At 40.0% G+C, this 72,089-nt stretch overlaps 2 protein-coding genes and 1 long non-coding RNA gene across 5 annotated transcripts in view; 1 reads left to right on the top strand and 2 right to left on the bottom strand.

The window, feature by feature from the left end:
- Nucleotides 1–10,738, bottom strand: part of LOC106963010 (uncharacterized) — a 180,825-nt gene extending 170,087 nt beyond the window's left edge. The window contains exons 1-2 of the long non-coding RNA XR_001428098.1: nt 10,608–10,738; nt 9,783–9,886 (exon numbers count right to left, since the gene is read on the bottom strand). This is a non-coding gene — a long non-coding RNA (uncharacterized LOC106963010). The remainder of the gene's footprint in view (nt 1–9,782; nt 9,887–10,607) is intronic.
- tmem121ab (transmembrane protein 121Ab) overlaps nt 1–20,957 on the top strand; it is a 63,130-nt gene extending 42,173 nt beyond the window's left edge. The window contains exon 2 of the mRNA XM_015057712.1: nt 18,225–20,957. Within this exon, the coding sequence (XP_014913198.1) occupies nt 19,068–20,012 (945 nt within the window). The 5' untranslated portion in view covers nt 18,225–19,067 and the 3' untranslated portion in view covers nt 20,013–20,957. The remainder of the gene's footprint in view (nt 1–18,224) is intronic.
- A 13,537-nt stretch (nt 20,958–34,494) lies between these two features.
- slc24a4b (solute carrier family 24 member 4b) lies at nt 34,495–65,751 on the bottom strand. Of its 3 annotated transcripts, XM_015057689.1 has the most exons (18): nt 65,593–65,750; nt 64,992–65,296; nt 58,313–58,420; nt 47,497–47,573; nt 46,215–46,289; nt 46,048–46,132; nt 45,835–45,938; nt 44,170–44,244; nt 44,058–44,083; nt 43,487–43,540; nt 40,755–40,846; nt 39,269–39,438; nt 38,968–39,109; nt 38,163–38,329; nt 37,270–37,384; nt 36,645–36,757; nt 36,474–36,539; nt 34,495–36,198 (listed from the first exon to the last, which is right to left on the bottom strand). In XM_015057689.1, the coding sequence occupies exons 2-18, from the start codon at nt 65,152–65,154 to the stop codon at nt 36,049–36,051; spliced, it is 1,782 nt and encodes a 593-aa protein (XP_014913175.1). In that variant the 5' UTR covers nt 65,155–65,296; nt 65,593–65,750; the 3' UTR covers nt 34,495–36,048. The 3 variants fall into 3 exon arrangements, with proteins under 3 accessions (XP_014913175.1, XP_014913185.1, XP_014913168.1); XM_015057699.1 differs by having other exon boundaries at nt 38,968–39,103; nt 64,992–65,751; XM_015057682.1 differs by having other exon boundaries at nt 64,992–65,750.
- Nucleotides 65,752–72,089: the final 6,338 nt, after the last annotated feature.

Below are 72,089 nucleotides of genomic sequence, written 5' to 3'. Positions count from 1 at the left end.
TGCATTTTTTTCACTATTTGGCAAATAATTCATGTTTTAAATAAAGAACAGAAAGTCATGGAACCTAATCTGCTAACGCTACAGTCCATTCAGTTACCTCAGCATGCCAAATGCTCACAGTGGTGACCCTTCCTCAATAACAAAAATTAAACCAAATTGATCTCTTGGGATTACTTATGCATTGAGCTTTCAGTCCAAAATAGTCAGCAATCACTAAATGCAGAAAAAAAAGACTGTGATATCAATGCATAAGTAATAGTTTTAAAAAAAATGCCAAAATAGGTGGCAAGATAAAAAAAAAAGTGATACCAATCATACCACATTTCACATCATGAAACCATCAGTATCCAGATGAAAGGAATAACTGTTCACTGTTGAAAATGCACCATGGCTGAGAAGCAGAAAGGCCTGTGGTGAAAAAAAGTCTGCACATTAGATTGGAGTATTGTGACAGTGATTGAAAGAAACAGAGGAACACTCTGTCCTCATTCACAGTATAATGCCCTGAATCAGAATGCTCACGTTTTCATGCAGGTGATCTTTTCAGTTTCTCTCAATTGTCAGACTTAATGTCAGGTGCACATTTATTTCTGCTTTCATGTCTCTTTGGTGGTCAGTAACAAATTAGATTTTAAATGCCTAAAAAAAATGAAATCATTTTATGCAGCGACAGTTCATGAATGCTCATTTCATTAGCTGCTGCCATGTTCTATTAAATTGTGTTTAAAGAAAGCAAATAAAGCTCCAAGTCCTCCAGGAGCTTTTGTAAATGTACATTTTCATATGTCATTTTTTTTTCCAACAATGGGACTTTACACGTTGAGTTTTAGTGATAGCTTGGCTTCACATGTGTTCTCTAATTATGAAATTACTCAGGTAACTGATGACCTCTTGAAACTTGAGCATCGGTGCAGGATTTGCTTTTGGCAACGCTGTAATCCAATCAGTGTGATCGTTTTCTGTTTTTCTCCACATCTGTTTAGTTTCATCTTTCTGGTTTTGGTTTATGTTATAAAACAATTAGGATCTGTTTAGCTAATCAGTCTATCATTTTTTTTTATTAATTTTCCACTTTTTAATCAACAACTAAATCACAGAATGTTGTTTCTCTGAACAACCTCTGGAATGACCCATTTTACTCAGATTATCAGAGGAGAGCTTAGCATAATTCGCATCCATTCCCTTCTACCTTAAATAAGTGCTATTGTTTTTCTGCCACAGGTTTTTTGTCACACAAGTTTTTTGTTTTGTTTTTACAAAAGGAATGACCTCATTGACTTAATTTCACACTGCTATTATATCAAATACACCCCTGTTAGTTAATGATTTAATTATACTGAATCAGCAGCATGCAGGGGTGTCCGTTAACCCACTCTACTGGTTTTGTCATCCTCCACTTCACCAAACTTGTGCATTTTTTTTTCCATGTAGAAATATGATTTCTATAAAAACGGTGAATAATCCGCTTAGTAATGCTGGACTTTTGTCATGTTGAATAATGTTTTGTTGTTCAAATTTTAAATCTAACTTAAAAAATGATGTCCATACAATGTGAATTGAATATTCATTTTATATATTCAAAAAATTTACACACAGAAGTAGCTGTATATTAGGCCGAATGTTAGTATTATTCATAATGCAAATAGTAATAACTAGTAATGATAAATTAACTCGTCTTTCAAGCTGAAGATTTTTGGAGTGAAAAGTTTACAAACTAAAATTTGGATAAATTATGTCTGCGTGTCTGTTTAAAAACACGAGTTGACATGAGCACAGATTTAAAAGGAACAAATGGAGAACTGAAGACACGGTGCCAAGATTAAAGCAGTGCTCGTCAACAGCAGACAGAGTCCTGGACACATTTTGCCCCTGAGGGAAACAATGTTGTCCTCCTGAAAAGCACGTTTTAACCTCAACAGCAAGTTAGCTCTACTGTTTGGTAGCACTAATGTTTCAGACTTTAGTTTATACAGACACTGCAGGAGTGTCCATCAGATAAGTTACAGTGTCAGGCACACACAAATGCATTTATGGCATTGGATTTCAGAAATATCTCTACCTCAACTATTGCATTTTTTATTTTTCAACTGCTTCAGCAGACTTTGAACTTTACTACGTTTAAATGTTAATGATTCTTGCAGTTCCTATGCCCTTTCGTCATTGGAAAAACAGGCCAATTAGATTTTTTTTATATCTACTGTCTACACTTTGTTCAGCTGTAACCTTTGAAAAAAATGTGAAATGTGAGGAGGTGGTCACAGGAAGTTCACGCTGTACAGACAAATTGTTATGTGAAAGACTGGGACCCTTGTCTGTGGGGCACACAGTAATTACACCAGAAGTGTGTTGAGGACAACATCAGCTTCTCTGTGGACAGTGAGGAGTTTTCCCAGTAACGAGCCTTGAAGGAGCCGTTAGGCCCCAGGAGAGCCTTCAGAGAGGGAGACAGAGTTCTTGAGAAGTGTGCAGAGTTGAGGCTGTTGCAGGTCTGCACAGAAAAGCTAGAAAGCACGGACTAGCTGTGTGTGATTCCACAGTCCCTTTGACCTTAGTCTGAGAAAACAGTCTTGGGTAGCGGAAAAAGGTCTTATCTTGTACCTTACCTAAAAAAAAAAATGTGTGCCCTCTGACTGCAGGCCTGCTCATGATCTTATACTGTGAAAGTCACAGAGTTCTTCTGTGGACTTCTAGGTAGCCATGTCAGGACACTAGTGTGGTTTTCTTGTTGGCCTTCTTTTGCAAGTCTAGCATCACAGAAACAAAGCAGAGTACTGCATGAATAACTTTCTTTGATTTATAAAGATTTTTTTTAATAAGGATTTATGCTTTCCTGTTTTCTAAGAACTCAATAAGTTTGTAATATTATAAAGGTTTTTGGTAATTCACACTAGAGAACCAATTTTCTCTTTCGTCTTCACTGCTGAAACTCTTTTAACAATAATCAGATTATGCAGTTGTGGGGTTCGTCAGTAGTGGACAGGATGGTGACGACAGACAATTTGGCGAGCACTTTGGGGCATGGTCTGTGGGCAGTCACCTCATCCTGAAAGTGAAAAAGACAAATGAGATGCCGCAAGCAAGGAGGAGATGACAGGTGTACCACGAAAACAATAACCATACTGGGAAAATAAGGGATGCAGTCGAGCAGGTGCTTATAACCTGCGTGATAAGTTGGACTTGGAATTTCGATTACAAAAAGGTAGAGCACCAACTTGTCTTCCTTATCTTCATTATTTGAACAATGACATTCAAAATGTTGAATGTCATCTATAAGGTTGTGCTAAAGTGTGATGATATCTTTCCAGACAATTTGGTGCAGCTATATCACAACAAGTGACTCAAAGCGACTGAACAAACTGGTCAAAGTTGTCTTATTTTAACTCGAGGTAACAAATATATTCAAAACTGAAATCCTGTCCAGTTCAACATAATATCAAACCAATGTCATGTGCTCATTGGTGAAGTTGTGGAGTCAGACTCACTCATTTATGGATCCTCACCATCAACTGGGAGGTTTTGATTCTGCTCTCTGCCCAGAGAGACACAGCCTGGTGTTGGCACGTTCCTCCGATGCAAAAGAAAAATTAATTACTGAATGAGTTTTTTCTCTCTGGCTTGGCTTTACAGTCAGTGTTGAGTAAGAGACCTTTATGCTGGACAGGAATGCATGGCCATAACACCTAGGTGGCTGTGGGATAGTTTTCAATTTTCCTTTATAATAATAATAAAAAAGTGCCATTTCAATGTTTTTTAAGGAATTAAGTTTGCATTTAATCATCTCTAAATGAAAATCTAAGATACTTAAACTATTCAAACCTAAACTGAATATTCAAAAGTCTACAACTTTAAGACAACTTTTGAAATTTTGCCATTTCATCCCTTTCCTCAGCTGTGTTTTATACTGGCTTTGCTGGTAAATAAATAAATAAAAGCTGCCTTGCTTGGTGGTATTTCTTAACTTTATGTGTTTCTTTTGATCATTTCTTCATTTGCTTACATTTTGCCATGTTATAGTATATTTTAGTTTTTTTCCCTGTCAGTTCAATTCCTCTCATCATTTGTGCTTTTGACTCATTTCTTGTGATTAGTGTTCCTTTCCGTTTACTGTTGAAGTTGGTTTCAATTCTTTTACATTTCTCCGTTTCACTTTCCTTTAGCCTGCATTCTCCCTCAGCGGTGTACTATTCCCTCCTGATTAGCTCTTCTGGTTCTTTTGTCACTTCCACCTCTCCTCCTGGATTTAGGCTCTCCGGTTTGCATTGTTCCCCACCGACTGCCGTTTTTCCCCGTGATATGACCTAGTCTCCCTGTCGTTCCATTTTCCCGTTATCCTTTTTCCGTAAGTGTTTTCGACGAATTTCATTAAGTCGCATATATGTTCATGTCTGTGGTTTGATCCTTTCTTAAACCTTCAAAACATAACAAGTGGATGTTTCATGTACTACTTGCTGACATTTCAAACCTGCATTCAACACATTATGCGCTTCCCTTCTCCTTTAAAGAGTAGAAATGGTAGTTTGATTTTTCAGTTACTTTTCCCATGACTAGATATTCCTGCCAACGAGGCCTGCTTAATTTGTGGCTACAAATTAGCTATTGTTTTCATTTCATTTTCATGAACATTTATTACCACTATTAGCAGACAGAGCGATGGAACCAGGCAACATATTAAGTACACAATTAAGATATGGTAAATATGTTTGGAACAAACCATACAGCAGGTGGAAGTAAAATGATGAATTGACATAAAAATACATAAAAGACATACATTTTTATTGTAGAGAAAACTGAAAACTGTGATTTCTAGGCAAGTTTAACCTGGACTGGGTTATTCTACAACGAATACAGCCATTTAGTTTAGGCTGGATCGTCCTAATTAACGTTCATGTCAGCTTAAATATTTCTTAAATTTTGACAAGAACATTAAACAACTCAGTAGGCTTCCACTCACTCCAAGAGCCAGAGTAAAAAACTCAAATTAAATCGCATTTAAATGGTTTATATTTGAGGGTAACAGCTGAATTGAGTCTCGCAGTTGAACTGCACAGCATCATTATCTAAACACAAACTGCTCACTGCTAAGCTCGTTCATCACAACTTGCCAAAAGCTTCAAAACTCTGTTCCCAGTGACACTATACATAATTGCTAATAAGCCCAAGAAAATAACAGAATATGAGCCAACATCCATTTGACAGCAGCAGCCACAGTAAAAACAAAAGAGAAGTAAATATTTTTGATTTATAATATTCCAGTGTGTGGAGATAAACTGGAGAAATGCCTCATCATAAGGAAGCATGAGTGAATTTAAACTTCAGACTGCACCTCAGGAGAGGGAGATGCAAAGAAATGTTTTTGTTTTTTTTTCTATTCAAGTGTGTCAAACAAAAGTTTTTCAATCCTGATTAAAAATCTCTCCTCCTTTCAGGACTAGACAAAGCTTGTGTCACTTTTACCAAATACCTAACCCCGAGACACTTTCAAGGCAACATTTCATTAAGCACTCTCTCCGTTCTGGTTAAATAGAAAGCATTACAGGAGCTGAATGCAACAAAGAACTTCTTTCACTGCCAAACACCTCATCCTCCTTAAAAAGAGGAACATTTCTCCCAGCATCTATGAAATCCCCTAATGTGCATTCCAGAAAATAAGTTTAAGACTGAAAGAAAGATCAAACGACTTGTTGGAAGAGACTTTTTTTTTTTTTTTTGCTTTTTTTCCCCCTCCATACTTTTACCCACCCTTCTCTAAAACCCTTAGCTTATAGTGAAATTAGGTTCCTCAGCACAGCTACAGTATCTGATTTAACCCCTAGCTCATTAGCAGTTCTTCAAATCCTCTGTGAATCACGTCTCTTTTGCGTTTTATTCAGTCAGGAGGAAAAGCGGCACTTGCCGCCTTGTCTCACTCCCTCTCATCTCCTTGCTCATTTTCTTCCACCCTTGTTTTTCCTCTTCTGACAAAGCCGCATGAAGGTGACTACTTCTTGCCCTTTTATCTGCAAGTGTACATCTGTTTCATGCAAAGTAGCTGCAACAGCAGGACAAAGGGCTGTTTAATTGAGATTGAAAGCAAAGTTAGCTTTTAGTGGTGGATTCCTACCGCTTAAATTTCAGTGTTTTGCTGGAATGAGGCAATTGAAAACCTAAATACTGAATTGGACCTGTGAGGTTTTGATGTCTTCAGAAAGCCATTTTACCCCCAAGTGGGATGAGCGCATGGAGAAAAGGCATGCGAGCATGACTGGAATGAGGTATGGATACCACCTCCCTTAGGGTTGCCAGATTAGAAACGGTGACGGTGAACACAGAAGGAGGGATTTCAAAGCATGGCTAAACAGTAAGCTTGGGAGTGGAGAAAAAGAGGGGTGGGAGAGCACAGGGTGGGTTACTGGCACAAAGATTAAACGGATCTCCCTGTTCAAACCCGTGCGGATGAAAATAACCGTCTTGGTGGTGTGATCACGCCCAAATTGTCATTAGAGAAATGAATGCGAGAGCCACCATCACATGGACAAATCAATACTGAACTCTTGCGTCAGAGCATGGGGAGAATTAAAAGCTGCAGGGTGTGTAATAGCGTGTTAGCATGGTACGGCTCCAGAGACAGAGATGACTGTCTGCGTGTGTGTGTGTCTAAAGAAGAGGAGAGGGGGGCAATGGTAATGACTGCAGCACTTGACGCTCTTCTGTGGTGCTCACTTTCAAAAATTAAAGGGGCGTCCAACAATCAGCCGAAGGGACGACCCAATTATCACAGTGAGGAGATGTTGACGTGCGCGTGAAGGCTTCTTGCAACGTAAAGAACTAAAAAATAGAAGAAAACATTGTTCATTTATCGATAACCTTTGGTCTTTAAAAAAAAAAAAACAATGCAGCTGGGATTTATAACCGGTCTAGCTTCAATGAATCCCATTTCTGGAAACATTAAAGAAAATGAGGGGTAATATCTTCGGGAGCAAGGTTGTGTTTCTACTATTAAAACTGACAAGTGCATTAGATGCCAACGTACGTTTGGGTATTAACGTATATTTTACAGGTCAGCCGCTACGTCCTTGAACGCAGACGTAGTGAGCTATAATTCTTTAATTTAGTCACATTTCCCCTTTTCTAATCTAGGTGTGCACAAACTGGATAATGTTGGCTCTCAATGGATTTATTCTGTTTTGTTCTCATCGCCTATGAACAAGTATAAAGCAGCCCCTTCATGCCCAAGGGAGCAGTGAGAACAGTGCCACCTTTTATCTTAAAAGCTAGTGTGATCAATATTTTAAATAAACAATGAAGACTCATTCACTTTCCTCTGTGCTACTTCTTTTTATTGTTTCAAAAGGAAAAAAGAGGCTTTTTGATGAAGTGACAGCATGTAAACCATGTTAGAGTGAATCTAAAAACAGAGGTCCTCTATATTAAGTAACGTACTGGTAGTGAGGGGAGTTGGTAGTACTTTAGAAGTTCAGGAACCCCAAACAATACGAGAAGAATGAAAAGTGGGCTTGGGTCATTTCACCCCGTTGTGATTTTTTACGTTAGTAGCTTTGTCAGGAACAATAATTAGCTTCTTCCCTATCCGATCTATCATATCAACAGTGCTTCAGTTTATATCCCCATTCTGCATTTAGGATAAAGCTTCTATAATGTTTACGTCATGTAAACTTTGTTATTTTGAATTGATTCGTGGGTTGCAATTCTGACTTTTGCATAGATTTATTTTTCTTTCAAGTAGAGAGTGCTTTATAAGAAGCTGCTGCACTCTTAACAAGTGAACCAGTATGAAACATACCTCTTGTTAGTTACAATTCTTCTGGAAGGTAATTTAGTTTGTGGAGTAAAAAAAAATATTTTGGTTGCTTCCAGGCAGATATGCCCAAAATTTGGAGCAAACACAAATAATGAGACAGTTGCATTAGGGGAATAAAAGGTCGACTATAAATGGCACATAGGCAAAGACAAAAATAGACAAGAAATGAAAAACGACACACAACCAACAGCACACCAAGTGGGCTCACATAACAGAAACAGATATTTGCAGATAAAAATCATAATATTGCTTGTCAGAAAGAAACTTAAATGCAAAAATAACTGTATTGCAAACAACACTTTCTTAACATAATGAGTCAATCTTTTGTGTGATAATTTCATTTTTGATTTGGTGCAACACTGGTTAGATTTGGTCCTTTCAAGTAACTAAAATGTAGATACTTTATTTGGAATTTTTTTGTCAATAAAATACAAATACAAATGAATAAGAACATATAGAAATGCACTGTTAAACTTTCATTGACTGCTGATGAAGATAAAAAATACATTTTGGGGCTGCACAATTGTAAGCACTGTTTGGTTCTCCCACAAAAACCAGGACATGCTCATCAGGTTAACTGGTCACAAATATTTGAAGTGCTTTAACAGAAATCTGCTGGAACTCCTCTCTCAAGTATTAAGGGGTGTTGAAACATACAGGGGTTGTTTTGAAATTGTTACTTTAAATAAACTGTTACTGCTGCATATCACAATTCTGTTGTCCCCGATGATTTGCTTGTCTACCTGGCTAACACAAGACTTTACGGTCACAGGAATCAAAGTGCAAATGAATTGTGAAACCACTTGGATGAATAGTGTTAGATAGGTGATACCTCATGGTTAGCCCAGTCTATTTTTGTGTATTTCATTTGCGGATTTTTCACCATTTTCTTACACCGTTTTAAAAATAAGGATGTTTCTTTCCTCAAAAGATTTTCCTCTGTCTTTTAAATGAGGGTGATAATTGCCTCAAGGTCCATGGGTCCGGTGTGTACATGCTTAACTGGTCATCCTCACCCCCTGTTCTTTTAACCCAATACAGGGTGGGATGCCATGAGGCTGCTCCTCACTTTGATGATGACTTGCCGTGGCATGGCGTCTTTGATCCTCTCCCCAGCTTTGTGAATAAAGAATACACTTTGATTGATGCAGCGCACATTATGGCCGTTAGAGAGTTGGCAGGGGGAAAAAAAAGACACGTCTGTCATGCTGAAAAGCCCCTTGTCTCTGCTCATAGTGGCCAAGTTGCAGGAAAGCACTTTTGTGCTGCTTTCAGCATCATCCTGTACAATGACTATTATAGGAGACTCAACTGCGTTGCAGCTTTCTATCCATCCCTTGTCAGCTGCACTCGGTTTGATTTTATAAGAATATGATCAACACACACTGCTCTTTAAATGCCTATTACACACAAACAATGTGGGGAGATGATCTACAACACTCAGCCATAATAGGTGAAAAAAATTAGCTCTGGGTTTCAAATACTTGTCCTCTGAAGGCATATGTGCAGTCAGCATAAGCGCTGAGAAGCTTAACAGCCTCTTTAGTAAAACTGTATAAAAGGCCTTCAAATAAGTGTATACGTGATCGCAGCAGTATCATCACAGAGTATAAATTTTAAAACAATTAAATCTTTAATCTGAGTGATTCTATCACGAGAGGAATGAAACCCATGTAAAGAAATAATTGTTTAAAAAAAATTGTCTTGACATCCCTAACAATTCCTATGACATGTTAACTTTTATTTCCTAATTTGCTCAGATTTTCTGGAAATTTTTAATTAATGAGCCATAATTTCATGTGCAGTTTCAGCATAAATGTGACATGACAAAGAAGACAGATTCTCTGAGCCACTCTTCAAAACGGGGCATACAAGAGGACATATAATTGAAATAAAACATGCTATGATGTTCTTCACTAGTCAAATAGCTACTCCTCTCTATATGTCTACACCAGCCGAGCATCCCTCCATCACTCCATCTTACCAGTTTATCCTTGCTGGGACACGGTGTTCTGGTGCCTGTTTCCAGCATCAACATTGGGGGAAGCAGGTAACTCCACGTACAGCCTGCCCGTCCATCACAGGGCACTGAGACATACAATCATGCACACTCACATACACTCCAAATGGCAATTTGGAGATCAATTAACCTAAAAGTCAAGTTTTCTGGCTGTGCATGGGAGCCAAAGTGCCCAGAGAGAACCCCCGTGTGCAGAGGGAGAACAGCAGAGCAATATTGATAAATTTAAGACAGCTATGTGTAATGGGTATCACGGTTCCAGACCTGTCAGCAGCAGATAAAGCTGAAAAACAGCATGTAAATGAGCACACGGGAGACACATTTTGTGTTACTCCAATTTCTCTCAGCTTATTTATTGAACAAACCATCTCATCTAGCTGTCTGTACAGCCCAATTGGTAGTTCAGTAATTTACTGCATACATGATCTCTGTAAACATATTCCAACATACAAAGAAACATCAATATTAGCTTTTCTTAAACTAGAAATAATCTATTCACCATATTTTTTTGTCACAATTTCATCGGGTAACATATTGCTTTGGCTCACTGCACTTTAAATGCATGTTTAATCACACACTGACATATCTTATGGGCCCATAGCAACAATATGCTAGCCAACTAGCATCACGACATGTTGGCTACTTCCTTTAGCCACTGCAGGCTCAACACAACAAAAGTCTTCCTGCATCTTTAACAAGTTGACACATTTCCCTAAACATTTACCGAACATTCCCAAATGATAAAAATGTGTGTGTTTTTTTTTTTATAAACTTTAGTGTTATTCTCACCTGAAAAGCAGCATGTAAATGAGACGCAGTCCGTGTAGCTTATGAGAAACGCCAGAGCAATTCAGAGCCTCCATGCGCCACTTGCTGGTGAAACACTGTTACTACATCTATCATCATGAACCCTTGTTAAGAGAAATTAAAATAGCTTCTCATCATAACCACATAAACATTTAAAGACACACATGCTCCATTTCTTTTCTTTTTTGTGTGGGCATCACATATGACTGTGAGATTCAAGGCTGTTTGAGGACCTAAATGTATTTTTCTCAGTGAGGATGATGTCTGCTGTCACACACTTTCATTTCTTGCCATATGTGGACTAACACGTCTAAATCTTGTTTGACATGTGTCTAAATGTGAAGAAATGACGCCCCTACTGAGAAACATTGTGTGTTCTTAACACCATTTGTTTTTCTATTCCTTCTTAGTACTTGACTAACACCAAACCATCTTGGGATGAAAGTAAATGCTGTATGCACAGTCTATGGATGCACCCAAGAGTTGATGATGTAGTAATTAGCTAAATTAACTAGAAAATAGGCAAGCATTTAACATGCTGAGGTGAGCCTTCATCAGTGTTGACAGAGCCTCTACCAAAAAGTTAAATCACACTATGTGCCCCAACATTTGCATACATTTTCTTCTTTTTTTGGAGTTTTAGTATCTGAGATGTATATTGCAGCTATCACCAATACTATGGCAGCCTGACTTTGCTTGAGATTAAATTGCATATGCTATTGAAATGCAAAGCTCTACCTCTGTATTAGTGTGACAGGAAAATGTGGAAAGCTTGTTTTCAGAACTGCTTGATGGAGTTCAGCACATCACTATGAAATAAATGTATTTAAAGTTTGTTTTTTTTCTTTTCAGATCTTTACCCTCAGTGCTAAAAATTGTTAAGAATGATGAATAACCTGAAAGCGTTTGACGCCCTGAAGGCTTTAAGCCTAACAACAAAGAAAACCTGATTTGAAGCAAAGTTTGTGATCTATTAAATATAGTATTCCAGTGGTTTAAAGATGTTTAGAAAATGTACTCAGCACCTGGGGGATGTTGTAGGAGCAACTAACATTTATATATAGGAAATTAAGCATTTTGATTGCAACCAGGTGGTTTATTAGTCCCAGCAGATTTTATAATCTATCAGGGAATTTTATAATATTCAGTGATTAGTTTGTCAGTGCTTTGTATATCAACATATGGTGGCAGAACATTATCAGTTTGTGAAAAGTTGAAAGAGAGCATTTCTTGCAAATTGCATTCCTCTCTAAAAGTTCCACAATCTTGCACACACACTCACAAAATCAAGTGTACATGGGTTAAGTTTATATGTTCAGAGCATTTGCCTAGCTGAGCTGTAGCCTGTGCACTGGGGAAGCTTAAAGCAATCTGCCGCCTCTGCCAAAATCAGCCAAGCACTGACTGTACAGTAACACAAAGGACGGTGAAGAACACCTGCCGGGATGACGAAGATGGCCGGCGGCCAAGACAACATATGGTCCCCATTCTGGGCCTAATGAAGACAACCTGACATAAATATTGTACAAAACGGCCCACTCTGGGGACCTGCGCCATCCCGTTGCCGTGTTGCTGCCATTGAAATAAACATTAGATAATCCTTTCGATTTTGAAAGAATGCGGTACAAAAAAAAAAAAAACAGAATTGTGGCTATAATGCTGCTCGTTTATTATATAACAATACGGCAACTCGAAAGCGTAAACATCTCCTTCTCCTTTGAAGCCTACAGGTAAAAAAAAAAAATAAATAAAGCACATAGTCCACCGCTGCGGAATGAAATGATTTTTTTCTGCTGTAAACAAGCACAATTTCACAAGCCTCACAAGGTGTACAAAGTGTCAGAACATATTCACATTAAAGCAAAGCCTCAGTAAGATGAAAGGCTTACCGATCTGCTGACTCTTTGTCTCACAAAACACAAACATCAATCTAGCAGCACACAGTTAATTAAGTAAACAAGATGAATAAAGGAAAATTGTTCATTCATGATCTTCAAAAGAACAACTTGGGGAAAAAAAAAGCACAATTCAGATAACATTTTAGGCCTTAATTTGATTTGCAGTCTACAAATCCTCCAAAACTACTACACTTCCAGATGTTGTGAATGTCTTGTTCTTTTACTCAAACTGATATTTGATATTACTTTCTGGGGCCTTGCAGATGTCTCCATGCATCATAAAAAACATGCATAACAAACATAAATCCAGCTATTCTGTGACTTGTTAGATAACATGAGTGAATAACTAGAATGAAGACCAAAAAACCCACCAGACAGGATGAGTTTAAGGAGGATTAGGTTCTTTAAAAAATTTCAGACTTTCAACATCCCCTGTTGAAACTCATTTGAAGACGGAAAGAGTATATCGCAACTGAAAACCCATCAAGACTTGACATATTGTGACAGTCTAGGGAAGAAGGTCATTAATTAGAGAAATACAGCTTAGAATCTCAAGATAAGCCTGGAACTTTTTTTTTCCACAGATGCACACCACACTGTTCAGATTTTCAGTCGCTTCCACTTCACAATCAAACAAAACGTCGTGTTGCTCGGTCACATGAAAAGCTAGCAAAACTCATTAAAACTTGTGGTTTTACCCAAACGAAATGCTAAAAGAGGAAGGGAATAGCACTGAAAATCACAGACCAAAAACAGCATTTGCTGTAATGGTGTTTGCTGCTAAACGTGTGTTCTTGCTGTGATCCATGTGGAGCCTTGTGGACATTTACAGACACAGATTGTTAGATAACCCTCTGACAAAGAAACTCTGGCCAGAGAGATAATAACCTGGACCACAGACAGTATAATAGCTTCCCCCTGTGAGGGAATGTTGTCCTACCAGTTCACAGTCCTCCACTCTCACTATTTATAGTTCACCATAATTAATACGCTGTAATTGAAGTCTGTGAGGAGTGCTTTACACAGAGTGCTAGCCTCAAAGGCCCTTTGCTCCTACAAGGAAAAGGAATTCAAGCAAAGATATGAAATGAGGGTTGTCACATCTGTCCAATCTCATATCTGTGGACATTTCTCCCTAAATTTCCTTCTAATTCTGTTAACATCCATGACTGATCTTCTGCCTTGAGCTATGTATTATACATGCAGCACAGAGAGCACTAAAAGATGCTGTTAATGCCTGCTGTCATTTCATAAAGACAAAGACTGAAAATATTAATAATCATCTAATCTCTGATCTAATCTCTTGCTTCCAGTTTCATCGCTCAAACCGAATTACGCCATTGGCACACTGGGATCCATGTTTTGCATGCTCCAGTCATAATTCCCCAGACTTTTCAAGCCACTCAATTTACCAGTTTCGTATTAGAGCTCGGGCTCTAATCTGTTCATTTGGGAAAGAATCCCAAAGTCTTTTCTGATAACGAATGGCGTTTTGGTGCAGATATGACGTTTCTCATAAGTGGGTGTTGTCCTCTTTATTGCATGCTAATGATCCACAGCATTCTGCTAATCAGTCAATTAATCACCATCTTGTGAATTTAATCTCATACTTAAGCGCCGCTCCATGTAATGGGCTTTAAACAATCAAATCCGCACTTGGATTACAACTTAGGCTAATTCTGGCGCTGTACTCATATGCTGGGCCTGCTCTGCCTGACCATAAATCAAGATGCTTTTCAGATACCCAGTTATTTTCCTGCTCTGCACTCAAGGGCACCAATCAAAATTGTCACAAGGCACTACAAAAGATGCATTTTCTCTGGATCTATTAGTGTACACAGTGGGCTTTTTAAATGATGGGGTTGCCTGATGAAAGATAACCTCTCAAAAATCACATTCAAAGAGGCCAATTTTCCTTCAGTGATTTCACGCTGCAGGTCTGAAAACAAACTCATGTTTATTCATCACATACTTAAAACACTCGCACGGCGAGCTCGGTTCGCCGTGATGGGAAAGAAGTAGAAGTCTCCAAATACCAGACATAGACATAGCGGCGGAGCAATTTACAGCACACGCTTCCGCTTATTGCATTTGACCTAAACTAAAGCCACAATGAAGTTAATCAATGCTGCTAAAAGGTTAGCAATTGTTCTAAAATGTTCAGAAACTCAGGAGGGTTTTGTACTTGAGGGGCTAACAATTCAGGCTTGTGGGGGTTTTTTGGGGGTTTTTTTTTATTTCATTGTTACACTTTTCAGGGGGGAAAAAGAAACTTTCTAATGTAGTGTTCTTTATGAATAAGCTGGATAACATCTTGTAGAATGATGTTACACAGGGAATTAAGTGCAGATTAAGGAGATCTAAATATAAGACTTAAAAACACAATTTCAAGGGTAAAAGAAGACAAAGGTATGTACATATGTGTGTGTATGGGACGGAAGTGCATCAGAAAATCCCAAAACAGAAAGAGTATGAAGCAGAAAAAGTAAACCAGGGAACATATATACTAGCAAGAGTGATTATTGGATAGAAAATAGGTGTGTGATTACTGATATGGTGCAGCTGTGAGGGATCAGGAGGCAGAGGAAACTAATAAGGAGGAGATAATTATAACATTCTGCAGATTTGTTCAAAAACAACATGTTTTTCTGGCATGTAGCAAATCTGCTATGTTTATCTGTCTGAATAATGCATATGTGTGTGTGTGTGTGTGTGTGTGTGTGTGTGTGTGTGTGTGTGTGTGTGGTGTGTATAAAATGCATCACTTGTTCTTGTGTCTTGTAGGATGGGGTTTCATTTTCAGGCCAATGGAAGAAAAGTTGTATTTGTTTACATATTGTTGGCTATGTGCTAATGTAGTCGACTGAAACTTTTGTGTTGTCTTTATTTTTCCATTCTTTCTATGCAACAGTCTCAGTGGATGCCTCACTGTGCTGCCATGACCTGTTTTTTTATGTGTTTGTCAGCAAGCTGCAGAGGGGAGACAAAGGACTCCTTTCCATATTCACAGATGCCACAACAATAAACATGCAGAGATGTTGAGTTATCTTTATTCTGATGAATAAGGCAATTAATCACAATAAATAATTTAAAAAAAACATATATATCCATTGGTGAGTAAAGAGTTTGTAGAGTTTTAATTGAACCCTGGAGGAAGACCATCAGTGCAGTCAGATGGCGCCACGACAGCAGGAGCTGATGTTATACTGACAGTTGTAGCTACTGATTTAGGCTGAAAGTGTCAGATGGGAAGCTGGGATTGTCTGCTGTCAGTGGGTTTTATTTAAGTAGTTGTGGCTGAAGCCGAGAGGTGGGGGTTGGTAAACTTCTCAACTGCAGCCGCAGCATTTCTGCAGACTTAGTTCCACACATTAATATTCTGCACGAGGACATGTTTAAAACAACACTGTGTTCATTCAGTACACACATGTGCCAAACTGAAAGGGCTTTACTCAAAAAGTCTTGCATATATATATACACACATATGTATATCCTCACTACTGAGCGCCCCTGAGTATAAGCCAACAGGTGTCCATGTTGTAACAAGATATTTACACAAAAAGGGTTTTCTAACTTTTAGTTATGAGTTACATATCGGTAACATTCACAAAAAATATTTATATGTTTCTTTTTTCTTTTTTTTTTACTGCCATGGAAGCATAACAAATTAAATATTCAATAGCCCACCAATGGGCTAAGAGTGAAGTCAAGAGTTATATTACCCATGTAAAATAAAATTTCCCAACTGAAAAGACAGTGAGTACTCTGAAATGGGTTTAATTATGTTGGACTTGTGTTCCTGTTTAATGTTTAAATCATGTTTAATGCCTTATGATTTGTAGGGTGTTGCTACCCAGATACTTGGAATCCCATCGTCTCAGTGTGGGATGGTTATCATCACTTCCTGAACTTTTGTTATATTTGCATCCCAGGAGCAAATATGACAAAACAGACGTGCTATGGTGAACGCAGCATTTGTGTTTATTTCAGGTTTTGCTATAATCAAAATGAGGTCACTATTATTGCAGTGATTAGCTGCTGAAACTTAAGCCTCACAATGTTCTCGGCTGTGGTACAGGCTTATTAAGTTTTTAGAGCTTCATTATTCTTACAGTACAACGAGAAACACTAGAATAGGCTGAAGGAAACCAATTGGATTGCCAGGCACTAAGTTAAAGAGAATATTGCATATTAAATTATGTTTCTATCTGGGTCACTACATTAACTAAATTACCCTAATTGCTCTTTTTCTGGAGTGGAAGAATATTTTTGGATTTCTACATTAAGGAAGTTTTCAAAGTGACTTTATTTAACCAGAGTTTGTAGGATTACTGCCCGGGCTTTTCAGAGTGTTACATTTATATCTTGATTTAAATGGTATCTAGGCTGACATAAACGTTAATGTGATTCATAAGTGTTTAGCCGGAGGGATCCGGCGACAGCAGGAGTCGGCAGAACAGAGCAGAACGACAAGTTCTGGTTTCTGCTAAAGTAAAGCACATTTGAACAGAAGGAGATGTTTCTGCTCTTTTAATACAGTTAACATTCCTGTTACTCAGCCCCAATCTGTGTTCATGCTAATGTTTGCACATGCCGTTTTATTTATGGATGAGGCCAATGCCCAAGGTGGGTTCCTGCTGGGCATTCAGCACCTGGCATGTGTTGGCTGTTTTTTTTTCTTTCTTTTTTTTCTTTTTTTGTTAGAGACAAAAAAATTTGAGATGCCCTTTGAGTCATCTCAAATCTTTTCTACAATTTCTACATGGATTTAAATCTACATGGCATTCCTTATTTCTATGATTAACAATGCAACTTGATATTTCGTATTAAAACTGATTTTTTTTATTGTGCGACAGGAAGCCCACATTTGATTTAATGCTCTTTCAATAATAGTTTTAAACCCATATTTTTGTTATTTAGCATTGAATGTCTTTTTTTTTTTTACCAGCAGAATGAAGGCATCAAAGTTCACAAATCTCCATTTACCACAGGAAAATACTTTCTAGATTTAATAAGATTGTGTTAAAAACAACTACTCATTAGCATGAGATCTTAATAGCCATAAAAAGTTTTACTTTTCACCCTTTTTCAGTGTGAGAACACGGTACTGCAATAAAACACAAATTAATTTTTGCCATGAGTACCAATAAACGTGGCAGTGACTGAACATACTGCAATTATGGTCTCCTATATTCAGATTGGAAGCTGCCCAAGACTAACTAAAAATATTATCAGGAAATGAACACATGGCCAACATTGAAACCCATTTTTCTGCCAAGTAATATTGAAAAAGGGAAATACGTGTTCTGAGTAGTTAGCTGCTGTATGAGACTTGAAAATTGGGTTCCTGTAAGTTCTTCTAATAAGTCCTCTATTAATTTAAGAGCCGGAATTAAACGGCAACGCATTAGAGTGAATATATTGGCATTGCCATGGGAGCCTATTAAGCCATGCATCCAGATGTCACATGACACATCACAGACAATAGAGTGGTAATGACATCCTGAAGCAGTGTTACGTGAGCAATATGTTCTGTCCCATCAATAGTGAAACAGGCCACGTTTGAGCCGAGCTGACACATTACTTTGCTTCTCATATATGGGCCGTTGGCAATGAAACTGTGTTATATGGCCCAGTAGTGCTGACAGGTTTCTTTCTCCCTCCTCCCCCCCTTTCCCTTCCTCATTTCTCCCTCCTGTAGGCTGTGGAGAGGCAGGCACGTGGCACGAGGAAGGAGGCAGGATGGATCTTCAGCCCAGAGCAAGAGCCTCCCCCCGGGGAAGCCAGCATCAGACGCAAGGCCTCACGGGCCGTTGACCTGCTGTCTCCTTGATTTATGGCGGCTGGGGGCTTCTGGCCACTGCAGCCTCCTCTCCCTTCTCTCCTCCATTTCCCTCCTTACACACTGCAGAAGCACGAGGAGATACACACACTGCACCGCCGTCTGCAGGGGGATCCGAAGAGGGATTTCTCATACATGCAGAGCTGCCGTGCCCACATATCCACTTTTTCCTACACGGTTTCATCCAAAAAGAAACGCCTCCATAAACGTTCCAACACTGCGGCACCGTGTCCCGACATCCCATCACAAGTCAATTAGAGCGAGACAGCTCTGAGAGCGTCCCTCATTTGACTGTGTGCGGATTACAATCAGTCATGGTGAGTTGGGTGTGGAGCCCCTCGGTGTAGCTGCTGCTGGGAGGCCGGGCCGGATCAATGGAAGTGCGCTGACTGACAAGAGGAGGCTCCTGTTTTCACTTGGCCTGAGAGGATTCAGCAGCCAGCATATCTCCACAGAAAGCCCCACTTCCAAACCGCAATAATCGTCCTTTATGTTCCACCGTGGCACTCACTTAAAGTGGTATTTTATCCTCAGCCCTGCTTTATTTTGACTGTTTGCTTCAGTCAAAGCACCTTAAATACCTTTTATCCTCCAGCCTGTGAGGTTTGGAGTCTCCACAGTGCACATCAGCTTCTACTTTATTTCCTTTTTTTACTTTTGAAAGCTGTAGCTTGAGGGTGAGAGCCAGTTGGTGCCCTCACCATGGTTTTGCCGCCCCCAGATAAACGCCACGTGTGCCTGACCACCATTGTCATCATGACGAGCATGGCCTTCATGGACGCCTACCTGGTGGAGCAAAACCAGGGTCCCAGGAAGATTGGCGTGTGCATCATAGTGCTGGTCGGGGACGTTTGTTTCCTCATTGTGCTACGCTACGTGGCGGTGTGGGTCGGCGCCGAGGTGCGCACGGCCCGACGAGGATACGCCATGATCCTATGGTTTCTCTACATCTTTGTCCTGGAGATTAAACTCTACTTTGTCTTCCAGAATTGCAAGGCTGACAGGAAGAGTCTGGAGACAGTGGCACGGAAAGCTTTGACGTTGCTATTATCTGTGTGCGTGCCAGGTTTGTACTTGGTTCTCGTGGCTCTGGATAGCATGGAATATGTGAGAACTTTCCGCAAGAAGGAGGACATGAGAAGCCGGTTGTTCTGGGTTGCTCTGGACCTGCTGGACCTGCTCGACATTCAAGCCAACCTGTGGGAGCCCCAGCGGACAGGTCTGCCCATCTGGGCGGAAGGCCTGATGTTCTTCTACTGCTACATCCTGCTGCTCATCCTGCCCTGCGTGTCCCTCAGCGAGATCAGCATGCAGGGCGAGCACATGTCGCCTCAGAAGATGATGCTGTACCCGGTCCTCAGCCTGGTCACCATAAATGTCGTCACCATCCTCATACGTGGCGTCAACATGGTGCTGTTCCAGGACAGCCGCGTCTCCACCATCTTCGTCGGCAAGAACGTGGTGGCCATCGCCACCAAGGCCTCCACCTTCTTGGAGTACCGCAAACAGGTGAAGGAGTTTCCCCACCCGCAGAACGCCATGGCTCTGGAGCTGCAGCAGAACTCCGTCGCCCACACGCAAACGCTGCCTAACGCCACGAGTCTGCCGCACGAACCTTCACCGGCGCAGGATGTTATAGACACATGACCGCCAGTGCCAGATTTCGTCCCCTTTGAAACAGACTGAGAGCTTCAGCAGAGAAGGAGAGCAGGGGGATGGAGAAATCAGCTGCATGACAGGATGAAGTTCTGCTCCTTGTCAAGCTCTTCTCAACCGCAGTGAATCAAGAAAAGAGATTTTTAGCAACACCTGCCTGTCAGAAAATTCTGTGAACCTACACTTGACTCTTAAGTGAAGCGCGCAGACTAAATCAGAACATTTTTAAATTGTGCTGTTGTGTTTTTAACTGTCTAACATATTTTAAAAGTTCTAACTTTACTAAGAAGACATCTCCAAACTGTGCAGCCCTGTGGCATTTTGTTCTGTAAAACGGACAGTTGGTTCCCTTTCAGTGAGTAGCTTGTATTTTTTTATTTTTTTCTTTTATGTCACTTTTTTGACAGTGCATCTGTGGCATTTCCTTTATATTCCAGCAAAGGACAAAGCACTCAGTGTGAAGCAGAGATGGAGAGGGAGAGCAGAGAGTGACAAAAAAAATCTGTCATGATGCGCTCTCTGCAGCGTGCACGCGCAAGGTCGGCGGCTTTCTGTGTTTTCTTCAGCAGGAAAAAAAAAAACAAAAAAAAAAAACAGAGCTATGTAAAGGCTGCCATTTAGGTGCTTTACAATCACACGTCTGATGAGAACAGCAGCACTCGGCGGTGTAACACCAAACGTATTTAGCAGAGCAAGCGTTAAAGTGCTGGCACATCTGACGGAAACACGCTGGAACTTTAAGTGGAAAGCTGTTGCTGGGTGTCATTATCTGCAGACGAAATGAAATATGTTGATGTCAAAAAGAGAACAAAATGGCAGCGGTAAAGATTACTCTCTTTTTTTGTTTGTTTTCTGTACTGTACATTCCTCAACAAAAAAAAAAAAAGTATTTCAAGTTTTGAAGGCTGACAGAGCAGAACTCAGAGAAAGAAGAGACAAAATAAAATTTAACAATGTAGAAAAAGAAACTGAAGAAGTTTTTCAGTTTATTATTATTATTATTATTATTATTATTATTATTATTATTATTATTATTATAGTATGTACATTCTTTACATGTTGGAGACCAATAATGTTTTAATAAAAATATAAATAAAATGATATTAATAATAACAGAACTGTTTCTTCCTCTCTATCTGATTGTCTATTATAATTAATTGTTTTTTTCTAAGTAACAACTTCACCAACAGCAATGCAACCTATAATTGATCGCTCATCTGCTTTGCACACCCCCCCCCTCCACATCGTGGTGCATAAATATTTAGATGTAGCAGCATTCTCCTGGTTTGTCCTACAGGGTTATTTCTCTCTGCCTGAGGCTTAATATTTTCAGAACGGAGGCAACAAATTCATGTTTAAAATTAGATAAAAATGCATGAACCTTTCCTCGCTTTGTCCCCCTTTTTTTGTCCCAGTTCTCATTATCACCTTCCCAGTTGCTTTGTTATTCTGTTAACAGTAATCTTCTCTGGTCTGTCTCCGTACCAAATCTAACTTTTTTTTTTTCCTTTGTTCCCCAGGGAATGAGTTGCCTCCAGATTTTCACAGTTTTGTAATAACATCCTAGAAGGAGGCAGAGAGGTCAAGTCACACGAGGGAAACCACTTTGCAGCCATCAGAAACGAGAGAAACAAAAGTTAATTGTTGATCTCAGCTCAAAGAGAAGCTGTCAGGTGCTGAAGGAGTCGCCTCTATTAACAACACGGGTCAGAGGAAAAACATGCAATTGAGGGGGGGGGAGAACAGGCAGTCCCTTGAAAAAAAAAAACGTGTTCTAAATGCTAATTTTCTTCTAGTTTTCATTAGAGTGCTTTGCAAACTTTTCCACATTTTGTCTCAACACAAACCTGTGATACAGTAGTCTTGATTGGGATGTTATATGATACACCAACACAAAAGCAGTATATATCTGTGATGTGAGAGAGAAAGGATGCAAAAAAATGATTGGTTTCTTTTTTTTGTTTAAAAAAAAAATATATATATATCTATCTATCTATATATATATATATATATATATATATATATATATATATATATATATATATATATATATATATATATATCTCAGCCACCTGAACTAATGTTTTTTTTTTTGTCTTTTTTTTTTTTTACAATTAAAGATGCAATTTTGAAGTATATCTCCTGAATATTTACATGTCTAAAGCCTGAAAGTTTATTTATTAATTACTAATTACTCTCTGAAAAAACCTCAAGCCCAGTCAGATTGCTTTTTGCACACAAAGTCATAAAGGTTAATTTTGGTCTCATTTGACCTGAGAACATTTGGACACGTTTGCTTTGTCCCTGGGAAACATGAACCTGAACTTTCCATGGATTTTTTTTTAAACAGTTTTTTTCTCGTCTCTCTTCCACAAAGGCCAGATTTGTGGAGTGCATGACTTGTATCTGTTCAGTCCAGCTCTCCCAGAGTTAAACATGCCGTCCGAGCTGCTTCTCAGATGCTCTCCCTTCACTCTAATACTGAGATTAAATTACCCAAATGTCAACTCTATTTACTCATTACAAGGACTTCATAAGGCAACTGGTTGCATTGCACTGTTATGCATTACTTTGTATTGTAAAACGTGGAAAAAGTTAAGGAGTTATGAACACTTTTCCACGTCAGTAGATGCTCTCATAGAGCATTCAGGTGGGGCATTGCAGCTTTCTGTGATCAGATGGTGAGCATCCAAACTTAGAGAGTAATCCAAACATTCTGAGGCATACAGTGAGGGTGTGCATACATAATCATACTGATCCAGGCGCTATGAGCTTCTGTTGCCTGGAGTTAGTTTTTTATTTTTCATGAGTCTCACTGCAACTCTTCCCAAAACGCCATGCGCCTGTCAAGTTTCTTCCGACTCGGTGTGAAGTATACCTGGAAGCTGTCGTCGCGTAGCTGCAACTCCTGAGCGAACCTAAACTCTTCCTAACTCTGAGGATATTATAAACCCGCACCCTTTTCAGCTGCTGCTTGTCTCATTTTTCTCATCATCGTCGGGTAGAAGAAACCCGAATCCTTTCATCTGACAGCCTGACAGATGCATCCTGTTTTCTACTCTGCAGCTGGAAAACCTGGCCACTTCCTGAATTTATTTATTTTTTTCAAATCTGAGTGTGTTGTGTGCCTGCATCTTTTCCATGGGTCTGATACACTTAATCCAGCATAAAGGCTTCATCAGTGAATCCTTCTGCTGCTGATTCCAGGCAATGAATAACAAATATGTGCATTTAAAATAGTGCTGATTTAAGTGCTTGATGTTATAAGGTAGAGGTAATTACAAAAGTTCACAAGATAATCAATTTTGCAAAAATAAAATAAATAAATAAAGCAATCAGAACCAGACCAGCACACAAAATCAAAGATCATTCAGTTTCCTGGCAGCAACAAGTATCACACAGGTGCATCCTCAGCCCGAATTTACTCAGCCAATTGTTGGATAAAATATTTTCTACATTTTTTTTTTTTTTTTTTAATGAGAGCGATTTAATATCAAGCTGTAATTGTGCCAAAGGTTTACTAATGGGAACAGTTACTTTTTTGCAACTTGCTAAGACATATTAATCCAAACATTTCTGAGTATGTATAGAAGGTGAAACATATTCCCCCACTTGGATGCTTTAACTTTTTTTTATTGCTTTTGTAAACCAATCATAACAAAATTGGGCTTTTTGACAAAAAGAATTGCAGACAAAACCCCTTAGAAAACTGATTTCTATCAAATAATTTAGAAAGCTAAACATAAAATAAGTGATTTCATAAATATTCAGCAGACATCCAGCCATTACTAAACTCACACTAAGTTGAATGGAGATCACCTGAGATAAGATAAGTAGCTCTAGAAGCTCTATTCACTGGTTGATCAGGATTCCTGGCCTCTACATGTAGTTTTTTTTTAACACAAAACTTTACAATAATTCAGATTTGTTCATCAAGGCTTTTTTTTTTGTTGTTTTTAAATTTCAACATCTATGTGGAACAGTTCCAATGAAACTCCAAATCAGGGGTCCCCAAGCTACGGCCCACGGGCTGGATCCAGCCCGCCTCCTCATTTGGTCTGGCCCCTTGAACAATACTGGATCCAGCCCGCCTCCTCATTTGGTCCGGCCCCCTGAACAACACCAGAGAGCATTCAGTGTTTATTTCCATATATATGTGGATTTTTCTTCAACCACCAGGGGGGCTCTTGAGCAGATATGAAACTTAGTTTCCCTCAATGGAATATATACTAGTCAGTACCAGTCACCGTTTCGCTCACGGTTTTTTTCCATTTGCATTCTGGGTAAAAATCCATCTACAAACGTGAATGTGTCGTCGGCAGTAATCCAGCCCCCCGCCCCCGGTCCGCAGTTTCACTCTCCCTCCACTACTACAACACACGCCCGTGTAAAACTCATTAATCTACTTAACCGCTAAGTCAGGATGCCATATAACTGTTAATAACAAAGTGTATGATGATCTACGTCATGATCCTATGTTGCTGATTAAATAAAATCATATGGTAATGACAACGTATACATGTCTGAGCTAAGCGTATGACTATCTGACAATGTATGCTGATCTGACAGAACACCGGCCCCCGACCAGAAAAGGGAACAGTCATGTGGCCCTCGCAGGAAAAAGTTTGGGGACCCCTGTTCCAAATGAATAAGACATTTATGTGTGAGTGCATGTAAATCTCTGCGTGTAAATCATCAGATACAGTGGATACAGTGAGCCGATTGATTGTCAAGAAAAACCAAACTTGTTTTATCACATTCTGTAACTACTGCTGTTCAAAAAAAAACCTACGGTCAGTTAACTATACTCTAAGATGTGCTACAATACTTTTTCCACCATTGTATGCCTCTCTTTGGCCTCCTGTCAGCACTGAATCGCTCCAGAAGTGTGCTGTGGAGGTAAGCACAATCGAGATCAAAGTTCACCCTGCGCTTCGCTGTAAAATCCTGGCTGGAAAACCGGGCTGCCTGTAGCCCAGGCTGTCCAGTGGAAATAATTGCACTTCTCTGTGCAAACAGCTTCTACTGGCAAAAAGCTTTTTTTTTTGTTGTTGTTGTTGTTTTTTCCCCCAAATACATCCACTGTCCTGGTGTTTCTTTACCACCTCATATTGTGTGACCACATTTTCCTTTTTTTTTATTTATTTAAGATTTTACTAATGAGTTGCAAAAAGGATTTCGCCAAGGTTTGTAATAAAAACAATAAACGATAATCCAAACTATAAAATATGAAATTTCCAGTGATGGTAGCTTTACCATTACATATATCACGGTTTTAACGATGGAGAGCTGGACTGAAAACAGACAAACACAAAGAACTAGTCCATGTCTCCTAAGTATTTAATACTTCACCAGCCTGAACAATCAATATGTTTCTATAGAGGAGATTCCGAGGGAAAGAGACTGTCGGATTGCACAGATACCAGAGGCAGAAAACTGATGCTGCTCATTCTGTTACGATTGGCCGTTAGATGAGAATAAATCAATAAATAAAATGGGCATGAGAAAAAATGAATCTGCTTTTGTATGTATTTTGTCTGCTTTGCAACAAATCATCTTGCAAATAGGCAAATCTAGGACTGCTTGGAGGAGTTTGCAACCTAAGCACATATTCAGGGAATATTTCTAAATATGCAGTTCTTTAATTAAAATTTTACATATTTTGGTTTAATCTCTTTTTATCTCAGGAAGAGAAGGTGAATTAAAGTTAGCACAGCCAACCCCCTTGTAGGGCAGGCCTTTATGAACTGTCGAACGGGGGAAACGGATAATTGGACTTGGAATCGGTCACACTGTATTGAATAGATCACTATTTTTGATAGGGAATCATCAGACAGGGAAATGTGACTGTGGGGAAGATGAGACAGTGGATCATGTTTTGAGTTGTAGGAATGATCTGATTCAGAGAAGCAGAGGATATCAAGCTATATTTGATTTTTTTGAAAATGTGTAAGTTGTTTAATAAGATATAGTTGGGGGATTTTTTGTTTGGTTTTTTGTCATGTGGTCCCCGCTCCTTACCAGTTGGTGGCGGTAATGCTCACCTAACGTTTCTTGCCAACCGCCAATAAATTTCCAGAAGAAGAAGAAACGGTTAATTGGGGCCGATTCGCGGCACCTGATGCAACCTGGCAGGCACACAAAGAGGCAGACGCTTCCACCTTTCCATCCAGTTGTTTTCTGCCACAAAGCTGAGAGATGACACGGACAAAGTTGGAGAACCGTTGCCCAGTCTGCTACAATCGTTCCTGTAAACGACGCACGCGTCGCAAAACATGGCGTCAGGGGCCATGCTTTGCCCCGTTCGCCAGTGCATTTACTCTGGCCCCAAAGTGGACAGGCACCTGAAAGAGACCCCCTGCAGCCTGGGCGAAGAGGCAGACGGGTACTTGAGGCGACTGCAGAGGAGAAGGACCCTGCAGCTTGTGGCCGAGCTCCGGGCCACCGATTTAGAGCCGCCTCTGGTCCCCACCGTCAACCTGGAGGAGGACGGACTCTCCTGCTTAGATGCTTGGGGCGGAGGAAGAGAGAACGTCCGGCCCCTCCAGCTTCCAGTCGGGACTCCTCGCCTCTACCTGCTTCCGGCTGCGGTGATTCGCCTCAGAGGAGTCCACTTTGGCATGCACCATCCGAGGAGAAGAGCATGGAGAATCAGGGCCAGCACCAGCCGATGAGCCAGCCCTCCAGCCACAGGTTTACAAGGCAACCTGTGGCCGTCCGGCCACAGGGTGCCTTGTCTTTTGGAGAGCTCACCCATTTAACCACCGGTGAAGTGAAGGAGGCCAGGCTGGCATCTGAACCAGACTCTCCCGGCTTCGTCATAAACGTGAGCACGGCTCAGACCAACACCACATCTCCTCGACCTCCAATACAATCACCCGGTTACCAGGAAGACCATGACTGACCTCCGTTGCCACGCTGGTAAGTATAATCCACCATGGCACCAGCTACGTCCAACGGGACGGACTCGCCATGCTCGAACCCTTATTAGTGTCATTGATACTCCTAATATGTTTTCATGGCTGTTTTTAACCTTTTGTGTCTTAGAGAAAACCTAATATATTCAGTTAAAAAAAAAAAAGAAATCAGTTTGCATGTTGAATCATAATTCAACTCTGAAAATGAACAGTTAAATCTTTAAAAGCCCAAAGCTATAATGAAGTCATGATGATAATTAGTGTTTGTAGACATTTTATTTTATTTAACCAAAACTGTCTGTGGATGATAAGTAATACCTAACTGCTCTACAACAGTATAAATCCCTAAATGACTACACCTGGACGGACTGCTCTTGACTTGGTCCATTTAATTAATTTTCCCTGTCCTACAGTGGATCTTATCTCGGTTGTGTCATTACATTATATGCTGTTGGACATCCGAGAGCAATTAGATTCTGTTAGCTGGTCTCTGCGCCTCAATGCACATAGTGCATTACACCGTTTACTGTCCGTCATCTGTCACCTGCAAGAGGATATAACTCATCCTAAATAAACTACCCTTCAAAATCCTGTCACCTTGTGCATTCTGCTGTCACACCCAGGCCTCCCTATTAGGGGCATCCTTGTTAGCAAGGACAGCTGTTAATCTAAATTTGACGCTGTTCAAGATAAACAAGTAGATAAAAAAAAAAAAATCTAATTACACACCTCATGCACCGCTAAATGATTTGGGGTTAGAGATATGCTACAGCTCTGAAAATTGAAATGGAACCAGTGTTATTCTCCAATTCTAAGATGGATTATTGCGAGGGGATAAAATGTCTTAGAATTTGGTGCCTATTTCAGCAGATGATGATGATGGCCCAGCTGGCTCTCTGCTGCAGCTGAATTCACATTATTGAGCCTCTTTAATACCGCCCGAGCAGTAGTTTCAGCAAAATACGTCCGTCGGAAGCAAGGAGCAGGTTCCGCTCTTAATTAATGAAATCCTTTACGAAAATGAGCTTCGCAACCATTACAGGTACTGATCAGTAGCGTTATGTCCATGACCCTCGGGTCGAGGCTTCGCTGCGGCCTGGATCACAAGTCACAGTTAAGCGCGCAGTGCCTTGCCACAAATGTTTGAATAAATCTCGTCAGCACAAGTGCTTGACGAGGAGGGGGAAAGTAAATGGCAAACTTGGGAATAAGAATAAATTACCTGTGGCTGCCTCTGCAGCAGATCACCTTTCCAAGACCCTCAGTGCGACGGACTCATTCATAAATCAGCAGCGCTGCGCATCGGGAATGTAATTGTGTTCCCTCCATATGTAATAACTCAGTAAACGGACTCTCTCTGTCGGCACGTGATTTAATGTCTATCCATGACTTCCAGAAGCAATTAGTCTTTGCTAACGTCAATTGAGAGCCTATGAGAGGAAAGTGACATTTCAAGTTATGACAGACTTTTGACATGCATGTCGTGTGCTGACTTGCAAAACTTGTCCACTCTTTGCTCACCATTTTCAGCCAATAGCTGTTTTTTTTTTCTTATGGATGACTTTGATTGCTACTCAACCCTTCACCCCATATACCTCTATACACAAAGTCATCTGTATGGAAATCCTTCTCTAGAAAGATCATACAAGAGCTGCACATTTAATCTTCACTGGACAACAAAGACTTTCCCTTAGTAATAATGGTAAAACTCACAAAAAACACTTTGTTGCATCATTCTTTTCCCTTTCTTGACATCAAAAGAACTTAATTTACTCTTCTTTGCACAAAAATGATCATTCTTAATGCCAGTCTGCTGGCTCAGTGTTGTGTAAAATTCTTAAGATGTACCTGTAGCTTCAGGCAATGGTTTGTTGACCTATTAGCTTAAAATGGATGGACAAAAGCCATATAATCAATGAATAAAATGTCTCCATAGACATATTAAGCGTACATGATCTCCTGACCGACACAGTGCGCACACAGCAGTCAGCCACAACTTGCCCTCAGGAAGAAAATGATTGGAGTATTCTAAAAGTTGTTTGTTCAGTACCACAAAGATTGTTGTTTAATGTGACCATGGCGAGCCAAAGTCGGTTCATATGCTGCCGGAGGGAAAAGTAGTTTCTACAATATGGTTTTAGCAGCTTTAAAACATCCTTTACTTTATTTTTATAGGACACGAAACGGTAAACCATCTTGATGGAAAAAGTACCAGTAAAAAATCATGACTGAAAACATGGTCACCTAGAACCTCGGCTTTATATAAATCAACATTTAGTAGGTTTCTTTCTTCCGTCTTTTCCTTCCCCACTATAGACCTATGTGTGAGAAACTGATGAATAATTTACCTTCTTTGACTTTTACTTTCTTGCAGACACTGTTACCACTGGGTATTTCATGTCGTCTCCCATTATAATTTTAATAATTCATTTTTGAATTTTAGGCTTGCAACACTGCTCAAAAGAGTTCCAGTCCAGTTGGTCAGCAAATGTGAGAAAATGACAGATTTTTTTTTTTTTTTTTTTTTAAGCAATGTTCGTAAAAGACTGGAAAGGATATGCATATTTTTCCCTCAGTAGAAATCTACATGACATGACGAGCAATGGCATTTTAATGTGCATTGGGGAAACATCTGTTGACAAGTGAACAAGAGTAGGGAACTATAAGAACAGTAAAATACAAATGTTGATCAAAATTTTGCATAAAATTAAAATAACTGGTTACTGATTGGAATGCTGACTTTTGAAAGTTCTTTAATATTATTGTCAGACAAATGGCGTTCCTGAAAAACGATAGAAAAAAAATGAACATTTGACCAAAAGAACAGATGGGCGCAGTGATTACAACATGCAGTTTTGTTCAAAGTGATGGCAGGCAAACATCCCTGGCAAGGTCAATGTTTTTGGTAGCAATGTTACTTCAGTGTGTCAAAGCAATTTATTGGAAAGTATAGAAGAGTAAAATAATTGCTCTGACATATTAAAACAGAAATATCAGCAAAATCATCCTGATTTCATTCATGGTGTAGCTATGCTACTTTAAACAGAAATTGGCATTTAAGCACTTGCCTTAAACTTGTTTATAATTTGTGTAACCAAACAGCACCTCACTTCCTCTGTCAGATACCACCAGAAGAGAGCTTAAATTGTCTTTTTTAGTGAAAGTTTTAAGAGCACAGAAAATGCTCTCAAAATGCAAATAACCTTGATTAAAATAAATCAGGGCTTTCGTTTTTTTTTTGGTACGTTTTTATCACAACCATCTGTTTTTATTGCACTCTCCTAAATTCACCATGGATGACTATTTGGTATTCATAAACGCATTGATAAGGTGTTGTGCTGCCTTCATGGACTGTGAATTATGGATTAATCGCTGATCTACAATCCACAGCTGTGGAAGCTTTCATAAAAAGATAAGCAGAATTCAAAGCTGAGAGAGCATTGTGACTGAAAGATGCACAGTTCGGTGTGGAATACCTTTGGGTTAGCAGCTTTTTGTGTATGTGACTTCATTAAAAAGGTATGCAAAAAAAAAAAGGAACTAGTGTTCACAGGTTGCAGCTCTGATAATGTAAATGTCATTGTGATTCAGGCTAATTCCCTTTGGATTCATTTCTACTTGTTTTACTGTTGCTGTGCAAGTTGTTAAAATACCACGAAGGTTGTGAGGGGATAATGGAAAACAGCAGAAATCCATCGCTTAGGGCTTTTTGTGAAAAGGTTTTATGATAAATGGACCCAGTGCATTTCATGGTTGTAGGTGTTTTCACAGAAAGATGAGGAAAATCAAGGATTCTGGTGAATAACCTGATAAACTTAAGAAGGCATTGAGAGTGGATATTATCGCCATCTTTGGAGTCTTGAGATTCTTCAACTAGTTCAGATTTAAGTTTAGGTTAAAAAAAAAACTTCTCAAAAAAAGGAATTATTTTAAAGTCAACCATTTTTTTCCTATACTTATTTGACTACATTAGAAATAGTTGTTTGTCAAAGACATTAATAGAGCGTGAGATAAGAGCATAGCAAGCTTAAATTCTTGTAACATACTTTTTCATGGGAATCATTTTCATAGTTTAGCAATTTGATACAACTAGAAACTTGGATATATTTTATTGGGATTCGGATGAATTTAGGTCTAGACGGGCTGAGCTGTTCAAGACCCTTTGATCTAAAAGCATCTCAACTCTGGCTGTATTTAGAGTTGCCGTCTTTCTGCATGGTGACTCTGACCCAGCCAAGTCTTTTGCAGGTTCTAACATTTTTTCCAGGATTACTCTGTATCTTTGCTGCTGTTTTTCCGGTTGTTCAGGGTGGTGTGCAGCATTACTTTTCTCACCACACACTCCAAAAAATAGAAAATACATTCAACCTCCACACGTCTGTGGCCTCTGGCTTGTGGCACACAAGTTGCAATTATTGGCGATTTCTTTCAACAATGCCTTTCAGAAAATTATCTCCAGGTCAGTTTCTAGACTTGGGTGAACAACACTCCATATTTTATTTTTTAGTATGTGCTTTGGGTTACACATTGAGCCAGAAAACGGCACCATGAACAAAAGTGTTATTTGGGATGCTGAGAGGCAGAAGAACTTTGCAACATAAAACCTATTTACTACCTAATGGCGAAAATACAAACTTTGTCCTATGGAGAGCTGAGGGCAATCCAAAACACATGCACAAGGACTGCAGCAAGTCAGTTTCCCCATCATCCATCACTGAAGCACAGCAATTTACCCAAACAGCGAAGTAGTTGTCAAAAATACTGGCAACACACAAATAAGGAAAAAAAATATCCCCAAACTATATAACTGTGGAGGCGGTGGGTGAAAAGATAAACAACTTTTGAAAGTGGAATTCTGCAACTGGATACGTCAAGACCGGCATGCGTGGGCCTTGCCTCTAAAAGTGGTACAACAAATGTGGGAGCCGGGCCAGCGTTCACAGGAGACGAGCAGTTACCGCCCAAACAGGCTTGTTAGGGGGCAGAAAGGGAACTCGTCAGTGCAAGAGATCACGGCTGACAGCGAGGCTTGTTAACTTCAGCAAAGCTAGCCAAGAGGGTGGCTCATTAAGGAGAAGCACCAGTAGCCGGCACAGACCAGGCTGGTCTCACCAGATGGCTGCCTGTCTGGCTGATGAAGGACGTGAGCAGCCATTATTAGCAGATCATGTTTGGCACACTTTGTGCAGATGAAATCATGTAAAAAAAGAACCACTCCAGTTGTCTGTTTTCATTTTAGTTGCACTTTAACTTTACATCACAGTGGAGGATTCATACTCTGAGGTACATGAGCTCCATTTTCAGCTCCAAAGTTCGTTGAAGACAAATGAAACATGCTGCAACATTGCCCCCTGCTGGGTGAAAAAAGTGTCCAGATTGCTTCACGGAGTGAGAAAAAAAAAGCCCCTAAATGTTACAACTGGACTTTAGCTTTGCAAACAAATTCCCCCCACCCCATTATAAACGGCTACTGTAGCCGTTAAGCCAAATGTCTTTCACGTAGACCTCAAAAACAGATTTGTAAATATTGTCATGCAAATAGCTTATTTTATTACATAACTTAAAAAAGGGGGGGGGGGAACTGAATTTCCAGTCAGTTGCAATAGAAATATTCAAATTATAGATATTACATAAATGCAAGCATGAGTACATCCAACTCATTTTTACCTCGAGGCTTTCTCATCAAGGAAGATCCATTACGTATTTCAAATTGCTCGCATCAAGAACAGTTTGAGTCAGCAAGTCTGAAGTTGTCCTCCAGTGGCGTTAGTTGTAGCCAATTAAAATATTCATTAAACTAAATCGCAAGAGAATTTGCATGCACAAGGAGCAGTGCAGCATTTTAGGCAATCAGACGCTCATTTACTTTTAAAGGTTTGCTAATGTTGAATGGTTGTACTTGAGTGAGGAGTAGCTGATTTTTCTTGGAAACTTTGTACATCATGGATGTGGATTAATCGTTACTTCCTTTATCAGAACTTGGAGGGGAAGGATTATGCAAAATCGACCGAGCTTCATATCATGCCATGTTATCCCCTCATCAGAAACGTACCTGGAGTGTTTGATTCCTTCATGCATGTCTGAGCAATCAGGGGTCCTAAAGGCTTGCTCTCTCAATGTGCCTCCTCAGAGCTGCAGTCTCCAGCCAAGCTTCCACCCCACAAAGCATCCTATTATTCCAAAGTGGCACAAGCACTTAAAATTAAGTGTCAACTCTTAGAAAACAAAAGCCCCACTCAAATCTGAATTTTCCAATATAGCCAACAAAAAAACCAAACACCTTAATAGTTACATTGACAATCCCGGAATGTAAGGCAAATTGTGAGAAATGTATAGGAGTCATTTTGTCATTTTATTTTTTTCTTCACATTATTGCTTTACAGTAAAATGCATTGGTTGGATATGTCCAGTATAGCAAGACAATACATTCATATAAGTTATACAGATGTCCTCAGTAATATTTTAATAGTAACTAACTTTACATTAAATATATTTATCTTTTTTTTTCTTGACAACTCCCACATCACATTGAGCTCACAGTGCATTAGGTCGCATTCAGTCAATAGATACCAGTCCTCTAGTGTCAAATTGCCTTCTCTAATGTGCTTCCTCAAGTGCGTGGGCGTATTTTGTACACATGTTCGTACAATCTTGGTTTATGCAAAGTTACAAACATGACATCCAACTTTCTTTTGACCTTCTCTCCCCAATACAATTGACTTTGGAGCAAAAATGCCAGCCAGTTAAAACATTAAGTTAGGACAAAACTAAAAAAAAACAAAACAAAAAAAAAAGTTCTTAAACCATTACTGCTCTGTCCTGACAATCGGTACATAATCAAATAGAGCAACACAATTCAGATCAACTCTGACGGCACCGCCATGCAGTCTGAGAAAGCATTAAAAAATAAATTAAGCTCCGGAGGTCTTGTACAGAGGAGTAGGAGTTTGTAGGCCCTGTGGGGTCACAAAGCCACATGAACCCCAGCAGATAGGCAGTCTAAGGAGGGGTCCAGTATTTTGTATTTTCCTTAGTCTGCCATGTACAATAAAGAGTCCTGGGGGCAGCCAAATGCGTTCCGCATCCTGCCCCGCTGCTCCTTCCGCTGGGGCTGGCGAGGAGTTAATGCCCTGGTACCAGAGTGGAAAGCCACTGGAAGGAAAACTAAATAAAAAGCAGGAGAAGATGAGCGTTTCCACAAAGCCACTGCTCCAGACATGTCCATTTTCGGTGTACAGTTCTCCAGCTTTCACACACACACCTGTGAGCTCACACATTAAGGAATACTAGACAAACTGACATCAAATCTCCACAGGATGCCCCATCATTATATGGCAACCTTGCAGGGGCCTTTGTCACATAAATTCTTTACATTTAAATTGCATATACAAGTGCCCTCCGCCAACAATGTGGCTGAGGAGGATTATTCAACACACATTTCATACACACGTACACTTTAATAGTCTCTGCACCCCCCACTCCTGGACTCTTTACAGGCATTTTTGCATCGTGTCAAAATTGTCTGGGTTGCAGTGCTCTTAGCTGCCATTTTTTTTTGTAAAGTGGGCCAGGCAGTAGCCATAGAAACTGCCCGGAAGCCCTCGACCTTTTGCTGTGCTGTGGAGGAGCTTCGTTTTCGTGTCCCAGCATGCACTGCAGACAGATACAGGTGTGCTCAAATTGTTAGAGGTTCCAGTCAGTTTGAGAAAGTTGACGCGAGCCCAGAATGAGCACGTACACACACACACAGTTTCCCTTTCACACACACAGTCACACAGACATGTATACACTGAAAGTACAAACGCACAGAAGGAAGCACTAGTTGATTCAGAATGAGAGGACGGCTGTTAAAGTGCAATATCTACATACAACGCAAGAAAAAAAAAGAAAAGCAAGATCATCTCCGTCTCCAGGAGCTGTCCATCTTAGTTTCCCTGATAACTGGTGGAACTGATTGCCCGCTCTGGACTAATAGAGGGGCTGCAGTGGCCCCTACAGGCCAGAGTGCATCACTGCAACAAGCACAACTACCATCCTTCTGCAGCCATCTTTGAATGAGAATCATTTGATGAAGACTAAAAGATGCATCAGACGGATTGAGATTTTTTTTCCCCTCCCAATCTTGATTTGTGCAGAAGGACAAACAGAAAGGCTGGGCTGTCATCAGCCAGGTTACACCTCACATCAGAGGTTTCAGTCTCAACACAGAGCAAGAAAAGCATTTTCAATGTGCAATTAGCTTTCAGTGAAAGAAACGATGTCTGACATTTGCAACAAGCTCGTTTCTATATTTCAAACTAGACAAAACCTTCTCTTTTTTGAAAAAATAAATACAAAAAAAGTGTTTACAAATTTACATTGTGCACTGGTGCAGATGCATAACACCATCACAGTCACTAGATCTGGACTGCGATACATGTTGAATTAAAGTGTCCTGACAAAAAGATCTTTAGGAAAGCAGATTAGGAACGCAGGCGAGGGTTGGGGTGGAGTAAAGCACTAACAGCATCAGCTCCCTGTTGCCTAAAGCCATGCTGGGGGTGGGGGGGGGGTCCGAGCTAAAGGAGGAGAGATGCCAGTGCAGGACCTTCTTCCCTCTTTTCTTGGTTTGAGGGGGGGGAAAAAATCCTGACCGTAGTAATTTCACGAATCGTTCAAGAATGGCTTTACATTTAATAAAGTTTGGGTTTAGTAAGTGCTCGATGTGGGAACAGATTGTTCTGATCTGAAAACTCTAAAGTGAGAACGGTGAAATCAAAAAGGGGCACTTCTGATTCTGGAGGTCCACGACATCTAAAGGCATGCTTGATGGGTGGAAAGTTAGCAGGCGTACAGAGAAACCATGACGCTGACGGCAATGCCTGGAAGAATAAGCAAAAAGGACCAGTGCTGTGCGATGGCTGGATAATTTGGAGACAGTTCACAGCTACAAAGCACTGCCTTATAGGAAAATTAGATTTCTATTCAACACTTACAAATAAAGACTGCAAGCAAAGGGGGGGGGGGAAACAAAGTCGCCAGATAGGTCCAGTTTATTGAAAAAAAAAAAAAAAAACAGGTTGCCAAAGTGGGTTTTTGAGGTTTTGGTAATCGTTGCATGCTGCTGCGCTCTAATCCTCCATGCACATGGGCAAGTTGACAAAGGTGAAGACGTTGTACTCGATCAGGATTGAGAAGCAGAGGAACACGGCATACAAGACAAGGACATAGATGCCCAGCTTGAGATCCAGCTGCCACTTGTTCATGTGGATGCCCAACACCTGCACATATAGAAAGGCAAACAAAGATCTGCACAACTTCAAATGGGCAAAAAGTCAGGCTGACACTGTATACAAAAGAAAAAAACCACACATCCTCCCCTTCCAAGACAATTCAGCAGTACGTTGTTGAGCGTCGACATAAACCTCAAAATACATAGAAATTAATTGTGGTGGGACAACATCTGAAATGCTGAGCAAAACTACGTATAACCCCTAAAGTTCTTTTCAAAGCAAAAATTGTCTGACTTGATGTGCGATTAGCATTTAATGCTCACCGTGAGTGCCACAGATCCCAGCAAAAGTACCACTGAATACACCAGTCCCCGACTGTTGATCATCACCTGGAACAAAAGACGAGTAGCTGGCTTATAGATCCTCAGTCTCTGTTAATTACATTCCTGTATAAACTGATCAAAAACTGTACTCTTGACCAGATGTGAACCAACCTCTGATCCATAGTTCACACACATCGTCTGCAACGCCCAGGGAACTCCGAGTCCCACCAAGATGTCAAAGACATTACTGCCAATTGTATTAGACACTGCCATATCTCCCAAACCTGAAATAAAAAATTACAGCACAGATCAAAGCTTTCTTTTAGAGTGAAGTCTTTTTATATACATAGATCATGGCAAAAGTATAATTATGAATAAAAACTTATTTCTCAATGTTAAGACGACACCATGAAAAGAATATCCTCTAGGCAGTCCAAGGCTTTTTTCCCTGTCATTCAAGTAAAAATTTATAGTTTTTTTTTTTACCAAATAGGTTGAAAGTGAAAGAAAAGAAAGTTAATCATAAAATCTTCTGGAACAATTTTTGCATCAGATAACACCCTTGACATGCCATTAACTGGTTAAAATTTCAATTCCCCAAGAACAGATCCAAAAACGTTAAAAATCGATGGCCAGTCATTAAACATCCGAGTTTCCATTGAACCAAATAACCCAACACCCGCCACACCTCTAATCAGCCTTCCCATTTATGAAAAGAGATCTCCGTTCCTGCAGCAGCAAACCTGAGAATATCTTCTAAAAGTAAATTGCATCTTCCCAGAAGGTAAAGCAATACCTTGCCGTGCCACAATGAGACTGGCTATGCAGTCTGGAACGCTCGTGCCAGCAGCCAGGAACGTGATGCCCATGATAACATCCGGGATGCCCAAGGTGTAGCCGATTATAGTGACCTGAGGAAGCACAGATAAGGCCAGGTTATCTGCAGGTTCCTACCAAAAGGGTTCGAGTGGATCCTTAATGTAAACAGCTTTAAGAGAATAAATCTTTAGCATGATTTCAGCATTTGATTGATTGTCTTAATCAAAATTTGTGTTGCTTGTAACTTAAGGTGACAACAGACCCAATATACTTAAATCAATGTTGAAGTAAATTACCTTTCAAGAAACGGTGTCCCCAAATACTGTTGCTACACTTTATTACTGCTGAAGCTTCCAATAGAATTACCCTTTTACTCATTTATCCAACAGTGGAAACAGATTTCTGCATTTCATTTAAATGGTGTAAATAAATTACATAACTCCTTCCTAGCCAGTTTGTAACTATTTTAAACAATCAGGGAATGAAACAAAAATTTTCAGAAGCTGCAATAAGTTTCAAATGAGAAATTGGGACACCCCTCCATATTTATTCACACTTAAAATGGCGAAGAAATATTGTGCAGAATGGGTCACAATTTTTCAGAGAAATAAAACATGAATTTATAAGAAAATACTCATCGTCTTACTGATGTAGCTTTTCTTAAGGTAAATGCCATAAATTTAGATTGGGAGCATTTCTATAGGTATCAATATAGGCAGAAAAGTTCAGTGCCACATGTTTAAAAGACACTTTATGCAACAGAAATCAAGACACCAGTTTGCCGACAGTTTTAAACATTTGCATACTCAACATCAGGTTTTATTCAGAAATCAATTCCACCGCAGCAGAATCACAGTAAAATAAACTCACCATCCAGACCATCAAGTACGAGAAGACTGCAATCCAGACAGTGGACAGAATGAAGGAGACCATGAAGCATTTCTCCCAGCGAGGCTTGGCACAGTTCGGGACAGTGAAGAACAGCAGCAGGAGCAGCGGCCATGAGATCAGCCACTTGATCTTGCTGCCCATGCCCCCTGCAGGAGGAAGACGGAAGGTAAGAAGGACTGACATCCAGAAGCAGAAGATTAAAGTCAACTTGAAAACATTGGAACCATTAATGACTGCCAAGACAACATTACATTAAATATACAAAGTGAAATATTTTATTCCAGTTTTGCCTTCTCCCTGACCGGAAACATTTCTGATTAAGTGTGAATAATTTCCAATTTGAATGCATTTAGATGGAAAAAAAAAAAATTAAAAAATAGGATGACCAAAATATTTGAGTATTGAGTTTAAAATATGACACACCATCTCCTTAAAATTTTTAAAACGGAAGCAATCATTTCCCCTTTTCACTTCATTTGAAGTGCATAAACACTAATGACAGTTTAATGATAAATTGGACCCTCTTCACATCAGTAGAGACAGAAGGGCAGCCTTGCTTTTAGCCATCTGATGATCATTAGTTCATACATCAGACGGCACAAACTCATTTTAAGAGACGCCAGCAAAACAATTCAAGATGTCCAACTAAGAACTTCAATAACTTATTTATATCACCGCCTCAGAATATATAACCATCTTAAATTATGAACATACAAATTAGATCTTTAACACCATCTCAACAGATACTAGATCAGACGTTTATGCAAGTTTATAAATCACATACTTGGAATATGAAACGGTGAAATTGTGTCATTTTCTTCTGCCTCCTTGGGTTTGTCCTCTGGTACGTTTCCGTTCTCGATTTCCACCTTCCCGTCAATCACTTGCGTCTCCACACCATTGGACGCCTGCACCAACTTCTGGCGCTTTCAGAAAAAAGAAACTAAGTCAAAGGGCACACAGGCAGACCTGCTGCTACAAAACATTTTCAAACTGAGCTCCCTTCCGCAGACAAATATGGACGGCAAGGAAAGCTCTCTGTTCAAAGTCACCAAAGTGAATCCGGCAACAACGGCCCGCTGTACCTCTGTAATGATGAGCCGACTGGCCATGCGCAGGCGGGTTTTGGGCCCGAAGTGACTGGTGACCATGACACGGAGTCCCGCCTCAGGAAAGCGGAACTTTGATGGGCTGGCATTCATCATCTCATCCACCATCACCACTGAGCCGCGGCTGTAAGCCTTGCTCGGCTTGACTGAAGGGATGAAGGCACACATTGACGTTGGTGAGGCAAACACAACCTATACACTTGAAGATATTACACCCAAAATGCAAACTTAAATTTGACAAGACCTATGAGGAACTCAACGAAGGCCATGGACAATTCATTTCAGAACCTTAGGCTAAAATACAGAATTCATCACATTGGAGTTTATACCAGAAATATTAGCTATAAACCTGGAACAAAAAGAACATTGTAGCTAGCATTCATATTGCGTCAAACTTAACTTTCAATTTGTCAAGGCTTAACTTGTACATTTTAATTAAAACAAAAAAAAAAAAGTTTAAGTGAAGTCAAAATTTCATCAGGACAAGCTGCTCTTCAGTGAGGATGATCTCTGCTGATCAAGTTTTTGGCACATTTTAATCCTGTGTACTATAGTTTGGTTGGCAGCTCACTGATGTGCTGTATAAATACAGAAACGGAACCGATTTCAAAACTTGCAACACTGAAAGTTTGACTTGACTTTTAGATCATATCCTTAAAAAAAGTAATTAATTCAAGTGAAACTTCATATCTTTTCATTCGCTGAAAAAAGGAGCTTTTAGATTGCACGCACAGGGAATAAGGCAGTAACACTTATTAGTTCAACCCAACCTTAATTTGACTACTTATGCATGCACCAATGCACATAAATTAACAGCGTAAACAGAGCTGGTGTAAACAGTTCCTCTTGCGAAATTCATTACCACTTCAGGAGTGAGCAGGTCTACGCTCCAGAGACTGGCAGGAGAAAAGCAGGATGCAAGCAGAAAAACTGGCAGAGCGGCACAACACTGACAAAGTGAGAGTAGGTTTAGTAAGGCTAAACAGACAGGCATGTTAGCAGTAATGCAGTTAGACTTGGAAGAGTTACATGTCTGAAATGGGTTATTATTTAAAGATTAAGAGCAGAATAGAGAGAGGACTGTGGCTTGGAAGCTTATCATGAGCCTGATGAGTGATGCCTCGCCCATTGAGGTTTGTACTGGATAATTAACCCAAGATTATTAACACAAATCAAGATGGATCCGAGATCACACCATTCTACCTTAAAAAACATTTCTAATATTCATATTAAGTCATTAGCATTAAAAAGGAAAAAAAAGGCACTGGCTGTGTTAGTTTAGCAGAAAGCAAAGCCACAGATCCTTCAGGAGAAGAAAAAAAATCCAGCTAGTAGTCTTCAGACGTCCAGAGAATCAGACTCAACCACTCAGCTGGGACCCAGCCTGTCTGATTAACCTTACCTGCCGAGAGCAAAGGTGACGACGGGTCGTCATCCCAAACATAGTCAAAACAAGCTTTACCGTCCTCCATCTCGCTGCTGGTTGCAGCGTTACCATTGGCCACATTTTTGTTAGACTTCCCCATGAAAAACCGCTGCATGCTGGAGTTAAATCTAGGGAGGAAGGAGGGGAAAAATATCCAATTAAAATAAAAAAAAAGCTGGGCAGGTGAAGCATAACAGCGTCTTAAAATGTCTATTTTTCATTATGCAAAATTGTCAAGGGCCCAATTTTCAAGGCCACGTTAACAATATGTTATGGAAAATGGCTGAGCTACGCTGCTCTGATGCTCTGTATTGAGGCAGAAAAGAAAGCCAAAAAGAAATGTTCCCAAAAGGCAATCGAAGGCTCTTAGCCACACATTTTCAGTGAGACCATTTCAGTGCCATTACATAAAAACGGATCAAACACTGAAGGAACTACAGCTGCCTTTGAACATAAAGTATGCAGAGGTAATAGCTGGAGTGTTAAAAGAGCCGTTCTCTGCCCTCAGCATCTTCAAAGAACATTACAACTATTAAAAAAAAAAAAAAAAAAAAAACACCTGATAAGAGCGGAGAACAAAGAAACCAGATTCAGTTTGAGGTTTTTTCCCCTAAAACTGAATTTTGATTCATTGGGGAAAACTTTTACTTTACACAGTGCATATTCAATGTGAAAAGATCGTTCATATGACTTCTGTTGCTTTACTGTTAAACGTGAATATTTGCATACACCTTAAACACTTGAAATGCCTGAAATGAAGTCAATTTCCAAGAACTTGCTCATTTGCCAAACGGTCTTGAACCTGCTTTTCCATTTGTTTCTTAATGGTCCAAGATGCACAGGAAGGTTCTCAAATTGCTAAAGAAGTTTGCTGTTCAAATTACTGTCTTCAAGCATTTTGAAGGAAATTTGAATGGAAGAAAAAGTGACAACCAAGGAATAACCACAACATGTGTGGACTGTAAATTCTGTAATAAGGGCAACTTTTGGATGAATTATCACATTGGGGTTGCAGAGGTATTGAACCTGGTTGGCTAACACCAGGTACACCAACAGACATTCATCTCCAAATCATCAACTAGAACATTTCCATTAGATCTTGAGAATGTTCTGTGTCTCCTCGCCTTTTTCCCCCCAGACTCTCTAGAACTTTCATTTCTAAGTGAAAGATTTTAATTAATCTTAAAACATAACTTGAGCCCTGAGCAGCAGTCCAGTCTTGTTTTAGCCCAGGTGAGACTTCAATATGTGGCTTAGGAGAGATTTTTTTCATAAGAATCAATATCTTGAATTCTTGAATCGCTTTGGCTTCTCAAGCTCTTAAGGCTATGATCACAAGTAAATCTCCGTCATTTTTTCTCTCTCATCCTTCAAGTAAGCACAGGACAACCTTTTGTAGATTACTCAGGTATCCAGCAGTGGAAATGTTCTTGTGCATTTTGGATTCTCTAAACCCAAAATATGCAGACTTTTGTCCCTCCAGCTAAAACAGAGCATTGACTCTCCAGCACTTCATTATAATACAAAGTTATTTTATAATGGTGAAGTTTTTTTTTATTTTTTTTTTTATCATGGGTCAAGGAACAGAGACATTGCAGAGGATATATATTCTGTGGATTTCAGCAAGAAACTATTCTAATTGGTATAATTGGTTATGATACTGTGCTGCAGCATTAATGCCAAATATAAGCCATCATATTCAAAAGGCCTTGTTTGCACAACAGCAAGTGACCCAAAAGAGCAGGATAAATTTAGACTTTTTTAAAAAAATAATAATTCCTTCCTACAAAAGGTTGATAAAGTTAATCTGTCAACCAAGCAGAAGAAAATCTTTCCTGCATTTTTTCCCCCTCCTCAGGTTTGCCAAAACAGCCACAGTCATCCCTCGTTTTGATCCTAAAGACTCAACGTCAGTGTGCATATAATGGTATTACGAGTGCATTTTGTCAGTTACAGGATTAGATTTAGAGAACAAACACAAAATGCTCAAGAGATGAGATGTACAGCTTATAACTTATGGCAACATTTTTATTTTTTCCACTTCAGCTTTCATCTCGGCGCATTTGACGAGGGAGGGGGCGGAGTATCATCTCAAATCAGAGACCCAGACGGTCCGCACTAAACGCACTCTGCTCCATTTGGACTTGAACGGCCCCAAAATGCTCCGCAGATATTTTGGGTTAAGGGAGACATGACAGCATGTCCTACTGTAAGCATTTATTCCTCCAAATGAGAAAGGAGGGGAATGATCCGGTTAAGCCTGGTGCTCTTAGCCACTGCAGAGGGAAAAAGATTAAACTCTTATGGCAGCGAGTGAGCAGGCTGCCGCTGAGTGTAGCGCAGATTACCAGCTGGACAGAGACAGCAGCACAGGACAGCATGGTTGGTATTATTGAGTCTGGACTGTAAAGACAAATGTGGCCTAATGGAGTGCACTTATGGTCATAAACGCATAGATCTATGTTTAGAAAAAAAAAAGTTCTCTGCAGGCCAACACATGGCTGCTGCGTTAGAGTTAAAATTAGGATTTAAACACAGAAAGAAAATTTTATAGTGCAAGCAGCAGCATATCATATCCATACAGAGGAAAATGTGCGCCATCTGGGCAGGGGACAGAAATGGGGACACTCCCCTCCAGCTGGAAAAATTACTGTCCTCTTGTGAGAGCGCAGCCGTTTATACTCATCAGCTCACAGATGAGTGTGTACAGGGGTGAAGCAGAACTTTATCAGTCCAATAAACCGTTTGTAAAAATGGGCAAAACTCACTTCATGATCAGGATGTAGCCTGCATACATGATGACGAGCACCAGACTCTCCCACCTGTAGGACAGAATAATTAAAAAAAAAAAGGTTCAAACAGATTCTAATCAACATAGAATATTGAAAAGATGAATCTTTTCAAAAAGAGTTCCTGGCCTCAAGATATAGCCGAGTTAAATTCTTAACATGGTCATTTCTACAATATCTTTAACATGTAAAAGCAAGTTTTTAATTTGTATGTAGTAAAAGTACCAGAGTTCCACCTGTTCCTGTCAACTGGTGAGCTCAGTGAAAGGCTGATACTTCACACACTTGGCCGTTTATGTTTTTCATAAGTAGAAATACTTCCAGTTTTGGTGAGCAACACCCAGCACTTTAAGGTAAAATTGATCCGTGTCAGAAGCACTTAAACTACTAAATTAAACTCCTTCAGGTGTAGCTTGTCAAATTTTAGCTAAAGCTGCATCACGTTGTTGGCTTGTTTGAATTTTTTGTGTAGCAACTGGTTGAATACAAGTGAACCTGGACTAAACTCTGAATACGTTGCATTTAAAGCCGAATAGGAAAATATTCTCACCAAACTATCTTCTCGTCATAGATGAACTGCAGAGAAAAAAAAAAAACAGATTAGTATAATCTAAAATCCAAGTACAAAAATGCGCATGTATCGACTGCTAATGTTAACTTACTGCAATCAAAGCTACAACAGATAGGATGTAGTAGAAGGAGTCCCTGAAAACAGCCCACCAGGTCAGCACCACCACCTGAGAATTTACAAGTAGAAACATTTGTTATGGTAGTAAGTGTTTGATTTCAGAAAACCAAAAAAAATATCTATATGTATTGTGTAATTATCAAAAGGCTTCAACTACGTGCAGCAAAGCCCTTCTAAATGAAGACGTTGCAAATTCCAGATAGTATTTTATTCAAATATTATGAATTTGATGTTTTACAGTGCATTTATTTGACGACAATCTGAAGTGAAAATGTAAACAGTAAAGATAACGGGGGAAAAAAACGTGAGGTCTGAAGGGCTAAATGCCTAATCCAGTGGTTCCCAAACTTTTTGTTCTGCGCCCCCACAGTGGTTTCCAAAGATTTTCTGCGCCCCCCCTATGGATTACAAATGACTGTGGTTGAAACGACGCGGGTGAGGGGGGGACAGGGGACATCGACTTTTTGGGGGGCAAAATGAATGTACGTAGCTGAAAATAGACACCAACATCGGTAGCCTACAAGGTACTTGTTAACAAGCTTAAGGTTCTGTATTGATATTAGCTAGTCATCTTTGAGCTAACATTACCTGAATCCAACAGCTTTACTCAACTCAGTCGGTTAGTTTGGAGGGAAAAACTGAAAAGTTCTTTGCGTTTTGCTGGTTTGCTGCCGTGATTCTAACACACCTGTAGCTCCGCCCAGCAGCAGCAGGTCTCCTTCACAGGTGGAAACCCAGCGCGAGCGTCGTAGCGCTCATGTTAAAGGCGGCTCGGAAAAACAGGTTACAACATGTTAACAAGGGATTAAACAGTTTTAACTGCTGATAAAAGACACAAATATGGGAAGTGTGGAAGCCTCTACTGTATCAAATTGACAGGAATAACAGAGAGTTGGCCATTCTAAGGTAAAAACCCAGCGCATACAGTGTTCATGTTTTGTTTTTTTTTCATCCAGACGGCTTCCCGCGCCCCCCCTGCAATGACACGGCGCCCCCCCTAGGGGGCGCGCCCCACAGTTTGGGAACCTCTGGCCTAATCAAACATTTAATTTAAGAGCAGTTGTGAAGGTCAAGACATCCAATCTCAAGAAAACACGTTTTCATCACAGTGCTACCGTTTGCCAGTTATAATTTTTATTCAAATCTTTAAATTCAAAAGTTTTATTTCCTAAATCTTTGAAGATTTAGGAAGTAAGTTCTATTTTAAAAGTGCAACTTGGGTAATTGCAGTCGTAATCTACAAGAGTACCGTCCTAAAAAAAGAAAAGCACGCCAATGATGCCTGTTCACATTAGCAGACATTGTAACGTTAAATCAGTGATTTTAAGTGGTGTGTGAAGTATTTCAGGCTTTTGGGTCAAATGTATATAAGCATGAAATGTGAACCGATTATGGAAACGATTGCAGAAAACTTTCAATCTTTGCCCTCTAGAACCATTTCTCGTTACTAAAACGTTGGCATTTTGTCGTCTTCTGAAGCCAAACTACGACTAAATCAGTCTTCAATTTCAGAAGCTTTTGTTTCTCCTCAAAGGGCGGCAGGGGGGTGGGGTGGGGCAGCACATGTGCTGCTCTACGGTCTATAAATAAACAAGATGATGCAGCCGCAGCAGTAAGTCCCTCGCTCTGACTCACGCACCTGTCCGGCGAAGATTCCACACACACCGATGATGCATAGGATGTTAAAAACTGCTGAGCCGACGATGGTCCCCACCCCCACGTCTCCATGGGTGATGAAGACACCTGCACGCAGGGAGGGAGCGTCTCAGAACCAGCAGTGACACAGACCATCTGGGACCGTCTGTATGCACGACCTGTGTGTGTGCATCTGTGTGTGAGTGTGTGCGAGTACCGATAACAGATGCAAAGAGCTCTGGCGCAGAACTGCCAGCTGCCATGAAGGTAGCTCCAGCAACATCTTCACTGAGGTCTAGTTTCTGCAATATGAAAAGTATCGTGAATTTGTTACGCAATATTTAGGGGTGGGGGGGTGGGGAAGGATTAAAGCCCTCACTGTACCTCACAGATCTTCTCCAGTGACGTCACGAAGTATTCATCACAAATTATGGCGAGTGCCAGAAACATGTAAAGAGTCTGCAAGGAGAAGTCGGATGAATCCATATAAGGTATAGAAAATGCATGTATGAATCCATTTTTCTTGAACTGAATTATACATACATATATATATATATATATATATATATATATATATATAGATCAGAACCGCCTGCTAGTGCTGCTGCTAAAGGACAAGGAAAGGGGAACAACAAACCATGGTACAAGATTACAATAAAAAAAAAAAAAACTACCTGCATTAAATTCCAGTGTCAGTTCAGTGGTAACATTTCCCCTTACAATGAGAAAAACTGACAGGATCTTTATACTCCCACAGTGAGAAGGAAGGGGGAGATTCAGCCCGTTTCAGCAGCGGAGAAGAGATCTATAAATTATAGATCAGTCGTGACACCATCAAGGCTGATCAGCTCTCGTAGCAATGTTCTGCTCTATGCTGTCCACAGGGGGCACTGCAGGACTGCAGCACTCCAAACTTTCACACTCAGGGCTATCCTGCTGATCAGTGAGGCCAGTACAACATCAAACCAAGTCAGAAGAATGACCAGTGCATTTAATCTAAAAATGGAAGCAAAGTTGTTCTCAGAGGCCTGAGCCTCTGACAACTTTTCAGCAACGGCAGATTTCAGCTTTGTTGAGCTGGAGATCTGTCACATATTCTACATCTCAGGTTTTTACCCTCAAAACTAAATGAAACATTTTTCAATCCTCTGTTGATAAATGGCAATGCTTTCTTTAATATGGTTTTAAAAACAATACAACTCAAAATGCTTAAGGTTATGCATACCCTAAAAGGAGTTAAACTTAAAGTAAATTCAAATCCGTCTGCTATACACATCACATCATCTCAAGGCACTGTGCATTTAAAAAAAAAAAACAGTTTCATTCTACTAAAGCTCTTTAATTGGTAATTTTTTTTATCTAAGGAAAATGGTAGATTGCATTATGTTCTAATGTTTGGACATGAAGCTTAGAATAATCTTGCCCGTGTTGAAGTGGATTTGACAAAATTAAATCAAGCCCGTTTCAAAAAGGTTCACACGGCAAACTGGGGCTTGCAAAACAAGACAATTTACTTTAGGCCAAGTAATTTCATTCAGTTTATTCCAATTCGTTTTAAATCCCACTACTTCTGCACAGAAACTAAAAACAAAAGGACAATAAAGGATACTTAAACGGCAAGAAACACTGAGTGCGTATGCCTCCCGTCGGCTGAGAGCTCCCTTACCGCTGCGATGTGCAGCAGGACGGCTCCACTCTTTCGTTCGTCGTTGGTGAAAAGGTCGTCGGGGAACTCGTGTATTGCTGAGAAGAGAGGAAATGTCACGGTCACAACACATCAGCAGCATGACTGTGAGGTATTCATGTACCCAGCCCACCCCAACAGGACCTGGTGACTTCATGACGGCTATCCGTCTGGGAGGCAGAGGCCTGGGGGCGTTTAGTTTTTAGTTTGCACTCAGAACTGTTCTTGTGTTGGAGGAAGAAGGGGGAAAAAAAAAAAAAATAAGAACCTCAGAGGATCTGCTGAAAATCTCAAGTTAAGCTGCAGCATGTCGCACATCTTAATCAATCCAAAACAGCCAGACGTTCTGACTGAGAAAAATCTTGAGTGTGAAATCAGAATTAAAGCAACCAGGCAGAAGGAACAAGCCAAGGTTCATCAGGTGCTCCAGCCCAGAGTGATCACAGCTCAGATCTCCGGAGTCACAATTATACTGCCTCTGGCTGGAGACGGAGGCAGGTCATTTCCCTGATGAGCGCAACATCTGTGACTGATCTGATTCTGCTCAACTAGAACTGATGGATCAAAAGAGAGGGAGAGAAAAAAAAAAACTCCAATAACTTTAGGATGCTGCTGGATTATTGTAAAAATTTAACAGCTTGAAATTGAACATAAGCATCTAAAAAAAACAAGGTACCCCGAGAAACAGGACTGAGAAAACTGCCTCAGGGAGTGAGGAGAATCTTATGTAAACCTCAGAGCTGGAGTGTGCGACAGCAACTTGCCCGAGGTCTAAAGAGCTTTTTTTTTTTTTTTGAAAGGACAGTGTTATGATCGGGACAGAGACTGACGAATCCATTTCAAAGTATTTTACAAGTGGCAACTATTTACTGACTGGTGGTTTGGGTTTTTTGTACTGGAACAGATTCCGGTGACGTGCCAACTAATCTGAAAAGCCAATATTCCTATGCAGAACCTGGACCTTGCAGCCATGTTCGATTTATTTTAGATTAACCTGAAATAAAAGCAAAGATATTAAGTGTTGTGGACTGAAGTTTCCAAGTAAAGCAGACGAGCTGCCAGCGAGAACCATATGCCTACATCAGATTCAGACTTGGTGGCTTTCACCCAGTGAGCTCCATATGGTATCAAATCTCAGAATGAAATCGTTTGCGCTTTCAGCAGGTTGTCAATTAACAGCCAGGGTGCATGCCAGCAATAGTTAATGCTTCAAAACCTGTTTCCTTCCAACCACATTTTGTCAACTTCAATGCTTACTGGAGCAGGCCAACAAAATACAAGTAAAAAGGATACATAGTTTTACTTTTTTTTTAATACAAGTGGAAATCCAGAATGATATCTGCCAAATCCAGCGCAAACAATTGCCTATAAAAGTCAGCTAATGCGCAAGTAAGCCCACCATCTTAAATTTAAACTCCAAAGGCCCCTGTTATGTGAGCCTCTGGGCTTTGTTGGAGCATTAGTGAAACATTCTGGGAGATAAAACATCAAGTATAAAGCAGGATCCACCCCGTCTGCATCATGTCCAGCATGGAGGTGGCAGCGTCATGCAGGGATGCTTTTCTCCAAAAAAAGTGGAACTAGATCAAAAATGAAAACTCCGAGGCTCCAGAAGGTATAAGACTGATGGAGGTTCACCTTCCAGCAGGATGACGACCCTGAACCTACAGCCAGAGCAGCGATGGAACACTTTAAAAATCATCTTTCTTGATCTAATCTAAAAGAGGATGGACAAACAAAATCTCTAACACTTTGATACAACTAGTGATTCTACAACATTTACAGTCAAGTCTGAAAATAAAATGCTGTTTGAGTTTTATTCTTGGGGGGGGGGGGGGGAAAGGAATTCCTTTTGTTTCCACTTAAATTACTCTGCACAATTATGAGTAGATGTGTTGCATTAAATCCTGTAAAATAAAATGTATTCAAAACCCCTTGAATTCGATCACAAAGCGCTTTGTGTCTGGTGTAACAGGAACGACATTCCTACTCAAGTCATCTGGCCATAGAGTCAAATGCGCATGACTCAAAAATGTTTAGGAAGAAAAGATGCATAAATGAATTAAACTGAAAACCACCACATTTGGGGCCCCGGTGTATGGTGCTGTAAAGGGGAGCCTCTGCATCCATTTCTGCATCAGTGAAGTACTGTGACATGAAACGGGATTTACCGCTTTCCAATGCTGCACTGACAGATCCATGTAGCGTCAAACATCCACTTCATCACAAAATTAAAATCATGGCAGAAATGTACACCAATTCCCATCTCAAACATCAACTTTAAATTAATGTGCACTTACAAGTGCCGACACTAAAAGTCCAAGAAAAAAAAAAAAATCTCAGTACAAACATGCACATTTTAATTTGTAATGAAGTACCAGGGCACCAACATGGATCTTACAACAGTATTGATTGTGCCCACAGCTTTACATCTTTTCATATCCGACAGGTTTATTTACTGAAGTGTCAGATGGCTGCCTGCTAAATCAATTACAGGATTTATAAGTAGCAAATAGCCTTCTAAACATGCATTTTAGATTAAAACGGCATGCAAAAAAAAAAAAAAAAACAAGAGTTGATTTATCCTCCCTACATGTTCATTTGGGATTCCAGCGTGCCTATAGGTTAGCCAGCTGAAAGCTTTACCCAATCCCGGCTTGCCGCTGTAATCACTGAATGACAGCAGAAAGGTGAACCTAAAAATAAAATTTAAAAAAAGGGTGCAAGCGCTAAGACTGCGCAGCGATGGCAGGCAGGCGGGAGGTCAGCGCTCAGCCTCATAAACATTCAATCAGACAGCGTCTGTGGGGTTCGCCACCGTCTGCTGCCAGCAGAGGTCAAACCAGACATGAACATTGCTTTCACAGCCAATTCCCTCACAAGGACAGGACATGGTGTGCACACAATCCGAGGCAAATCAAAACATTTGACACCAAGAAATTAACAGGAAGCGTCCCCGTTAGGATTATAAACGTGCAACAAACCAGTCAAGTTTTAATCAGCTGTAAAAAGAATTAAAGTTTTTAATATCGTTTGATTTATATTTCAAGTCCCACACAACATAAAATTTTAATAGACTGCATAAGAGTAACCCTTTTTTTTTTTTAAGAATAGAGCTGATTAAGGTCCAAGACTCGATTACAACTTGCAGCTTTTAGGATGTCCACATGTACTACACTGATGAATGTGTTAAATATACCATCTTCATTCTGTGCCACAAAGCATTAATGGTAATAATTCATTAATGCTTTGTGATTAAAAACTGCAAGTCCTTCAGATTCATTTCGACAGATGGGCAATAAATGTTTCAAAGTTGTTAAAATCGCCTATTCATTTATAAATCCATAATGCATACCATCAGTTTTAAGATTTCTTAAATGGCGTCATGAGAGGAATTTATTGCTCCAGCTGGTGTAATGCAATAGAAACCCCTAATCTAATTTGCGAGAGGAAAGCACACCTCAGGGAGAACCGTATCAATTAGGATATCTTTAAGAGGATAAAACGTGTTTGTTGATTCCAACTGCAGTTTGATGTACAGTAGAGGGATCAGACTAAAATAAATTGAGCTGTTCTTTTACCACAAGCCAGATCTTTGCAATGGGAGACTTCTTTTAAAGAAATGTTTGCGTTTCCTCCTTTGGAGCAATAACTAGAGTCATAGCCTCGAAACATTTTATGTCTGCTGCAAAAAGGCTCAGTAGACATGGATAACGGGCAAAAAGGTTAAGCAAATCAACCTGGTCAACACCAAAAACGTCACCGTTTAAAATGCAGCCACATTAATTGAATGACGTTAAACGCTTTAATTTTAAGATCACCTCTTCCAAAGAAACCCCACTGAAAGAGCCATTTGCTTCATACAAGAGCAGCTGATGACTTTAAATATAGTAAGCTGGAATGATTAAATATGACCAAGACAGATGTAAATGCAATGATTAGTTTAAGAGTTATGAATGAAGTGGTCGGGTAGTAAATGGTCAATTTTGAGATAAATCAGTTTTTTTTCAGCTCTATTTTGTTTTTAACGTTGCTTCATAAGGTAAAGTAAACATTTTCTCACAATCCTTGCCTTATGTACAAAAATCCCCATAACCAATCTCGATACGAGACATTAGTGGCAGAGCATGCCGGACATTTTTTATCTTTTTTTTTTTTTTACTTTTCGGCAGTCATTTCATAATCTGGCCAAATCACAAACATCATGGCTCAGTTACATGATGGCCTTCAGCATCTGGTACCTCCTGCTGCACCAGAGGGAGAGCAACAAAAAAAACAAAAAAAAAACCCTGGCAGGAATGTGCATGAATGCGTGCAAGTGTTCCCTCCCCACTTCTGGTGGTCTGTGAACAAAACCTCATGACTCAAGCGAGGTTATGAAGTGGACCTTTTTGCCCGCGTGGCTCCATCAAACTAAGTGATGAGGCTAAACGGATCTTCCCGGGAGAGCGAGACAAGCACAAGTCTCAAATATTATACAACCAAATAAAAAAAATAAAAAAGTGACATGAGCAAAATGTTATTCGGCAGAATGCCCGGTGTTGCCCTCTGCCAAAGCCTGCTCTGACCCACAGACCAGCCAGGTCATTAACTAAATACAACCGACTATCCACTACAGCAGTCAAGAGACTCTTGAGAGGGAGCGCTTCCTCTGGGTCATTATTAGCCCATTAGATAATTAGCTTGCTCCAGAAGGCATCAATGAGCAGCGTAATGCAGATGCACTGATCAGCCATTCTTGCAAACACGCAATCATGATTCAACTTCTGGAAATCCATCAAGAATGTCAAACTTAGTCTGCCATCAAAACATCCAAGTAAAACAAATGCATGTAGGGCCTCATGAGCACCTTAACCTGTGCGTTTACATTAGAATTGCTTTGAGTTTTACTTTTGATTTCAGAGTTCATTCACCTCGATGCATTTTGAGATTCGTTCATTTTACAGCCAATAATGCAAAAATTGTTTGCCAAAAGACTGAAGTTACTCAAGGAAAGATGAGCTTACTGAAAACATGCCCATGAACTGTACAGTAAACACACTGCATACTTTGAGACTCCTTAATTACATTGCAGTGCGACTTCAGATTGTGCCATGATGTTCAGGAAGTCCATGTTGCTTCAATAGCAACATTAAGCTCTTCCAGATTTGTCAGGCAGGTCCAGTGCTGCACTGTTTACTGGAATACTACATAGCTTCTCTGGAGTTTAGCTCACTGTTCTTGATTGGCTATTAACTAGCCAATACAGAATGGAGAGACTGTAGTCATTCCTCTGGTATTGGTACTTTAAACTAGAATGAAGCTCATCAGCAGAGAGAAACATGAAGCGTTTTAAGAATTCTTGATAAACGTTTGCTATGACGTCCAACTTGATAAACTTCCATCTGTAATCCTTCATCAGGACAGAGACTTGAAAAAGATCTCCATGTACCAAATCTGACCTTCATCAAGTTGCTCAGTCCAATTTCTTGAGATGCACCATTAAAGTTCAACAGTTTCACAAAGTCACATGGGACGTCATGTTACAGTCGTTCCTGGACCAAAGGACTCCATGTTGAATAAGACTGCTGTGAGACATGCATTCAGCTTTAGAAGTACACTTTTCCCCTCAGGGTGAGCGAGCTGCAGCACCAACGCCAGCACGTTCATTAGCACCTTGCTAAAAGTGGAACGGGATACAATGCGTCAAAGGGTGTACAAATGCATAAGGAGGTCAGGCATGCTCAGAGTTCTGCACAGAAAAGTTTTCTGCAGGTGTTTGTTCCTGCTCCCCCCCACTCCTCCTCTGCTGCATCATTGCTTCTTGTTTGCCAGCCAACAATGGAAAAAGTCAGGTCAGTCTGCATTATGCACGGCAGCATAATCCCACCCTGCATAATTCCCTTTTAAAATGCTTTCTGGTGTGTTCCCTAGAGTTGAGAAATGCACATTTGAACATGGGCAAGCCTTCACCCTCCAACAGCTAAACAAACTTGCTGCTGGTTTCCACCTTTAGTTCAACTGAGGGAAAATGTTTTTTTTTGTTTGTTTGTTTTTTAATTGTCTGTCACACAGACATTAGCTGCAGCATTTTCAAGCCATGTCTACTTTTTCATGTCACAATCAGTTCCTCCTCCATCTGATGAAATATGCATCGCCAGCCTACATGTACAGCCGACAAAACAATCCAAGATGCTTTTGCTTTGTTTGCCTTTACATTGTACCTTAACCAGGGCAATTATGCTACTGGTGTGGGAGTTTTATCTGGTTTTAACAGAGTTTATTGAATGCAAATCATTCCTCCAGCACATTAGCAGCTGTGGTTCCATCCTCTCTTTCTAATCTCGTGTGCTTTGCAGCAACATCTACACAGGAAGGGGATGCATGCGAGAAAGTAATCCAATAGTCCCAAGTAAGCCACAAGTCATTTCCCAGCGAGCATGCATCATGTTGCCCACACCGCCTGGAAGAACCCATAAAACATTCGGATCCCAAAATAAAAACATTGTTCCAGATATCCTGCTAGTTGCCTTCCTTGGGTAACAGATGAAAGTGTGTTTGTTCCATTCGTCATGGGATTGCTACAGGCAAGCATCTGATGAGGCGGCGTGACTCAAGATCTGCATGCAACGGTTTTAAACCCACAGTTTTACTAGCAACCTTAATCTATAGACCACCGAGTCAATCTCCTCATCCACTTTACTACAGTAAAATTTGATGTTGGTAAACTTGCTACAGGGGAAGAAACCAGAACTGAACAGGATTTGTTCAACAGTTTTGGAAATGGAGCAACACGATAGCTAAAATCAAAATCATCTTTATATTGACCGTTAGGATTTTCCACACTAATTTTGCTCATTTATATTCCAGTGAATAATAAATGCTCATCTCAGGCATCTACACAATCACAGAAAAGCATTTTTTGAAAACATGCATCTCTACTTTTTAACACCAGATTGTAGAGTTAGAAACCATCTGGAATGAGCTCAGGAGAGCAGCAAAGATTATGTTTAACATAATCATGATTATTCCCCAATAGGGAATAATCATTATTTCACATTTTAGCATGTTAGACACATTTTAGCATGTTAGACAACTTTAGCTGTGTTGCATTATTTTAATCGGTAAAGTATTGGGAAGGCTTTTTTTTTTTTATTTAAACGGCATTAAAGTGTCCATTATTTAAGATTTTCCCTTTAGTGGCCTTAAATCAAGCAATGAAGGACTATAAAGCAGACGCAGACAGAAAGGAGGATCCTCTCAAGGGCAGGTGGAGGGATTTAAGCCTGGTCGTCCGGCAGCGACATGGACACTCAACGTTCATACTTAAACACCCCGATCTGCCCACTTCATTCAACCCCAAGCAATAAAATGTGTTTTTAGCAGAGAAGACCTCCAGGAAGTCCAACATTATGGCTGTAATTTTAAAACTTCACATAAATCTTACACGGATTTAAAAAGGACATCAAGTATTGATCGTTTCCTCATAGGAAGTTAGCCAGGCTTCTTCTGGTTTACAACCATCCCAACCTCTGGCTTGGAGAAACTTACAATGTAATCATTTCAATCCGACAGGTCTGTGGAAGCGTGCACTTATAAAGCAAGAGCCCAAAAAGCAGTTAGTATAGCACTTTGTTTTCCAGGAGTGATTACTCAGTGACCTATATAAAGAGGCACTTACGATAAATGGCTGCCTTAGCAGCCCGAGTCTTAGGAATAGCAAGAAAAAAACATTAGCACACCAGGAACCCCGGAAAAGGCTCCCCTGCTGATCAGAAATAACGATGAGGAAGTGGCTGAAACCCAAGACAGCTCTGGGAAAATCTATGCAAGTCTTCAAACCAATGACTAATTATGCTGAATTTAAGATGTGCAACACATCTGGGACAAAAAATGTTCAAAGAAAACATACATTACTCCAGCCTTGGCTGGACTAGATTGATTATTTGCATGGATGAAACTAGAGATTCACTACAAAACTGGCCAATTTGAAAGATAAAGGGTTCGGTGTCGAGCCAACCAATTTTGCATTTTTCCCCTCCGTCGCTAATAAACCACTATATCAGCATAGAGCTCAAGTAGAAAGACTAATACTCAATTCTACAATATCACTACATATAGCTGTAATAAGGTGCAGCAGTATTCAGCAAAGCACTTCTATACGTATAGTCAAAAACATGGGAACTCTTGAGGCTTGTCATTTCATATTTTTGCACTTTTGCTTAGCTCATCTTATACCACAGAATGTCAATTTGTATCAAGCTTGGGATAATTCAATCTGGCAAATAAAGACGAACTAGAGCAGACTTCACCAAAACGGCAAAGTCGTGTTCAAAAGTAGAACAATGTGTTTTTTTTTTGCCGCTTTTAACCACTCCTGGAATATGCTCCTTTTTGAAATGTTGACAACCTTTTGGAAAACTCAAACTCAAACAGTTTTAGTAATGGTATGCTGGGCGCCAAGATGGTGTAGTTCAAGACTCCAACCCCTTTCATCTTGGTTTTAAGCAAACCCTTTTTACAGTAGCTGTTCTCAGCGTGACCCCACTTCTGCTCCCAAGAGAGGGTAGGAGAAAAAAATAAAATAAAACTATGGGAAGGATTTTTTTTTTTTTTAAGTTGCTACAATGCCAGAAGTGAAGCTGTTAAAAGGTTGATACTGGAGGTTGGAAAACTACCTGCCTAAACACAGCATCTTCAATCCTCAACTGCAACGATGCCAGTGAACCATAAACATCATCATCGTATTATTTTATACTCAAGTAAAAATTGTGAACTTCAATTTGTGCATAGAATGTTATAAACAAGCAGCCAAGTCTTTAAAACATCTGCATGCATTACCAACAGGCCCTCACTTCCATTATGGTGGACAGCTTTAGAAATTATCTTCATCCAGTCAGCTTCTGTTGTGGCCATTACCACAAGGCAATAAAAGCACATATTTTCTAGTGGATGACTATCGATTGCCTGTAGATTTATTCATTGACTGCATTTTCCCAAAAGTGATAGTTGCATCAACAGTTCAGGACAAACAAGAACAGGCTGATGGCACAACGCCAGACGAAAATGCACGTCTTGCTTTCACGCAACTGCACAAATGAGATCAGTGGCTGCGCTTTCATTTTACTGCAACTTTAACAGGATTATTCACGAGACGGGAATAAAAGTCATATGACCAGCTTTAAACCAACAAGGCAGGCCGGCGGTGGGATGAGAGGAGAAATTTGAGGAATGTCACGGCCCAGCCGGTGCCCCAATTGCTAAGGAGTCGGGAAAGTCGAAGTGCGGAAAACTTCAGAGTCTTGTGATTAAAGTTTTCAGACCATGTGGCCTTAAATGGGGGGGGGGGAACATTTACATATTTGTATTGTTTAACGGTGAAAAAGAAATGCCATTTTTGCTCCGTCACACATCAACAGCAGGAAACATTTCTATAATCCCTTCAACATCCTGCCTCCTATGAACAGTAATGAAATAATAACCTGGTAAACTTCACCAAGTGAGTAAATGAAACATTTGAAATTGCTTCCGAATTATCCATGACCCAGAGCGTTCCGCCGCAGGCTCATCAGCGTCGCAGGTTGACACAAGTACCTGTTGAGACGCAGTATGCAGAATAATCATCCTGTGGGTTTTAATTCATCTGTAATAAAACAGGTCTTGCATTAGACTGAAGGTTATTTCACAGTCGTCTCTGAATCCTCTTCAGCCTGCGAGTTGTGCTACAGGATGGGTGTCATTTATAGAAATCTTTATAAAATAAGTAGTTAGCTGGGACTTAACTTCTAGGCCTGGCAGCTTTGCCATTCTCTTTCTACTGAGTCACGCAGGGGTCACGGAGCACATGTGACTCAGGGTTTGAGGAAAACACGAGTTTGCCAGACTGAACCGATCCAAGTGACCAAGAAAATCCATGAACTCATTGGTTAAAATGAAAATAAGGAGAAAATTCTAGCCATGTTCGAGTCCCAATTGGGAAACGTATGTTTAAGCAGTTCTTGTGCTACGCAAGGTCAGCAGGCAGTGAAGCGCACGAGTTGCCAAAATATCCACATTTACAGGAAGGTCAGAAGAGCTGCACTCCGAGTCATAGTAAATACAATTTCAGAGCGTTTGTCCGCACATTCATTTGCGTTCTTGTTTTCATCTCATTCGTGAAAAGTTAACAAATGTCCAACAGCAATTCAGAGATTCAGTGATTTCGCAACTCTAGTTGCAGTCATGCAAAATGGACATGAGGATCAAAAGTGCTTATTAGTTGATTTCTCTTGCCCATTTTAGTAGCATTTACACCCAATTACAGGTCAGCTTTGAAACCTCATTTCCATTTGAAAATGTCAACTTTGTTGGCACAAAATTATGAGTCACTGGAAGTATGAAATATAAAATGGAAACAGCACATCAGAATTATCTAGACTATCCGACTTCTACCCACATGGAGAAAAAGATGAAATCCGGCCATTTAAGAGAAAGAAAAATATCCTTGTTTAGATTAGAATAAAGATTATAGGGGTGTGATAATGTTATACGTCCATCCTTATCTGTGCTTACAACATATGATTATGGTTTCAGAGCAGCCTAGCTTGAAGCAACATGGGATCTCCATAAACCAGTCAACAGGGCCAGCATAATGCAATCACTTTCTCCGTTTCCACCTATGGCTGAAATGTAGCCAAATGAAGTTCATGTATTTGAGACAGAAGAATAATTTCTAGGGTAAATACAGTGGTTCCACCTTTGTATTCTTGAACAGATATACCTCAGATTGCAACCAAGGACAGAAAAAAAAAAACTTCAGAAGTTTAAAACTTTAACATACCTGGCTCTGAACAGTTCTTTGGTTCTGTGTCATTTTCAGATCTGGAAGCCATTAGTCTTCTACCCCAGTGTTCAAGGTCTGGATGTCCCTCCACAATCATCCCATGCCCTGAAAAAAGAAAAAAACGGAACCGATTAGCCAACAGTAGCAGATACACATTCAATTCTTGCAGCATGTCATGCATTTAAAAGTTAACTGTAGAACCTGTAGTTTTAAAGAAACCTTAACTCAATTCTGCAACAAAAAAAAAAAAAAAAAAAGCTGATGTTTTACAGCACATTTCATGCGCAGGAATCCATGATCATCCAACCAAGGTTTACTTTCACTTAATCCTTTAAAAGTTCTCATTTATGTAGATGTGGAGTTTTTATCCAGCACCGACACGACGTCAAAATACAGCTGTGCCATTATGTTTTAGGGGTGGAGGCTTTTTTTTAATAAAACTGCTTTTAAGCCTCTAATGAGGACAAGAGGGGGAGAAAAAAAAAAAATCTCAAACCTATTATGTAAAGTCGTTCAAATGCACCGAGCATCACTTTAAAGTTGCAATTTTCATAAAACGCTGTGATGCAAAGCCAATGCTGGACTGTGGCACAGGATGATGAAACAGTGATGCTGTGTGCACATTTGTACTGCTCACAAGGGAATATAGACAACTAATAAGGCAGTGCTTAATTCATCCAGAGCTTAGCCAATCAGTCTTGCTGCTTCTGTCTAGCTTCAACTCATGGATTATTAAACAAAAACTATCTAATGCACATAATGCATGTAGATATTTCCAGCTCCAGGCTAAACTGCATAAATTCCACTTTTAAAAACAAGATTACACATTACAGAACTTGGACCCATCTACAAATTTTATTGCCTGCAACCAATGCCATTTCCCCCCCCCCACCCCAAAATCTCCTGGTTTGTCTCAAAGATAATCCAATGGTATAACCATCTGAATTCAACAAAAAATATCTTTCTACAAATTAAGTTCCCTGATGGTTGAAAGGCATCTACACATATGTACAACTGCACAAATAAGTTTTGAGAAACGTTCCACTTAAATAGTGATTAACATACTAAAATGCCATTTTTGTCATGCAAGAAGTCAGAATAGCCAAGATGGCCACAAAATGGTGTACCGACAAAAGGGAAATCAATCACAAGTCAACCTACAGAGGATATGTCACCCCATCATCGATTTTAATACACAACTCGTGTATGACTGCAGTACTAAACTTTCTGAAAAAAAAAAAAAAAAAAAAAGAAGGAAAGGTTACAAAATTGATTAGACTTTTGACAAGACTAGTAGTTTTTATAAGTACCTGATATCCAAGTTTCACAATACATTTGATTCTGTATTCTTTGGCTCATTTGTTAAAACATACCATAAATCAATTATTATGCAGGGGATTGCCGTTTAATAATTGGACTCCCAAATCAAATTCTGCTTGAGGTATAACCCAGTCTCAAAAAGTGTTTAAAATATATATAAAAAGTTCAGTATTATAGAATTAAATCCTCATTTCCAGGCATCAGACAAGAACAACAGTGCTAAACTTGCCACAAATAGTTTTTTCTAGACTCAAAGACCAATCCAAAAGTATTTCAGAAGCCACTAAATCAAATTACATTTGATGAGACGCTACCGCTTCCCACAATTTGTTGCTTTCCAAGAACAAACTCTCCAGCTATCAGTTTAAACCATTTTCACCAGTCAAGTCATTTGGCTGGTCTGACATCTCTGGCCTCCCCCCTCGATCAGATGTTCCACTGAAAGCCATCCAATTTCATATCTTATCACTAGACCAGTTTATAATAATGTGGCCTGTGTGCGATATTAGAAAACTGGATTAGATATACACAGTCATTTTAAATTTAGTGAAACAGTTCATCAAATTGCAGTTTTCCATACCAGTTACTTGTGAAACCACATGCTCACAACTATGACATTTCCACTTAAAGAGTCAACACAGGGCGACAGTTTGAGCTGTCCAGTTTACCACCAAGTTGCATTCATTTAAGGATGCGATTCTGTCAGCACCTCTGGGCAGACAGAGAGGGTGTCGGCGCTATAATACGAGCTACAGCCAGTTGTGTGACACTGCTGCCTTGTGCAACATCAGATCTCCTACAGACAGTGTTTTCATTCATTTATATTCACAGAATCATGATCGTGCACACTTTAAAAACAGGAAATTGTAATTGTGGTGCCTTTATACCCAAAAACTGAAAAACTAAATAATGTAAAGCCTTTGAGAGGAGAGTTGGGAGGATAAGAGTAATACAGGATTCAATATGGCCTATACAGACAAAACCCACTACTTACAATGTAATAAGACCAAGGGGAAATTTACCCAACATGAACATCTTTACCATGGGATCCCCCCCACCCCACTGAATAAATACATTCTAGAAAAAGTTTCAAGTGCAAGATTATACGACAAAAAGTGAGGTCAAGCATACCTCCATTGTGTGAGACGTGTTCATGTAACGCAAACCTAAAATGACCAAAGACTGCCATGCAAAAAAAAAATATTCAGAAGTCCAAGCCCACCTTGAGAAAAATCAGTAAATTTGCCTGCGGTTGACACTACTGAACATCCGACGCAGGCAGTAATGGTTTAATAACATCCTCTCGCTCTGTCTGAGAAGCCCAGGAGGCAGATAAACCAAGGTAAACCATCCATCAAAAGTCACACGATGTGAACAAGCACACCTCAATTTTTTGCTACCATAATTTTTTTGCTCAATCACACAGTCAGCCTGTCAGAGCAATGCCCCGCTGCTCAACACACCTGTTCCTGCCACCCGCCCGCAGGTCTGCTACATGTGCATATGCACGCAGCGATCAGCGGGAATTACGGCATGTTGAGCCCCACCCCTGCTCCACAAAGATGCAACCCAGAGGCAGCACAGCACATCCTATCCATCTGGGCCGGTCGGCAAATCATTTGCCACCAGTAGTCTTAGCTCACCTTTAGCTTACATAGTGGATGTCCGTTCTTGGTGGCAGGAAATGGGAAACTTTCCCCCCCTCCCCTTTTAAGAGAGAAGTGTGGGAGCCGTTTTTACTCATGAGTGTGCAGCAACAAGTAGAGGAGGGGCAGCACTGCATCTCATATGGTAAGAAAACAAAATCCCCTTCTCGTAACTGCCATCTCAGTACATTTACATTACTATTAAAAAAATGGCAAAATGAGAACTGGTTTTAAAACATTGGTACAACTGGTCCATGGTAAACACTATAGCTTCATTGTCCATCCCAAATCCTCTCTAAAGGTTGGAAGTCTAATAAGTCAGCATCAAAAGGCCGCTCATGCTCAGCTTTGGGTGGTCCTGAGTCAGAAGATCAAATGAAAACATAGGTCCTCAACAATGGCTTCTAGAACAAACCATCAGGGATTCATTCCATTATAATCCATAATATAATTTCAGAATAATCTTTTAAGCCTCTTGTTTCTAGTGTAATTAACAAAACACTTGTGGTAATCCCTTAAGGGTCTGAAATCAGGTACACCAAGTGTTTGAATGCCTTTAGCCCAGAACTGCTGAGCAGTAGGGGCTAAAGGACCAGCAGACAGCACATCAGGTTCTCATCTAGTGTCTTAACCAGCAAGTTCTATTTTTAAGGCATTGCAGTTGCATCTTTGAGCTATAAACAAAGTCCATGGTTTCTCCCCTCCCCAAGGCTCAAGTCCACATCCTGCTCTTAATTTATACATGCCACCCCTGAAATCTCAAGTTTTCACAGTTATGTGAATGATCCACAGCTTTAAACAGGCATGTCTCCCGATGAGACGGGACCATCAGATGCCCTTTCTAACCAGATCCAAGATATGGGTAAAAACATTTTCTACACTGCAACCAAAACAAAGTAGTCAGTCTTAAGCATTGTGAAACCGTCAAGAGATGTTAAGAACCTTTGTGCCATTTTGATACAAATCTAAAAAATTTTTGTCAAGGATATTTACAAGCAATAACCGATTAACAGCGTCTTGCTTAGAGCACCAACAATACAACCACTGCACCGAACCCAGGACATTTATTCGTCGCTGCCTCTGGACTCCATTATTACGAATCCCTCTAGAAGACATGGTGGAAAATGTTCCTTTGATGTATGCTTACTGCAATATTTGCTGGTCTATTTTGTATACAGTCACAAATGTCAATTTGAAATTTCAAATAGCGCCTGGGTGAAAATGTTATTGCAAAAATTGATTTATTCGCTGCACGTTTGTGTAAGGTCGAGATGGAACTGCACGTTAAAAATCAGCCCTTTAAATCATTCAGACCAGCGCAAAAGAAAACCAATCAAAACTGTCAGATGATTTTATTACTCCGTGATAATTACTCAGAAATAGTCCAACGCAAAAAAAAAAAAAAAATCCCCATGTCCCCTAGAGGACTCCGTACGTTATTGAAATACTCAACAAATCTCACGTTTGACAAGGACCAGAACAAAAATTCACATCACTTAAGATTTCATTTCTGTGCTTGTAATTTCACATTTTCAGTGGTTCTTAAAGTGACTTTTGTTTTAACCGTGGGTTAGTAGCCCTCAAATGTACATGCCCCTTTTAATACACCAAGATTTTTCTAATCTACAAAAGAAATTAAATAAAGCTAGGTGAGCAAATATTTTAATTTAACTAAAAACTAATTTTGGGAAATTCAATAAATAAAAATCCACAATATTTAACTCATGACAACCCCCTTTTTGATTCAGGTCAGCACCCCATAACACATCTATGCTGGTTTTTCCAGCAAGATTTAGTTTTAAACTCTTTGTCATTTCATAACTTAAAATGTTGAACTCATTCTTTGCCGATTTAGATACATGCCATGACTCACTGCAACACAGTGGGAAAAAAATAATAATAATAATAAAAATTGTCTTCAGCAGTCTGGCAGACATAAGGATTAAGCCAAAACTGGCTGGAACTGTTTACACAATTTAATTCACTTTATCTAGTACCTCAGATCATGATGCTGCCAACACCATGCACCACAGTAGAAGTTGCGTTCTTTTGGAGAGTCTTGTTCTTGTGGCAAATCTGGTATTTAAGCCAATAATTTAGGGAGATTCTATCCATCTTTCGATACCTTTTAGACCAGATTTACAAAGAATGCAGTAGGTTGATTGAGGTCACAAACCATTAGGTAAACACTCCCCTCAGTGTTAAATTACTGACAAATGCACAATAAGATCATGTTGTCTGTAAGATCTAGTTCTAGGCAATAGAGGTTATAATCCAAAGGACAATGTTGGACTTTATTGAAAAGGTGGTTTTGCAAACCTTTTGTTTATGCAACACATGCATAAACTAAAGGGTTTATGCAAAGGATATTCTCACTTGCAACTAGGATGTTGCATTTTTTTTATTCAAAGCTCAGAAAATCAAATGTTTTGAATAGCAAACACCTATGATCAGAGTGACATGAAGTCCATTTAGCATGTGTTGGGCTTCAGATGAGATATTTTCATGCCAAAAAGTAGGACAAAAGCTTATGGAAAAGCATATTTTAGATATAGTCCATGACTGAGGGACCCGAGAGCATTTGGGAGAATTAGAAGGTCCTACGGTTCATCATATCTGAAAAGTTTCCCTAAAATAAGACGGCTACAGCTAGATATTCTCATCGAAACCGCAAGTACGATAAACATACAAATAAATCGACTGCAGTCAAAATTCCTGCCACAAATTCAGGAGACCATACGATCAGTTTCCCGGGGGATGGCCATTGTGTAGTTAACCTTAAATCCCAGTTGCGTCTCATTCTTCACCAGCAAAAATGTCAAGGTTGACCATCAGATTACATAACAGCGTGAGGGCTGAGTGGGATGCTCTGCACGAGCCTGCCGCGAGAGTTCCTGTACACGAGAGGGCATGTTTGGGTTGCGCTCGCGCACACGAGACATGATCACCACCACCGTCGGAATCTTTCTCCTCAATGTGCTCGCCAATGAAGAAAATAAATAAATAAAAATCCTAAGAAATCGCAAACCCCTTCTCTACGTCCCTCCCTCCTTCCTCCCCATCCTAGTGATCGTCGGTGGCCTCTGCGTAAAAATCAGCATGCGGAAGCAAAAGGAGCATGATCATCTTCGTGAACCAGTGTGTGCAAAATGTGCGTGTGTCTTGTGTGAAGCCCCGGGCCAGACGCGATGATGCCAGCAGTAACCATGATCTTGACGCTCCACAGATGACGCGCCTGGAAACGGTACATTCTGATACGCATTAACGAAAAAGGAAAGACAAAAATAATAATAATCACAATAAAATGAGGTCGAAAAGCAAATTAACATTTTAAGTAAAAAAAAAAAAAAAAATCTTCACGTGGATGAGGAGCATGCTGTAATTACAAACGTGCCTGTCAGTTTAAAAACGTGCCGCCGCGCACACTGCGGCACACAGAATGTACTTTCATTAAAAAGCTGGGAGCTGACAGCATGTGCAGCTTCAGAAACTCTAAACACTTATTTGAATCATTTAGATGAACTGCATGCACAGGTTGGACAGAGTGTTCCTAAAGGGAAAGAAACGAATCTTTTTCATCATTTGCCCTTGAAATTAAAGCAAGAATTATAAATTTTTTTATGGATACGGCCAAGCATGATCACTCTGCAGATGTCTGATGCTCCCCTTTCGCCCCCGGTGCATCCCCCTATTGTCACCCACACACTCACCTGTCTTAGTTAACAGTGCCGACATGCTCCATGCCACGAAGAGGACACTGCAGATGAAGCAGACCTGAACGAACAGCATCTCCCTCCTCTTGCGAACTTTGAAGATCTTCGCGATTATCGTCTTTTTGGACGGGCACACGGTTTCGGAGTCGTCCCGCTCCATGCTCCGCAGCTCGCTCGGCCGGGGGCCACTTTTTTCTGGCGCGTCCTTGAGAGCCGAAGGGAAAGCTGCCGCCCGGCTTGTCTCTTCACACGGAGTACAGCCGGGATGTGGTCCTCATTTCAAGTCGTCCAAGTGCGCAGACCTAAGAGTAGTGAAGCGAATAGTTTTTTTTTTTTTTTTTTTTTTTCCCTTTCCTTCCCCCGCAGCTTCCGAAGAGCCTTTTAGGCTGGACAGGGCAATGACAGCGCGGTCAAATTTGATCAGCGTGGGTCCAAAATGTATTCAGCGATGCTCCTGAATTCGGCTCGAGTCTGCCAGACTGGACGGAATGTCATTTTGTAGCACGCATCCTGTCCCGAAGGAGGGGGGGAAAATAAAGTCCTTGTCCGCTGAAGAGTTAACGTTCAACATAAGATGCGCCAGTGTTCAGTCACAAACCTGGAAAAACGCTCAGCTGCGCCGCATCACAAATCCTCCGCACCTGCGCCTGTTAAGTGAAACCAATCTGCGCTCATCAGGGATAATTGTTCAAATCGGGCAGCAGTCGTGCCGTGCGCCTCCACCCCTCCCCGCGTATGAACTCCCTCTCCGCGCTGAACAACCGGGCGGGCGAAGAGAGCCGACCGAGCAGAGCACGCCTTAAGTACAAGCGAACTTTGCGACTGCTGAGGACAAGCGCCTGTTAGGATTCCCAGATACTGGAGAGCCAGCTCAGGAATAGTTGGATATTCTTAACAATAACAGCATCATTTTTCATGTAATTTAAAAAAAATAAAGTGCTACAGAAGATGGCGTACCAGCTGTCTTCTTAATTTTGGAAAGAACGTGAATTACGAACCATCACCGAAAGGTTTTATTTAACTGCTGAGTGACTCAACTGCTAGACTTCTTTTCAAAAACTTTAAACTATCTCTAATATTATTACAATTTATTTCCTGGAGGAGCCAGATTTTAGTCTTTCAAATTGAAAGCATCAAGTTTTTTTTTTTTTTTTTACAATTTGTACTTCATTTATTCATTCATTTCTTGTTTACTTGCCATATGTAAGCAGTATATATTTTCAGTATTACTTTTATAGATTAAGCAAATAAGCTTCAGATCCCCTTAATGAGATAAGCTGGATAAAATCCCTCCAACCTGATTTGATTGCTGGTCACCTGTGCTTCTATTCACAGTGAAAAAAAACGTAATCGAGAAGAAAACCTAAATAAAAGGATCAGGATTCTCATGGGGACTTAATTGGGGTTTTAATTTTGTGTTATTTATTTCTTCCCTCGTTATCAAATCTGGAGGTGACTCAAAAAACGTCCAGGGCTTAAAACCCCCCTGCTGGCCAAGAGGCCTCAAGAGAAACTATATTCTCAAAGGGTATGCTGACAAGTGGATATGAAGGAAAACCTTCATATCTTAAAGGTTATGGGTCTGAAATAAATATGTTTCTTTTTTATTTAATCATTAAAATATTTGTCTGGACTTATTCTCTCATTTATGGTACAACGTCAGTGTTAGGATCTGTGTAGTTTCTGTCTGTCTAGTCCTGTTTTCCCCTGAGTCTGTCTTGATTGATCCCAGCTGTGTGTCGTTCCTGTGATTACCCTCCCAGTGTATTTAGTCCCACCTGTTGTCAGTGTTCTTTGTCGGATCGTCGTCGTGTCTCACGTCTGTGTCTGTTCCTGGGCTGCCAGAGATTGTCTGTTGTTCCTCCTGGTTTTTTCATTAAATTATATTTCATCATGACTACCTGGGATTCCCGGCGTCTCTCTCAACCACACATCATGACAGTCAGTATAGATTGGTAATTTATGATCAATCTTTCCCCCCTGTGTTATCCTTACAGGTATTTGAAACCTCGCTCCATTCATTTCTATATGAATTAATTGTTTTAAAACAATATTTCATTGAATGCTTTGGTATTTGAAATGTTGAAATAGCACAAAGATCGCAAAGATAGATGCATAGAAGAAACACGAGCAGCAGTAAGATATTAGGACTTCAAAAGCTTTACATATTTGAAATGAATGATTTTAAAGGAGCTTTTTGTGTCTAAATCTAAAACTTTGTTATGAAGAATCTCTGTCATACATGTGGTTTCTGGATTTCAGTAAACTATCTCCATGGTGAACTAAGGAAGTAGTCGTATAAATGATCAAAGGTGCTTGATGAGTTTGGTAAAAAAAAAAAAAAAAACGTGTTTAAAATTTTTAATCTATGGGAAATTCAAACAAAATCAATCCGTTCCTCAATTTTAATTAATCTCTGCTCTTACTATAGGTTTGATTAGTTTGTGTGGTTCATATTTTAAGTTGAACATGATCAAATGCACTAAACAACTGAAGATAATGATTGTTATTTTTAAACTGCATGAGCACAGAAGGCAGAAAGCTGCCGCTGCAGGTGAGCTTCAATGCAGGACGGCCTCCAAATAAATATCTGCTCGTTGTCCTGTACAACCTTAGACTTCGGAGAGTCGTATTATCTGTGTTCAGACTCGACTCTTTGAATTGTCTTTAAAAACTATGTGTGCAGAAAAAGTTTACAAATTCAGCTCTTCCTTGTCTGCACTGAAAGCACCGCGCTGCTCGCCATTGATCAGCCCAGAACATGGTGATCTTTCACACCGCCGGAGCTTCGCAGTGCCGCTAATGACAAAATCATCCATATCTTTTTACAGCTGGATTATGAAACCAAATCCAATATCTTTCTGGGTCCCTGAGCATATCCCCTTTTAATAACTGGCCTGCAAGTCACCTGCAATCCCCATTTTGATATAAAGCTGAATAATTGAGGTTGTAGATCCTCCAGCTCAGAAGCATCAATGCTTCCATTACCCCACAAATCTAAAAGGAGATGATTTTTTTTTTTATGGCCTCAAGGTTTTAACTGCCATGATAAAAAAAGGGCTTATTCTAGTTGCTTTTCAGAAAATTGGTTTATATGGAGAGATCTATTGGAACTGGGTATGCAAAAAAATTATATTTCAATGGAGTCACTGCAAGAAGCTACACACAAGCTGTATGTTAATACTTCCTGTAAGAAAAAGATACATTTAAACTGACTGTTTGATATGAAGTTTTACCACATTCACCACTCTGCAAAGAGGTCCTGAGTCATCCCTTTCTTTTGCTTTCAAGAGTCTTTTGGAGCCATCATCCCACATGTTCTTGTTGACTTTTGCACCTACCCAAGATCGAGTTGCAGATGTGAACGATCCAGAAAAGGAAAAACCCAGACATGTTTCTGTCCAGCAACTCTCCTCGAACAATTCTGAGGAATGGCAAGGTGTTCCCTTGCCAGATAGGATGCAGTACATCCAGTAAGTTCAGAGTTTCCAGCTGGGCATCCTATCAGAGAGACATGACCGGAAAACCTCCCAGGGGAGATGCCCAAGAGGCGTCCTTAAGAACTACGGCACTCATTTTGATGCAGAGAAGCAAGGGCGCTTCAACTCATCTCTACGGCTGAGTTTGGCCACTCTATAGAGGAAAGCATGTTTCAGCCGCTAGATTACAGATGGAAAGGTAAATCAGGCTTTTTGGATCATGTAGCTGCAAAGGCCCAAATCCAACTATCCATCTGTCGCAACCTTTCTATTATAAATACAGAAATCTTAAACTCAAGGGACTCAAAAATAGAAGACAGCATTGGAAATAAGTCTGTTTTAGTTGGATCTTAAGCCACTTTGTTTTGTATTAATCTGTTAAAAACAACAATAAAGCCATTTCATGTGCATAAAATGTTATTTTAGCTGAAATGAGGTACCATAATATTCTGCACAATGTCATTGTGCCCAGGAATTAAAAAAAAAAAAACTGGACAATAATTTAAAAAAAATGGGTGAAAAAGCTGCTGAAGCAGATTCAAGTTCAATTTGGCATCAATGCTCCCCCCCTGACTACTGTACTACTGTTTAGTAGTTGGCACTCTCTCAAGTGTGTCACCAATACAGTCAAGCTGAGGACTCTGCAGAGTCCAGTGAGCCAAATGCAAATGGTGAGGGGGAACTGTTATGTGGCGTTAGATGGCAGGAGCTTGAATTACAGGGTTTTAACTAAACAAAGCAATTAGGCTTCTTTTTTGGAATCTACTGAGTAGTCAACATTCAGAGTAAAGCACTTAAAGACAGGTTTAAGACTGTGCCTAAAAATAACTGGAAACAACTTTCTCACGTACATTTAGCTCAGCTGTCCATTATTGCCATAATTATCAGGCCTCTCCTGGATAAAAGGAGTCCGTTCCCAAAGGGAAGCCTTTAATAACTTCAAGTATAGCAAACTATCTACCATGTGGAAAATATGCTTACTTTAAGTTTTGCTGAGAGCTAGCTGAGAAGTTGGCTTATTTAATTCTTAAAGTAGTGGCAAACACCAAGTCTGAAGTTGCTCGTGGGCAACACAAAGAAATAAACTTTACCTACGAGCACTTCGTTTTTAAGCCCGCTAATTAACATGTTAACTTGTTTTCCAAGTTTAATTAAATCTAATAAGGGTCAAAAGACAATTTTCTTTGAGGGGGTGTAAGTTTTCCTCATGCCAAACTGAGCTAACCTGCTGCCTGTAGATTCATTTAGCAAGAACAAGGCTAATGAGGGTAATAATTATCTGCGTTATGTAAATTTTAAGATAGTCCTTTAGCAACTGAGCACAGCAACTGTCACGCAACTAAAAACACACAAGTGAGGGGGTTGTGAGGCTTCTTGTGCTGCATGTATGCACAGAGGTCTTCTGCTGCCTCCAGCTTTGCCAGCACAGCATGCAGGGAAACTTCTGCAGTCATCTCTGCTTATATTGGTCCACGCATGGATTGGTCATGCTAACGTCAACTTCACACCACCAACGCTGCTGACCGCTTAAGCAAAAAAAACCAAAAAACAACTAAATTTAAAGGATCAAAACCTTTACAATCTTCTGCGGAAAAGAGTTACATAAGATCAGGACTGTCCTTGTCAGTACAGTCTGAGGCAGCTCTCCAAAATCATTAACCGTCATTTCCAAGAAGCATCCAAGAGGCTGTGTGAGAGGGTGAACATGGAAGGCGTTGCGGGTCATTAATCAGAGCTTTCCAAATTCGTCGCCAGGGCTCGTCTTTAGCAGACTGGGTCTTCCGTTTGCGCACATATACAACATGTGTGACTCGTGCCAGTGCCAAGAGATTAGTCCCCTCCAGGCCCCTGTCCACACAGTAGGGAAGGCAGTTGGGAAGAAGTGCCAGGGCCTGCTTACAGAGATTTAGCCACTGCTTTAGACTCCCTGCCTTAGTCAAACTTACACGTCTTTCTGTGTGTACAGTGGGTCCGAAAGAACAGCCACTGATCTGCAGAAGAGATAATAAATGGATCTTCAGAGACGTCCCAAGAACAGCTGGAGTGATGTTAATGTGTTGTCCTGATATAAATGTCAAGACATGTGTCATATACTTGAAGTGCAAATGACTAATGACTAGAGGTGAAGCACTTAACAATGATAGTCACACAACAATTGCCGTTTGACTCAGAACTGCTCACTTCAGCTCCAGCAACATTTTTGCTGGGATGATTCATCTTGTTTATTCGCTGGTTTGCACTGATTATGTTCCAGTCTTAATAAGCGACTGTTGTTTTTGCTGTTGTGGAGATATTTTGACAATAAGGCCATTGTGAATCAGCGCGCTACATGCATTTCATTTTGAGTGAGTTTGAAATAATTCCCTTGCTTTTTAGCTAACTTCTTGGCATTTAATAAAAACCTCTTGCTGTTACTAGCAAAGGAGTTGCTCAGTTAGCACATAGCTTGCGGAGAACATTTTGTCATCAATAACTTCCCTACTTCCCTACCCATCTGGACAATTTTATATCTATTTTCTCTAAGCCAGTGGTACTCAAGCTTTTTAGCTTCTGATCCAAAATAACAATAAAAGAGGCTCATGAGCCTATCTATTAAGTATTCAACAAAGTCAGTTCAACAAACGATACCAAAAGAAGCATCAACCACCATTTTTGCTCTATTTTTTATTTGTATAAGTGGTGTTTGATTTGTTTTATAACATCCCTAAAATCACATGCTTTATTATTTCCCATTTTTCTAAATGTTATCTTTTTTTAAGAGGATCTTAAAACCCCACCCCAATAAATCAAGTTTAATATTTTGACTGACCTTGTTTCTGTCAGTCTGCTCACTTAGTTTTTTGTGGAGAAAAAAACAAACCAAAAAAAAAAAGTAAAAAATGTACCAAAAATAAGGATATTTGCTAAACTAATGGGAAGTCAACATGTTGGATTTTTCAGAACAAATACTAATCGAGTCAGAATTGTATTGCTTAGCTCAGTCCACTGCTGTTCTATTATAATCAAACTCCATCTGCTGAAAACATCGTAAACACAAAATCATAGCTAAATGGTGCGACAGGGCCCATAAAAGAAATTTTACATTGATAGTCCAGGCAAAATAAATATTTTATTAATCATCAGAAGCTTCCAGGCAGATGGAGAGGAGCATATCCCTTTTTGAGAAGCTTTTTCTTGTCTCAATCTGCCAACTATTGTCAAGCTCATTTTGGATTAAAACAGGTCGCCTGCAAAAGAAGCCTTTCTTATTTAAAGAAATGTAGATAAAAAAGATTTTAAAAAAAGAGCCAATTTTTACTCCTTGTAAAAGCGTCTCACTCAGCCGCAGAAAAAATGAAATATTCATCATGAGTGTTGAGCATTTCACGGCACCACCTCAGGTTTATTTGTATGCCTGCTCAGGTGTGAAGAGTAAACAGGGCAGAATCGAGCAACAGTCAGTTCTGTCTGTGTACTGTTGGCTCCAACGGTTATCTCTCTATTACCCTCTTGATCTGTCAAAACATGAAAACTCACCCTTCTTACTGCTGATCTGAGGCAAAGTCAGACAACCCCCAATGCTCACTGCTTTTTAATGTATGCAATGCAGTGTAATATGCTTGCAAGGGAGCAAATT

This window comes from Poecilia latipinna, unplaced genomic scaffold (assembly GCF_001443285.1).
Source record: "Poecilia latipinna isolate Pla-1442-1.1 unplaced genomic scaffold, P_latipinna-1.0 Scaffold61, whole genome shotgun sequence".
Taxonomy (NCBI): Eukaryota; Metazoa; Chordata; class Actinopteri; order Cyprinodontiformes; family Poeciliidae; genus Poecilia; species Poecilia latipinna.
The sequence above is the reverse complement of the archived record's forward strand: the minus strand, read 5'-3'. Positions and strand labels throughout refer to the sequence as shown.

Coding starts and splice junctions, on each gene's coding strand:
- slc24a4b (XM_015057682.1), bottom strand. CDS start 65,154: ATGGAGCGGGACGACTCCGAAACCGTGTGCCCGTCCAAAAAGACGATA. Junction 46,133..46,214: donor CACTGGAGAAGATCTGTGAG/GTACAGTGAGGG, acceptor TTCATATTGCAG/AAACTAGACCTCAGTGAAGA. Junction 39,439..40,754: donor CAGCAGCGAGATGGAGGACG/GTAAAGCTTGTT, acceptor TCATCCCTTCAG/TCAAGCCGAGCAAGGCTTAC.